Genomic DNA, 72089 nt, shown 5'->3' on the forward strand with positions numbered 1-72089 from the left:
AAGCTAGCCCATAAGACATGGCCCCCAGAAACAATGATGGCAGGTAACTAGAAGTCAATGAGTAAGACAGTAGGGATCGGAGAGGTTGAGTAAGAAGGGTTGGTGTGCCTTTACCAATGTGTTTTAGAGCCAGGCAACCAAGGATCCAGAAGCAAAGAACAATTTAAGACCCAAGCGACTGTCATCATAAAAGGGCTTCAGGCTGCAGGCTTGGACGCATCCAATTAATTAATTCAGTAGAAGTTCATTGGTCAGCTTCTATACATCAGGGGCTATTCGAGGGCTGGAGATACAGTGTTGAACAAAACAAGCCAAGCCCCTCCTTTCACGAAGCCCACATCTGGTGGCGAGGAAGTAGATCATAAATACGTAACAAGTAAATAACAAACTATGGGAACGTAAAGCTTGGGGCTGGGTGGACAGAGAGTGAATGGAGTGTGTGATTAATTTAGAAAGCGCAGTTCAGGAGACCTACCGAGGAGAGGGTGCCGAATGGTGAGAAAGAGTCAACAAAGCTACCACCCAGGGAGAGAGCATACCAAGCTGACAAAAGAGCCATGCAAAGGTCCTGAGGCAGGACGCATCTGGGTCTATCCAAGGGGCTGAGGAGAGGTCTGTTGGATCCTGAGAATTATGGGCTAGAGATCAAGGAACTGTAAATGAGGCCAGGCTACAGCCAGATCCAACTGGACCTTAGAGGCCTCTGTGAGGAGCCTGGGTTTTATTTAAATCCTATGTAAAGACACTGGAGAGCTTTATGCTAGGGAGATGGGGTAGGAGTGGGGAGACTGGTTTGATCTAGCTTGCACTTTGAAGAGCTCACTTCCCTGGCCTTCAAAGAACAGTCTTTATTTAGAACCCAGTAGAGTGGACGTGAAATGCAGAGAAGACTCTAGATTCTGACAGAAGAACGAGACAGAGTGTAGTCCTGGAGTGAGCTAGGGATGTTATCAAGGCAAAGGGAGATGGTGGCCCAGTATCCAGACATGGGACATAGGTGTCGGAGGGGAAAGTTAAAGACCCAGGCACCAATTTAAAGACCCACAGCGTATGACTCTCGATATCATTAAAACACAGCTACCATTTATTACATAGAAGCTATGTGCCAGATAATCAAGGATGCTATCCTGTTCAATCTTTACAACCACTTCATGAGGTTAAAACCATTCTCCCCGTCTTACAGGTGAGGAAACGGAAGCTCGCAGAATTCAAGGGACATGTTCAAGTTTACTCATTTTATAATCCCTGCACCAAGATTCAGACACAACCTACGTAGCTAGGATCCTCGGCGACTACACGTATTGCTTCCCGAGCAAGGCAGAGTTGTTGGGTCGTCAGCCGAATATTGAAAGCTTCCTTTAATGCCCCTCCCCATGGCCAAGTCCACACTCTGCCCTCCAAGCCGGGACACGCGAATCAGAAGACCCAGCTAGAAAGCCTGGAAGGGAGGTCGGAGAGGAGAGGGTGGCCAAGAACTGGGGCAGGTCTCAACTCTCAGGCTCATGTCTAACTTAAAACCGTCACCAGCAAAGCATGAAGAACCCATATTTGGAAACGATTGAATTTCTCAGCTGCAGCCATTGCCTGTCTGCAACCCCCGCGTGTGCACATGCATACAGATACGCGTATATCCGCCTCTCTGCATATGCCCAGGGATAGGTATGGCACGTGGGCCTTCTTTTCAGTTCTGCAGAAGCAGCAGATGTATAATTGCAGCCCCTAAGTGCCTAATCTGCTCTCCGGGACACGGGCAGATTTCTGAGCCAACAAACTTAATTGAACTTTATATCCAGCTGGAAAAGGTTACAATGTTGCTGCACACACAGCACAGGCAGAAGGAAAAGGTCAGCGGCTCAGTCCTTTTTGTAATGGATTGACCGGAGGCATATTGTTTTGTTTTGTTTTCTTTTTCTTTTTCTTTTTTTTTCTTTCTACTTTCTTAAAGAAAATAATATTTCTCCCCACCAGTGGATTGCAAGACTTAATGAGCTTTGTTGAGGTTCCTCCCCTAGCATTTAAAGACGTGCCTATTATGCTGACATGTTCGTGGTCTTTAGAAAGGTTGCTTCGGCGAGAAGGAGAGGAATTGTGTTTAAAGGGAAGGGCCGGGCTTTTTAAAGCTCTTTGGATGCTTAGTCAAAGACCCTCTAGGGGCGCCTGGGTGGCGCAGTCGGTTAAGCGTCCGACTTCAGCCAGGTCACGATCTCGCGGTCCGTGAGTTCGAGCCCCGCGTCAGGCTCTGGGCTGATGGCTCAGAGCCTGGAGCCTGTTTCCGATGCTGTGTCTCCCTCTCTCTCTGCCCCTCCCCCGTTCATGCTCTGTCTCTCTCTGTCCCCCCAAAAATAAATAAACGTTGAAAAAAAAATTAAAAAAAAAAAGACCCTCTAATAAAGGACATCTCCAAGCGGCCGGGGTAAGAATCACCCTGAAAACACCGATTCTGGGGCCCACGCCCCGGAGATTCTGAATCAGATTGGGGTTGGGCCTGAGAATGTGCATTTTGAGAAACTCCCAGATAACGCTTCTGCTGCTGGTCCTGGGACAAGGCTTTGAGCCCTCCTGCTCTACAGTCCTGTCGCAACTGAACCTTCTGACTCATCCTCAGAGGTAGGTGCCTCAGTAACAGCATCAGCAGCACGTGCGGTTCTGAGCATTACGTTACCAGAAGCCCAGTGGAAGCTCAATTCTGTCCACAGATCCACAGCCTGGTGGTATTGTGACCGTTGGGTAGACCTTGAACGTGCTGTGTATTGCGGGGGCAGGTGCGGGGGGGGGTGTTGCCTCCTGTAAAGAACTGAGGAATTCTTTTTAGCTGAGAAGGAGAGGATTTGGGGGAAACACGATTCCTGTCATCCATTCCCTGCAATGCTGTCGTGCAGAACAGGGATTACGCTTTGCCACTGCAGCTCCGAAGGACAGAAGCAGAAGTCCTAAGAGGAGAGACAATTTTGACTCAGTGTGAGGAAGTGTTTTCTGATAATTCTAGGGAGAATCCACTGCGGCAGGAGGGCGTCAGCTCCCTGTCCTGTGGCTGCGTCCACTCAGAGATTGGGGAGCCACTTACTGGGGAGACTGGAGGGCAGACACAAGCCTTGCATAGCAAATTGGACTGGAGAGTTCATTTCTCCCACAGCAGCTACACACAATTACCATTCAATAAATGTCAAAATAATATATCTCTCGATTTCCTGGTCTTTCTTCCCATGGGATTTCTCAAATGAGTCCCTCACGACCTCTTACTTGGATTCCCGCAGTAGCTTCTCACATGGTCTCCTTGCTTCCAGTGTCTCCTGCCATGAAATCCATCCTTTATATGGCCACCAGATAATCTACTTAACATGCAGACATTACGCGTCACCCTGTGGTTAAATTCATCTTCTGCTTAATACATTTAAGTCTTTTCCCATTGTCTATAACACAGTTTTCACTCTCTGGGGCGCCTGGGTGGCTCAGTCGGTTGAGCGTCCGACCTCGGCTCAGGTCATGATCTCGCGGTTTGTGGGTTCGAGCCCTGCGTCGGGCTCTGTGCTGACAGCTTGGAGCCTGGAGCCTGCTTCGGATTCTGTGTCTCCCTCTCTCTCTGTCCCACCCCCACTCATGCTCTGTCTGTCTCTCTCTCTCTCTGTCAAAAATAAATAAACATTAAAAAACATATAAAAAAATTAAAAAAACCAGTTTTCACTCTCTCTTGCATACCGTGCCCAGCCTCGAGGATCTGGACACCGCTGTATCTCACAGACCTCAATTCTTTCTACTCCTTCCCTCCACTGAAAGCCCTACCCTGTACTCAACAGGTTTCCTTGTACACGAAAGCCTGTTGCAAGTTTTGCTTTACATATATTACATATCTGGAATTCAGTTACCATTTTTTCTCTACCGTGCGAACTCATACCTACCTCTCAAGGCCAAGGTCAGGGGTTAGTTCTTAGAGGAAGCCCTTCCCAATACCTCAGGTTAAGGATCAAAACAAAAAAGCGCATAATTCTGTAATTCATCTGTAATTCACAGATGAGTGAATTTTCCCTGATACCTTTATATTAAGATGGAAGGAGACATTGTTGAACATCTTTTCTTGTGTCTGTTAGCCATCTGGAGGTCTTCTTTGGAAAAGTGTCTGTTCATGTCTTCTATTTCTTCCCTGGGTTACTTGTCTTTTTCTTGGGGGGGGGGTTGAATTTTATAAGTTCTTCATAGATTTTGGAATCTAACCTTGTATCCAATATGTCATTTGCAAATATCTTCTCCCATTCTGTCGGTTGCCTTTTAGTTTTGTTGACTGTTTCCTTGGCTGTGCAGAAGCTTTTTATCTTGATGAGATCCCAGTAGTTATTTTTGCCTTTGTTTCCCTTGCCTCCAGAGACCTGTTGAGTAAGAAGTTGCTGCAGCTGAGGTCAAGGAGGTTGCTGCCTGCTTTCTCCTCTAGGGTTTTGATGGCTTCGCGTCTCACGTTTAGGTCTTTCATGCATTTTTGAGTTTATTTCTGTGTGTGGTGTAAGAAAGCGGTCCAGGTTCATTTTTCTGCACGTTCGTTTCCCAGCCCCATTTGCTGAAGACACTGTGTCTTTACCATTGGATACTCTATCCCACTTTGTCGAAGATGAGTTGGCCATACATTTGCGGGTCCATTTCTGGGTTGTCTGCTCTGTTCCATTGCTCTACGTGTGTGTTTTTGTGCGAGTACCAGACCGTCTTGCTGATGACAGCTTTGCGACACAGCTTGAAGTCCAGAATTGTGGGCACTTGTTGGGATGAGCACTGGGTATTGAGTGTTAAGTGATTAATAATCAATCACAGGATTCTACTCCTGAAACCAAGATTAAATTCAAGTTAGGGTAACTAACTTGAATTTAAATACATAAATTAAAAAGAAAGAAGGAGACGTTGTTTTCAACTACAGAACGAGGTACTATATTCCCAAGAGGATGCAGACTAATTTTAGGATGGGAGGATGGGATTGTCTGTGTTTGTGGTGTGTGTGTGTGTGTGTGTGTGTGTGTGTGTTAAAGTGTCACTTGCTGGGGTGCCTGGGTGGCTCAGTCGGTTAAGCGGCCGACTTCAGCTCAGGTCATGATCTCGCAGTCCGTGGGTTCGAGCCCCGAGTCGGGCTCTGTGTCGGAGCCTGGAGCCTGTTTCAGATTCTGTGTCTCCCTGTCTCTGACTCTCCCCCGTTCATGCTCTGTCTCTCTCTGTCTCAAAAATAAATAAACGTTAATAAAAAAAAATTAAAAAAAAAAGTGTCACTTGCTTAAGAGGCTGTAAATATAAATGCCTAAGGAGAGGCAGGCAGGCACTATAGGGGCGAACCTGGTGAGGCAGGGGCTGTGGGAATTTGGAATGGCACCAACCCCAAGGGTCTGCCGCTCCAGAATATTGTTACCGTATGCATAGGAATGTGAGTCCGGTGTTTCCAGACCCTATTTTTCAAGAGAATAGAAATTCCAAGTTTTCACAGACAACCTCATGATTTTAAAATACGTTTGAAGTGCTCACACTTAAATATTGCAAGGCACAATTACAATATCTGCGGGGAAGATGTGGCTCAGAGATCACGATTTTGCAACCTATTTTTAAAAAACCTTCCTTGGCTGTTTTTGAAGCCTGCCCATCATTCACCTGGCTGCCTCGACAGGTCACAAGAGCAAATGAGAACGGGGCACTTCGCTCTGTACCCAGGTGCCATGGGGCAGACAGGAAAAGCACCAGTTAGGGTTTAAGGTCACCAGGTTCTTTTATTCGGCTCATGTCTAACAGTACAGAATTAGGCAGATCCTTTCTTTGCCCCCTGCCTCAGTTTCCTCAACTGTCACATGGGAGTCTTAATTTCTCTTCCACGTACCTCAAAGAGTGTGTGTAAGACTTCAGTGAGATCAACGGAGGTGAAATCGCCTTGGAAAGAAAAAGAACGTTTGCCGACCGAGGTGGGGAAACGTGGCCTCACACGGCAGAGACACCTGTACCTCCTAACCCTCTCCCGCCACCAAAAGGGTAAAAATGAGGTCGTTTGCTGGCGAGGTTCCTTCCGTTTCCCATAAATACTTTGTTTCAAGACAGGCTGGTTCACCAGTCGAAGTTAAAGATTGATACATCATTGGTTTCTGAACCCGGGGACCAAAGGATTGGGTACAGGCCCTCTCCTTGCCTCCCTGATGACGGCACCCTAGTTTGCTGTCACATGTACCCCCGCACAGCGGACCCTTGTCAGCTGGCTCTGTTTTATTTTTTCTTACTTTGGAAGAATGAAAACATGGAGGAGAATGTGTCAGTGCGAGCCAGTTGATTGCTCCGGAGTAGCCGGGGCGGACCGTTAACCCTCTGTGCCACAGTTTAAAAGAAAGCCTGGGATTCAGCCTTTCCAGAAGGGAGGAAGCCTGCCAGCGGCTCGAGTACTAAATACAAACATGTAAAGTCTATACAGCAGACAGCTTAGAGCATGGCCTTTGGCGTGACTCTTAGTCTGAGAGTAATTCCGGTCCTCTCTCTTTTTTTTTTTTTTAATTTTTTTAATGTTTATTTTTGAGAGAGAGGGAGAGAGAGTGAGTGCGAGCCGGGAGGGGCAGAGAGAGAGGGAGACACCGAATCCGAAGCAGGCTCCAGGCTCCGAGCCGTCAGCCCAGAGCCCGATGCGGGGCTCGAACGCAGGCACCTTGAGATCATGACCCGAACCGAAGTCGGTCGCTCAACCGACTGAGCCACCCAAGCGCCCCAGTTCTGGTTTTCTTTATTGGACCTTGCAGTAGGTTGATGACAAAAAAGGTGGACGCAATTCTTCATGCCTCCCCTTTTCCATGTCCTCTGAGACACGACTTTGTTGCCTCTCCCATAAACGGGAAGAGCCTGCTTCCGTGCTCCTTGAATCTGGGTCGTCCTTGTGACTGGACCAACCAACGGAATGTGGAGGGAGTGACACTGCCATTTCCAGATGTGAGCCTCCAGAGACCCGGAAGTGGATTCTCCTCTCCTTCTCCTCCCTCTCTCTCTCTCTCTCTCACACACGCAAAATCCCGCCACTGCCGTAAGGGCAGTCATGGCATACCCTGCTAGCATATGAGAGACCCACGGCCCAGTCACCTTGTTCCCCCAGTGGACAGCCAGGCAATGCCAGACATCTCAGTGGGACCGTCCTTGACCCTTCCGCCCCAAGCTGCCCCACCAGACGCATGACCGAGCTCGGCCAAGACTGGCCACTCCTTGTCCAGGTCGGCAGAGCCACCTACCTTCCCCAAGGACTCACGAGACATAACCAGTGTTTTGTTGAAGTCACTGAGCTCTGGGGGAGGGGGTGGGCGTCACGCAGCAGCATTTAACCAATGCGGACTCGACCCAGGCAAACATCTTTCTGGGCCCTCACTCTTGGTCCTTCGTGGGCAAAATGGGAATGGTACCAGTACCCCATGGAACCGTAGTGAGTCTTCCGTACGGTTGTTCTTACCAAAATAATTCAGCTTAGGGGGAGCCTGCGTGGCTCAGTTGGTTAAGCATCTGACTCTTGATTTCAGCTCGGATCATGACCTCGTGGTTCGGGGGATCGAGCCCCGTGTTGGGCCCTGTGCTGACAGCATGGAGCCTGCTTGGGATTCTCTCTCTCCCTCTCTCTCTCTGCCCCTCCCCCGCTCATGTGCACTCTCTCTGTACCCGTCTCTGTCTCTCAAAAATAAATAACATGAAAAAACTTATTTTTTAAAAAATTTTCAGGTTTTTTTTTTTTTTTAATATTTTTATTTACTTTTGAGACACAGAGAGACAGAGCATGAACGGGGGAGGGGCAGAGAGAGAGAGGGAGACACAGAATCGGAAGCAGGCTCCGGGCTCCGAGCCGTCAGCCCGGAGCCCGACGCGGGGCTCGAACTCACGGACCGCGAGATCGTGACCTGAGCCAGAAGTCGGACGCCCAAACCGACTGAGCCACCCAGGCGCCCCCAACGTGAAAAAGAAAATTTTAAAAATAATCCAACTTAGAAAGATTTTTATTAAAGTTGTGTTTCTTTAAAAGCATCCTATGGTTCGAGCGTGTCCTACCACCTGAGCACCCTTCTCCAGATACGCCACCCTCCCTCACACACAGCTCCGAAGTCATGAAGCTTCGCTGCACATTTAAGGTTCCACCAAATAACTTGCTAATTCTTGTACTTAAATAAACCCTAACCTCATCAGCACGCAGCTGATCTCCACTCCCCCGACAGAAAATGGGACAAAGTGACCCACACCATTGCTGTCGCCACAGACCTAGGATTAAAGCTTCAGACCCCTACCCTGGACCCCGCTTTGATCATCGGCGACTTGAGACGTTGAATCCCTTTAATCCCCTGCAAAGGAGAAGCCTTTGCTGGAAATGGCAATGGGGCTCCCGTTCACCTCTGTCTGGAGATTTCCAGAGCGAATGCACCCACATCTCCCACGTTCTCCACCACGAAAAGCACCTCTCTGTGCAGTCCTGCTTTGCACGCCACGCCCGGCCCCGGGTGACTCGAGCCCACACACCCAAAAAAGAGCAGGAAATTCTTCTCGCTTTCCTCTGCCTTCTCGCTTCCCCTCCAGCGCTTGACCGACCTTCACCAGACCCCTATCTCCTCTCCTCCCATGAAGAAGACGTTGGTACAGCGGGTCATGTGTCTCTCTTTAGGAGCTAATGTGTCATTAGGAGCTAATGACCTACCTGATGACCGACCGGGAGCACGGCCTTGCTTGAATCACGTATGACCGTATGTCAACACAGAAAGGAATGTCGCCACCCCACTACCAGGTGGATGCGGCTGGCCCCTACACGCTGCTTTCTCCTGAATCCAGAGCTGGCCTCGAGCCCTCGTGGCGACGAGGACAACCACACGGTAACAACAAACACACAGCACCTGCTCTGAGTGAGACGCTCCAGGCTGTTCACAGAGTAACCCGGTTAGTCCTCACTACAGTTTTAGGAGGTGAGTGCCCTTATGATCCTTATTTTGCAGATGAGAAGGCTTAAACACAGCAAGACTGAATAAGCTGCTAAGGTCCCACGTGGTAAATAACCTAGAAAATCTGGATAAAGATTTAGGCAATTTCCCTACAGAATCTATGCTCCTTTTTTTTTTTTTTTTTAAGTTTATTTATTTTGACACAGGGAGAGCAGGGAAGGGGAAGAGAGAGAGGGAGAGGGAGAGGATCCCCAGCGGGCTCCACACTGTCAGCACCTAGCCCAACGTGTGGCTCGATCTCACAAACCCTGGGACCATGACCTGAGCCGAAACCAAGAGTTGGACGCTTAACCTACTAAGCCACCCAGGTGCCCCCAGCATCCGAGCTCTTAATCACAATGCTAGTCTCAGAGGACATTCCAGAAAAATCCTTTTTGGCTGCTGGAGTTGGCAGATGCGGTGAAAGTGACTATACCTATTGGCCCTCTTGATTAGAGAACGTTATTATTAAAAGGTACTTTTGGGGGACACCTCACCCATCTATCTCCCTATTTGTACAGATGACGGGATGGAGGTCAAGAGTGAAGTGATTCATCTTGGATGAACATATTTCGAAAGTACGGTTAGTGAGCAATAGTCATTCCAGTGACCCGTGAATCATGATGCTTTTGGCTAATGATGCTCATTATAGGTCAGACAGTGTATTAAATGCTTTTTCTCATTTAATCCATGCATATTTAATGCATCTCATGATATCAACACATTTTCTCATTTAATTCACAGAAGATTCTACAATGAGAAAACTGAGGCCCAGAGAGTTAAGAAAAGGCGGAGTTCACCTGGCTAGGGAGTGGGCAGCAGGGACGGTGACCCGGTTCGGGCTGACTCCAGACCTTCTGGGTTCTGCAACAGCAGACGATAAGGTCATGCCCTCGCTGATATCACGGCATCGCTTCTGATTGAGAGGAGACCAGGGATTTGTTGTTCCTTTATAGATTCTTCCATCGCTGCCTCTACTCTGAGAAGTCCGAGGTTTCACCCCAGCGAACTTCCTAGAATGGAATAGAATGCAATTCTGAGCCTTGAAGAATCAAATGTCACGTGGAGGAAACAAACATTTGGAGAGATGTATCAATTGCATAGCTCAAAAATACCTGCCTGGGATTGAGAGGGGAGAATTTCAGGGCCATCTAGGAATTTGGAAGTAGACTCTGAGATGATACAAAACTGTGCCTTTAAACTTCATAGGCAGAACAGAAGACCATGGGGGGAGGGAAGGAAAAAAAATGGTTAGAGAGGGAGGGAGCCAAAACATAAGAGACTCCTAAAAACTGAGAACAAACTGAGGGTTTATGGGGGGTGGGAGGGAGGGGTGGGTGAGTGATGGGTATTGAAGGCACCTGTTGGGATGGGCACTGGGTGTTGGATGGAAACCAATTTGACAAAAAATTTCGTAATAAAAAAAAGAAAAATAATAAAGAAAGTAAAATTCATAGGCAGAAATCTATGGACCAAAATTTCCTGGAAAATTAAATTGTAAACCCCTTGAGGTCACGAGTCTTGTTTTCAAATTCCGTTTTCTGCTGTCCTGTCAGACCACAGGCACACTGTAGGTGCAAAGTGGGACACTCACTTTGGAAGGAAAAGGCCTGAACGGTACCAAGCCGGCACCCTCATTCTAAAGGTGCAGACACGAGGCTTAGAAAGATGAAGCGACTTCCCAAGTAAGATCTCCTAAGCCCTCGCGCAATGCCCACTGCGTATGAGGTGCAACCCCTTGAAATAAAGGCAAAATAAGAGAAGTTACAAAGAACAATGACTTCCCGTCATAGTAATTGGCTGTAGGCGTGGCATGTGGGAAATCAGAGGTCACTTAACCCAGCTCCCCAACTGGTGGTTCATCCTTCATCATCTCTTCACCAGTTACCCAAACTCTAGGTAAACACTCAGAGAGGGGGATTTCAAGTAACTTGACCTAAAAGTAAACCGTGGGTAGCAAAGCCTCTCGAAACTATTAGTTTTCTCTCAACTGTGGCTTTCAATGCCACTTTTAGAAACAATTAAAATGTATCCCCTACAACAGTAGGCTGAGGTGATTCAAAGATATCTCCCGGAAAAACCCTGGTTTTGAAGTTAAAATCCTTTTACAAGATGGCTCAGTGTCTCCCACCTAATGCTCCTTCCCCAGCCAGAGACCATTATAGACTTGATGGAAGAAGAGATTACAAGGGAGAGAAGTTCATTCCAGATTCCACAGACCACCGAGTCCTTGGCTTCTACCACGAGCCTGCTAATTTCCAGGCTAAGAATTGCTCCGGGCCATTGAGCCGTGACCTCCTAGTGTCTTCAGAATCACAGGGCCAGAGCCAGTTAGTGCTGGAAGGGGCTTTGGGGATAATTTAGTTCTGGCATCTCATTTTGCAGATGGGGAAACACAGGGTTAAGTGACTTGCCCAAGGTCACGCAGCTGGTTAATGGCAGAGCTGGACCGATGCCCCAGTTCACCAGACTCCCAGTCCCGTTGCCCGTCCCCTCCCCGCTGCACCTCCTCGGGGTGTTCAGCCACCACCAAAGCAGCTGTAGCACTTGCTTGTCAGTAACCAGCCCCTGGAAATGGATAGGGAAGCCTTTCTTTCTTGTGCCTCATAGCTCCCATCTGCCACTCCCTTGCATCTAACGAATGGGGTGTTTCCGGTCCAATTGCACCTGCTAAGCCAGGGAAAGCTTTGACTTCCCTCTGAAACAGTTGCGTGTACCTGATTAGGTCTACTATATAATGCAGTGGGCAACTCTGTCCTATTTATGAGCAATTTTAGCAAGAGATAAAACATGACTCTCGTATAAATATGAAAGGAACATATGCCAGATATTTTATTTAACTCCTGAATTAATGAGGGAACCGGTAGGATGTTACAACCCATTCAAAGGAGAATGTAAGGAACACACAGAGGCAACCAGGCAGGCCGAAATAGATGCAAAACTGGTTAATACCCATAGGGCGATCATTAATTCATCTCCACTGGACACAGTTTGCATCCCCAGGGATAATAATCATTTGCATGATTATGGGGTTTTCTTTAAGTTACAGAGTGGTAAGAGCTCAAAGACAAGGCAAGGGAGATCTAACCCAGAAGGATGGGCCAGACAGGGCCCCCAATAATTTTGGGGGCCCATTGCCTAGTCTTTCACAAATTTCCTGAGTGCTGATAACTGTTGCCTTGATGATGACATCTCAGAATGTCTCAGGGCAGGAGTGAAGTGTGGCCCCATCATTCCTGCACACTTGCTCTCTGTGCCTCACTGGCTCTACTCCCCTCCCCTCTGGACACACATTCCATGCATGGAAACATCTCACCACTTCACGGTCTTTCCCTCAGCAAAGCTGGCTAGGCTGTCATGGGTCTGACACAGCTGGATTCAAGTCCTCCTCTTGGCTGTTTCCTGCTCTATCACCTTTGAGGAGTGACTTGACCTCTCTGAGCTCAGCGTCTGCATCTATAAAGTGGCGATTTTTGGTTTCTGATGCATGGGGCTCTTGTTTTCAAGATTGAAATGGGGGTATGGATGTTGGGGCGTGTTTTCCCCATCTGGTCCGTCAGGGGCATATGCTGGAGGTACACTTGGGTGGTTTATTAAAATGAGGGTTTAGGGAGGCTCAGTCAGTTGAGCGTCTGACTTCAGCTCAGGTCACGATCTCACAGTTCAGGAGCTCGAGCCCCGCGTTGGCCTCTGTGCTGTCATTGCAGAGCCCGCTTGGATCCTCGGCCTCCCTCTCTCTCTGTCTCTCCCTCCTTCCCACTATCTCTCTCTCAAAAGTAAACTTTTTTTTTTTAATGAGGGTTTATTAGAAGGAGTATAAGGGCATATGTGAATATTCAATAAAAAGTAAAAATGTCAGTTAGCACAGTTCCGTGGACCTCAGTCATCCCAATAAACATCACTTATGAAGTATCTACCAATAAGGTTGTTCACTATTAAGCACTTACTATGTACCAAGTGGTTTGTTTGTGTTGTTCTTCTATCTTTACTGTTACCTTTTGCCTCCACTCCATGAACGAAGCTATGGGAGTTCAGGGTAACTCCCCCCAAGTCCTACAACGAACGGATGCGTGTTCTACCCTTCAAACACAGCCCTCCAGACAGAAAAATGCAGTCCCGTACCCACCATGCAACACAGGCTTATTGGAAAGTGGCTGAAGATCACTTGGAATGGTAACTAGCTTGCAAATTCCCTCTCTCCCTCTCCCTCCCTCTCTCTCTACGGTAAACCCTCTATGTATGTTTTCCCTTAGAATTTTATTAAATCCGTTTCCGGTATTAAACATAAAGCATCCCTGTGGGACATAGTTTGGGCCAGTCACTTCAGAGGGGAGACCTCACTTGTGTCTGATGTTTCTTCCCCCCAGACATAGGGCACCAAGACATTCTACAGACACAAGGACTTTGGTAGAGGCATCAATAACACTGCCTCTGGCAACTTCGCCTCATTGCCCCATGCCCCCAAGCCTGTGTCACATGTGAGTCCTTACTTTCCCACACCAAATCTCAGTTTGCTTCTCTGTAAAGTGGAGCAGGCATAATACCTACCCTGCTGGGTGATTTGGGGGAAATAAATGGACTATTTCACATAAAAGCTTGGCCACTCAAAATAGTAAATATTCAATAAACCCTAGACACGGTTGTTAAACGGACTTCTCTGTTACCATGAACAGAAAACACCATGCGGGCATAACCAGGAAAGCAAAACAGGGTTGGTTGCAGTCGGTTGCCCCAAATGCTTATCGTGTAGAAATAAAGCATTGGGGCTCCTGGGTGGCTCAGTCAGTTGAGCAGCCAACGCGATTTTGACTCAGATCGTGATCCCAGGGTCAGGGGATCGAGTCCCATGTCAGGCTCTGCGTTGGGCATGCAGCCTGCTTGAGATTCTCTCTCTCCTTTTCCTTCTGCCCTTTCCCCCTCCTCCCCCCACCTCAAATAAAATAAATAAATAAATAACATTTTTAAAAATTAAACCAATAAAAACTAAAAAATAAAGGAAATAAAGAATTGAGTCTTGACATCCAGTTAAGCATCCATTTCTCTGTAAATCATGAAATATCATGCATGTTAGTAGTGCCTAGTTTTTCTGACCTTAAACGACACACATTTTCTCTTCTTTTGCATCAAGCCCACACGGTTTCCTGGGTCTTTTTCTTCCTGCCTGTTTGCTTCATTCTCTTCTCCCGGCACCCATCTTCCACGGTCAGTTCTTCCTCGTGAGCCACACTCATCACGACCTTGATGCACATGGCAGTCCAAGTGGCCAGGACCCTGCCGGTTTTTAGTTCGTTGACCCAGACTGTATCCCAATTCTAAATTTCCAGAAGAAAGAATCAGAGTGGCGCAGCCCACCCTCTGGGTTGGGTCTCCCCAGCGGTATTCCTAACTTGTCCAGTCAGCTTTGGCCATACGCAGTCACGTCCTATAATATTAGCCGGGCAGAGGGGACCACTTCCAAGGGAAAGGAGAAAGTTTCAGGTAACCCACACAGAGTACACACCATCCTGGCCAACTTAGACACACTAATGAGATTCTTCAAATCGCCATACAGAAAGTGATTTTCAGGCTGAAAACAAGGGGTGGGATCGTGGTAAGCTGGGTAGACGCTCACTGTCATTCACCGAGGCACCGATTATTTACATGTCCATTTCAGAGCCTAGGGAAACATTTCCAGACAAATGGTTACATTTCTCCATCCAAGGAACAGAATTAACACGTGCTGGGGCTGATAGCTCTGTGGCCAAGCTGCTCTACCCCGCCACCGCCCTGGGTGTTTTGGGTGACTTTTTAGAGCTAAGGATTTGGCTATGTCCTGACTATATACCCTCTGACATCACTGTAAATCAGTAGGGAATCCTGGCTTAATAGCATCTGACTGGAGGGTGGGCACCAGGGAGATTTGTGATACAAATATCTAGGGGCATTACTATTAATGTGGTCCATTCAGCGGCGCGGAGAGAAGCGTGCTCTGATCCTTCCTCCTAGAGCATACACATCGACGCAAAGCTTTCCACACGAACTCATTAGAATGCCTTTATTTTGCTTATGCAAAGATAACTTGAAGGGATGTTGCTATATGCTGATTTTAAAAGGGTCAACGAAGGTTTAGAAAATCATTTAAGAGATAATTTAAGATTCAGAGTTGTTGTTTTTGTTTTTTTAATGGTTGCAACATGGGATGGTCGGTTAAGTGCGGCGCAAAATTCCAGTCTGGGAAGGGCTTCTATTTGGAGCAGCGGGGAAAGCACTGAGCTAGTTGGCAGAAAATGTGCGTCCAGGTCTTGGCTCTGATACTTACTAGCTATAGGGACCCGAGAGAGTCTCTTTTCTAAACCGGAGGTCTATCATGTGTGCAAGGAGGCAATGCCCTTGTCATGCATAGCCGTGAGCATCAAAGATAATAAGTTAACAGGTATGGAAGAACAGACAAGATCAATATCAATACGAAAAGTTTTAGAGCGAGCTTCATGCTTTGCTGGAGAAAGTGAGGACCTGGGGAGGTCACGTGACTTGGAAAATGGTACATAATGAGTTGGTATCACTGACTATGTAACTTCTATCCCTTGGCTCTCGTGTCAAAGCCACAGCATGCTATCTTCAAGACGCTAATGACCCATCCATGACGTGACCCTGTTCATCATAAGGTAGAATTGTGCTTCAGGGGTTTAGAAGCAGACTTGATCTCAAGTATTACTGCTTACTACCTGAGTTAATGGGAGGCCAGGCATTTAATCTTTATAAACATCAATTTCCTCATCTGAAAAATGGGTGTCATAGTAATAGGAAGCTCAGAGAGTTACTGTGAGCTAAAACATAAAAAGCATGGCACTTAGAATACAGGAGACAGTAAATAGATATTAGTTGCTCTGATGGAGGAGGAAAAGAAGGAAGCAGGGCTTTGGAGGAGAAGAAAAAGGAACTATTTTTTTTTTTTCAACGTTTATTTATTTTTGGGACAGAGAGAGACAGAGCATGAACGGGGGAGGGGCAGAGAGAGAGGGAGACACAGAATCGGAAACAGGCTCCAGGCTCTGAGTCATCAGCCCAGAGCCCGATGCGGGGCTCGAACTCACGGACCGCGAGATCGTGACCTGGCTGAAGTCGGACGCTTAACCGACTGCGCCACCCAGGCGCCCCGAAAAAGGAACTATTGTATCATCACTTTATTTCTTTTTAATTTTTTTAAGGTTTATTTATTTTTGAGAGAGAGAGACAGAGAGACAGAGAGACAGAGAGCAAATGGACCAGAGACAGAGGGAGACACAGAGTCTGAAGCAGGGTCCAGGTTCTGAGCTGTCAGCACAGAGCCCATAGCCGGGCTGGAACCCATGAACTGTGAGATCATGACTTGAACCAAAGTCGGATTAACCAACTGAGCCTCCCAGGCCCAGGTGCCCCAAATCACTTGAAAGTTTAGGTTAAAATTTTTTTTTCTGGGGATCAACGGGAAGGTAAGGTTGCCACATTTCTCCAAGTTGAATGTGTTCATGTAAAGACAGCATTAAAAGATTAGAGCATCTTTATCCTTGAACATAAGTCATAGTATAGAAGTATATATAAGTATATAAGATGTCAGACTGGGGCATCTGGGTGGCTCAGTCGGTTGAGCGTCCGACTTCGGCCTAGGTCACGATCTTGAGATTTGTGAGCTGGAGCCCCGCATCAGGCTCTGTGCGGACAGCTCGGAGCCTGGAGCCTGCTTTGGATTGTGTCTCCCTCTCTCTCTCTGCCCCTCCCCTGCTCACACTCTGTCTGTTTCTCTCTCTCAAAAATAAATAAACATTAAAAATTAAAAAAAAAAAAAAGACGTCAGCTTGGGGCACCTTGGTGGCTCTGTTGGTTAAGCATCTGACTGACTCTTGATTTCAGCTTAGAACATGATCTCACAGTTGTTATCATCAAGCCCTGTGTCGGGCTCCAAGCTGACAATGTGGAGCCTGCTTGGGATTGTTTCTCTCTCTCTCTCTCTCTCTCTTTCTCTCTCTCTGTTCTTTCTCTTTCTGCTCTTCCCCTGCTTGCACTCTCTCCCTCGCTCCCTCTCTCTCAAAATAAATAAGCTTAAAAAAAATGTTAGATAATGGGCTGGCCCTCCTCAGAAACACTCAGCTTCCTACAGAGTTTGGCTAAAACTCCTGCACCTGCCTTTCATGAATGAACATGATTTGACTTTGACCTCTGTAAAATCACCCCTGTTTACAGCCCCTTCCCGAAGACACGTACCAGGTTATGCTGCCATAGCAATAGATTTCTCCCATTCTCTAATCATTCCCTGTACTTTGCTAGATCTGAACTCGGTCCAGCTTATCGCTCAAGCTGGAGTCCCTTCCCAATATTTGCTGCCTATGAAAATCTCATTTGTACAAGATTCCTTACCTTGCATTACTATTCACCATGATCCTTTCTCTTTTTTTTCTAACATTTTTTTTAATGTTTATTTATTTTTGAGAGAGACAGCGTGAGTGGGGGAGGGGTGGAGAGACAGGGAGACACAGAATCCGACGCAGGCTCCGGGCTCTGAGCTGTCAGCACAGAGCCCGACGCGGGGCTCGAACTCACAAACCACGAGATCATGACCTGAGCCCCGAAGTTGGACGCCCTACTGACTGAGCCACGCAGGCACCCCCTCAACGTGTCCCTTCCTTTAGAACGTCTTTGTCTGCGTGCCTGTCTTCCCCCCCTGTGCTGTAAGATCCTTGAAGATAGACCCTTGAAGACATGTCCTTGGAGATAGATATATGCTGCACGCCTTTATGACTTGAAACGCTTAGTGTCAGGTCTTCTGCACAAGAGGTGTTAAATATTGCTTAAATTGAATCAGAATTTGCTTTCGAGCCTTCCAACAAGGGTAAGTTTTAGGGAAGATACACATGTATGATTTGGTTTCTGCCAGTCTTCGGATGACGCCACGTGGGAGACACAGAGCTCCAAACTAGTTGCTCAGGAGGGAGTATTTTTATAGTAATGAAGCCAGCTATTACTTGTTGAGCACATCCCATGTGCCAGTCACTGTTCTAAGTTACAGGCATAACCTCTCTTAGACGATGATCCTCACAAAAATTCGGCAAGGTAGTTTTGACTCTTGCCCCATGTTACAGATTGGTCAACTGAGACCCGGCAAGCTCGAATGGCTTATCCCGGGTGCCACGGATAACGCATGATGGATTCTGGATTTGTCCCCAGAATTTATACTTTGGACCACTATTAATACTCCATGGGAGCCAGCGCAGCCCGTGTCCAGCTTCCAACGTCCTGGGGGGACTCACAACCAAGGACCACGCAGACTCCTGTGCCCGCTTTCCCGCTTCCTAGAATGCAGTCATCCCTGGCTCGCTTTCCAGACTCTGTCCCCATCCTCCCGCAGCCCAAGTGAGAATCAGCCAGGAAATGCACAGACCAGCCCTAGGGGAGCTCCGGCGGGAGGGCTAGAGAGAGAACAATAAGAAGGTTGACACTGTGGTGAAATTTCCCTGCTGTTTTGTCCTCGCAGTGGAACATTAAGACGGGTTTCAGAGACAGTAAAACAGTTCCCATTGCCCATTTTCTCCCTTTCTGTAATGTAGCCAGAGACTTAAATACGATTGAGTTAATCTTTGAAGAAAACAGAAAATACTGTAACAATAAAGGCCGTAACATGGTTACAAATGAGACCTACTGCTCCCTTCTGCATTCTAAATTCTGAGGATAATTCTGCAGAGCTTCATTACCAGAGTATAATTGTGTTATAGAACTCTTAAATCACCCTGCTACACTTAACTGGCAATAACATTAAGATAGCGCAGATATTCATTTTAATTAAAACATAGCCTCAAACTATTTCCCCGCTATAAGAGGCAAAACTTTCTCCTCCCCCCCACCCCCAAAACTTTCATTTGTTAGCACATCTATGGCCAGCAGTAGATAGGAGATTTAAACACAATTAGGGAATCCCACCTTATAAGCCAGGAGCAGTTACAGCATTGCTGAGGAAGACGAATACGGGGAAAGCTGGTTTGGGGTTTTCGTCTTTTTCTCCCATGTGAGGCACTGACAGCAGTCGTTTCAGAGAGGGTGGGGTTCCCAGATAATCAGTTTAAGACTTATGCAAAAGAGGAACTGAAATGTAGTAGTCCATTCACATACTGAGCTATCCTGGGTAGCTCAACAGTCTTTGAGAGTTTCCCATCGCCCATAGCGTAAACATTCATTCATTTAACAAGTACCTGCTGAGCATCTATTTGGTGCTGAACACCAGGGACAGACACACAAATAAAAAGCGGCTCTTCCCTTCCAATATATGGCAATCTCATGAAGGAAATTGACATGTAAATAAGAAATTGCATTACAAAAATGTTTTATAGAAGATGCAGCCCAGTATCTCCACCTTTCCTTGGGATAGGAAATGTGGGATGGGTTTTGGAGTGCATGGAGGACTTTTCCAGGCAGACAGGCGAAGGACAAGAGCAGAGGAACTGTATGTTCAAAGACGGAGTTGCAGTTGGGGCGGCTGGGTGCTCAGTCGGTCAGGTAAGCGTCCGACTTCGATCTCATGGTTTGTGGGTTCCAGCCCCACATCAGGCTCTGTGCTGACGGCTCAGAGCCTGGAGCCTGCTTCGGATTCTGTGTCTCCCTCTCTCTCTGCTTCTCAGCCACTCGTGCTCTGTCTCTCTTTCTCTCAAAAATAAATAAACATTAAAAAAAGAGACAGGGTCGCATGAAATAGAATGGGCTATTCATGGGGCGCCTGGGTGGCGCAGTCGGTTAAGCGTCCGACTTCAGCCAGGTCACGATCTCGCCGTCCGTGAGTTCGAGCCCCGCGTCGGGCTCTGGGCTGATGGCTCAGAGCCTGGAGCCTGTTTCCGATTCTGTGTCTCCCTCTCTCTCTGCCCCTCCCCCGTTCATGCTCTGTCTCTCTCTGTTCCAAAAATAAATAAAAACGTTGAAAAAAAAATTAAAAAAAAAAAAAAAAGAATGGGCTATTCAGAAGATTCTAAATGATTCAGAATGGCTAGACTGTAACGTGTAGTTATGGAAAATGATGCTGGCGAGGCCCAAGATGTGGAGAGTCTTAGAGGCATTGGGAAGGGGTTTGGACTTCAGCCTATAGGCGATGAACAATTATTGAAAGGTTTAATTGGCATGGTGGGGCAATAGGGGCTGATGAGCATTGATAGCAATGTGACTATTGAGGCTATACCAAGATTTTGTAGCTTGGCATTCAAGGCTTCGAATCACCTCCCCATCTATATAGAAACATTAATAAGATAACAACAGTGGCAATTAGATCAGCAGCACCGATGAACACTTCTGACATAACTCTAGGTCTCATGATTTATGTATTTTATTTAATCCTTCAAAAAGGATTAAGGATTGGCATTCACTTTGCCTGTGAGGAAACTCAGGCACAGATAGAGTGAACAGGTTGCCCACCAAGATCGCCCAGATAGAAGTGGGATTCAGACTCAGTTCCATTTGATTCAGAATCACAACCCCTCGGCAGAATTGTCTATCTCAACTATAAACATTCTGTTCCGCATTCTGCTTCCGCATCTCCTCGTGCAAACGAGAACTCTCTATAGGGGCTCCTGGGTGGCTCAGTCGGTTAAGCGTCCGACTTCAGCTCAGGTCACGATCTCACGGTCTGTGGGTTCGAGCCCCACGTCGGGCTCTGCGCCGACAGCGCGGAGCCTGGAGCCTGCTTCGGATTCTGTGTCTCCCTCACTCTCTGCTCCTCCCCGACTCAGACTCTGTCTCTCTCTCAAAAAATAAATAGACATGGAAAAAAAATAAAAAAAAAAAAAAGAGAGAACTCTGTGTATTGTTCTCTAAATAGGAATCAGACCGTTTGTCATCAATCTTGCCCATGACTCTTGAGCCTCCCAGATGTGTGTTCACAGTCCTCTATGCACGTCTGAATCCACCTAATGCTTCCAGGATTAGGCTCAAAACTTACCTGTTCCAGCGCATTAAGCATGAGCGTTTGCTGAAACTGGTCATTTCTATTGCATGTCAATATCCGTCCGAGGTGTTGGGGTCAAAGAGGATGCAGAGAGCAGATAAGAACATTCCTAGTGGAGTTGAATTTCTAGGCGAAACAGCTAAAGAGTGTCAGAGCCGGCACAAAACCCAGAAAGCCCAACTCTAAGCCACAGTGTCCAATGTGGAAACCACGGGCCACATGTGGCCCTGCAGCACTTGACATGTGGCTGGTCCAAACCATACGTGCTGTAAGTGTAAAGTTACCCCAAGTTTCCAAAACGGCGCTAAAAAAATGTAAAATGTCTTCTTGTTTATGGGAGAGTATTGGTTATGTGTTGAGAATATTTTGTATATAATTGGTTAAATAAAATAGATTGTTAAAATTAATTCCGTATTTATTTATATGTGGGCACTGGGAGATTTAAAATCGCACGCGATGTGGATTAGGTTTCTGTCAGACAGTACCGATCTGTACTCTGCGCTTCTGCTGTGTTGTATTACCTCCTTAAGAAATAAAAATGACAATTGAGGAGAAAGATGAGCATGATGTAACGGAACATGTCAATAAGTGAATGTGAGTGGATCTGTCATTAGATGGGGGGGGGGGGGGCAGAAAAGTCTGTCCGAAAATGGGATACTTGGGCAGAATCCTGGAAAGCAGCCACGCAAAAGCCTAGAGCGGGTGTGAAAGATTCAGATCATGCCACTAATTTGGCAGTTAATATCTATTTTCCAAGTATTTTTGTTTATAACTCTTCTTTTTTAACTCAGAAGTACACTGAGTATAGTAGACAGTATGTGACTTAAAAAAAATCACTGATTTTTAAAAAATGTTTATTTGTTTTTGAGAGAGAGAGACAGACAGACAGACAGAGCGTGAGCAGAGGAGGGGGAGAGAGACAGGGAGACACAGAATCCGAAGCAGGCTCCAGGCTCTGAGCTGTCAGCACAGAGCCCGAAGTGGGGGCTCGAACTCACAGACCACGAGATCGTGACCTGACCCGAAGTTGGATGCTTAACTGACTGAGCCACCCAGGTGCCCCTACTGATTTTTTTAATCTAAATTTCAAGAACCCTAATCTTGGGCATTTCCTTAGCCTCTGTGGACTTCATTTGCATCTATTAAATGGAAGGAAAATTTTCCCTAATTTATTTTAAGGCTTATGTGGGATATAGAGTGTGAAAAGCATGTACCACGATGCAAACATTTACATTTTACTCTAACTCCCTTCCTCTCCAGTTTCATTCTGAGCTCCCTTGGAACACGAAATGTCAATAGCCTGTATTTTAGCAGCCCTCAGGGAGCCTTTCACAGCGCCTTGCTTGGTGGATGCACAACAAAAGAGTTGAGTCAACTTCTTCATTAAGTAGCCGAGAGAAATGGAACAAGTGTATTTTACAAGACCTGAGACTACTGGGGTATTTTTGAGCCAATCTTTCTAAATCGGGCATGGTCCTCGGGAAGTTCTGCTACCAGACTCCTCCTACTGACTTGATTACAGTTCGGAAGTGCTTTTCCAGTCATTCCCCTTAGTTGCATTTGTAAAGTTTTTCATCGTTGACCTAGCGATTCCCAAACCTTCTGAGCTTCCCGATTGCACCGCAAAGTTAGAAGAGCGAGAATCATTACAAAATGAAGCAAGACACAAAGGCACCTGTCCCAAGGTGACCCACTAATGAATGGCAGAGCTGAGTCTTTATGTCTGGGCCCGGGACGTTTTTACCACAGAACATGGATCCCTCATAAGTAAGAGTTTCTCTCAAGATGTTACATTTTGAAAGCTTTTTCATAATTTCCCTATAACTTCAACTACTCCCATATTAGCTTCCCTACATCTGAGTATTTTCTTGTGGGCATCTGTTTGTACTACAGCACTAAACGACGTGTTGAATGATTGGGCACATTTGTCCCTGTGGGCAGCTCAAGTATATTATTATTATTATTATTATTATTATTATTATTGCTATTATTCCTTCTGGATGATTTTGCTAAATCCAAATTCTAAAGTGCTGTTAGAGTTTGAAACTCTTCAATTTACAAGCAAGGTCCTTACCACTTTCCCAGAGCTTGACTATAGATTCTCTGAGATGAGAACAGACAAGGTTACAATGCCTCCAGGCTTCCGACGAGAGATTTCAAATATTTCTAATTTCTTCAATTTAGCTTCATTTAAATTTTACTGAGAAGTAATTGCACTGAATTAATATAGTTACAATTATGCTGAAATCAATCCATTAACATCTTGAATATTCTTATTAATCTGGCGGCAATGTTATGGATAAAAACAGAAATACATCCTCTATTTGGAGTGTAGATTAATATAATAAGAATGCTAGAGTTAATTTCTCCAGGATATGAATTCCTTGAGACAAGAGAGTCTGACTTGTATTTCTGTTTTCTGGTTTTAAAGCGCTGCTTTTAGTACATGATGATAATATTTGCATGTAAAAGCACCTAGGACCACTTGTCCTAATTCCTATTTCATCAAAGGGGACCTGATTAAAAGTCCAAATCCCAGAGCTTTTTCTGCATTTTACTTGTTTGTCGTTCAACGCACCTTGGCTTTCTCTCCCAGAAACATACCTGGGACAAAGAATGTGTTATCCCTCTCTTTTTTTTCAACTTTGCATCTAGCGCGCTTCTTAGAATTTGGTTAATATGCTCAATAAACTACCAATGACTGTGTTGGCATTCACAACACGACAGTGGTGATGAGTATACTAAACCATCAGTAACAAGTGTTCGTACTTTTAATATATTAGACGGTTTGCAATGGTGTGTGTCACATAGGACTTCAAATTCGCTTGAAGTGTCTTTTGAGGTTTACCCGAAGCACACTCTGTCGATTCTTTGCACATCAAATATGTCATTTGTCTGCATCCATATCTGATCACTACTGCCCAGCACATTCATGCATTCAAAGGTTATTTATGAAGTATCAACTGTCTGTTCACTGGTACATATTAGCGATTGAAACAAACATAAATCCCAAAGTCATGGAGCTTACAAATTAGCGAGGGGGGATCACAATAAGGATGTAAACAAATGTTCCGTTTAAAATCGTAACTTGTAAGTCCTACGATGACAATGAGCAAGGTTTATGAAGGGGAATAACAGAAGAGTTCACCGTTGCCAGGTGGATTCCCCGTATTTATTCTGGGGTCCAATACTTTCTTTGTGGTCTCAGAGCAGGAGACCTCAGAGCAGATGTCAGGGCAAAAGGTAGCGTTGGGCAAGTCAGTGCGGGCCAGACTGTGTAGTCTGTAGGTGTGGAAGGTGCTGAGCTTTGCTTTAAGTGTGAAGGCAAGCCACCGGATCGTTTAAAGCAGAGGACTAACGTCCGATTTTTTATGTAATTAAAGCATGTCCCTGGCTATTCTATGAGGAAAGAGATTTGGTGAAATAAAGAGAAGAGGTGGCCGTTGTAGTGGTCCAGGAGAGACAGGATGGAGCCTTGGGATAATGTGGAGGAAAGACAGGCAGAAGTCTATGGATCTGAAATGCTTTTCGTAAACAGAAATGACAGAAAATTTGATAAGCATTTGGATGCTACAGAGAAAGCAAAGACGCAAGCGTAACATCTACGTTTTCGGTTTCGGCCACGGGGGTGATAGTGGTACCATTTAATGAGATGGATGGACGAAGAAAAAAGAAGATTCTTCAAGGTTGTGGATGTGTGGAAAAGATATGTCAGTTAGGCAGATATACAAGCCCGGAGTTCAAGGAGTGGTTTGTGTTGGAAATTTACATCTAGGAGTTATCAGCATATATGTGACATTTACAACGACGAAAATGGCTAGACTTTTCTAAGGAAAGTATATGGAGAAAGAAGGAAAATGGGTCCTGGGACACTCCAGTATTTACATATCAGGTATCGAAAGAGGTTTGAGAAGAAAGGGGTGAATAACTTCGATTACAGCTGCCAGGAGATGGAATAAAATGTGGACAGAAAGTGGTCATTGCATTTGGCAAAACTGAGGTGGTTATCATCGACCTTGACAAGAGCAGTTTCAGCGGATTGCTGGGGGAAAGCCAGTTTGGAGTGGATTGAGGAGTGCTGGGGAGTTGAGGAAGCAGGTGTGGCATGAGTGGATGGTTTTTTGGTGACCTTGGATATGAGATCAAGACAAGAAGTGAGGCGTAGGCGAGAGATGCGGAATCCAGGAGAAGGTGAACAGACAGAGGGGATGGTGGGGGGGACGCATTTGCATGAGGAGTAAATGAACTCCATGAAGAGAGGCTGGTAACACCGGATCCTGGTGGACGAAGGGGAGGAAGGAGGCAAGGAAGTGAGAAGAGATAGGATCAGAGAACTGAGGGGGGATTAGCTTCTAATGTGAAGGAACGAGAAACCCTCTTCACACGCAGCAGGAGGGACACAGCATACAAGATGGGTTGATAGATTTGGGGGATGTTTTCTACTTTACTTATGAAGTGTTGGTGAAGCTTAGCTAGCCTGGAGGTTGAGTCTCTCCTAAGGAATGGGAACAAATGCCTGGGAGAGAATGGTATGAAAGTTCGTGTGAAGTGATCAGTTCTCAAGAAACCGAGATCTGAATGCTGGATGAGCCAGCCAGCTGTATCTTGACGTTTCCAAGTAGGAGGATAGACAATGGCTATCAAGACAGAAGAGTGACTGATACAGGAGCTGGATGGCAGAGGGGTAGGAGCGTCGGTAGACAGTCTCCGCGAGGAAGCAGGAAACGGTTCGTGGCTTTCCAAGAATGTAAACTTTTGCAAAAGGCGGGCAGCAGCAGGGGATGGAAGGAATCCAGTTACTCCAACTACTAGGCTGGAGGTATGGGACACGTGAGAGGAAACACTGCCTTCTCGATAAGGCCGTGGAGGATACGACACCCTCTGGGGACAGACATACTTCAGGCGAGGCAAGAGGGTAAAAGGAATGTTCTAGAAAAAAAAAAATGGTGGCCATAAAAGAGATTGTGAGAGAAGGGGTACTTATATGGCCCAGGGGAGGAATTTGGGAGGGCGGTTTTGGGGGTGAGGGGTTGGCTCAGTATAAGTCACAGAACTCAAGAAGGGTGCCTGACATCTAATAAATATCGTGTGTATGTCAGCTCTTACAGTTCCTATTTAACGGGCATGAGATTTGGAGGTAATGGATTACCAAGTAGGCTTGGAATTCTGGCAGTCGCAGCCAGACCATGAATAATGTGACTACATAAAGCATCCGCTCTCAATCTATTAACTGCGTTTCCCTAGGTGAAAACAGATCAGAAGTTGAGATCATAATATGAAGGAATAACGATCTTCGCAAATAAAGCATGGCCAAAATTTGCCGTGCCACCAGTTCCTGAGAACGAGGCATTTAACACCGAAATACCAATGTCCTTACACGTGTGTGTTGACGTTGGCATTGTCTACCAATGTCTCGCTGTTTGAGGCTTCTTAGGAGCGTGGTTCTTACTTTCGACATTTCCCCGTCTTTCGAGTACTTACTTTTCCTCTAGGAGCCTTGGTTTCTTCGTGTATAACATAAACCTACTACCTATCTGTTTCACAAGATTATTGTGAGAGATAGGAAAAATGCCTGAGAAAACATCAAAAATGAAGGATAATTGATGAATTTTGTTATCAATCTCCCCCATATTCAGAGTATTGCCTGAAGAGGGAGGCCTATCTTTTTCGTGTTATTTGTAGATAAATTATCCATATCGGCGTCTCCAGCAGCAGTTGGCAGTAAGCTAAATGTCAGCTCTTTTCCATTTCCACGCTCGTGTGAGGTGGGACAGACACGACGGACGCCCCAGTCCCAAAGCCCTTGTCTGAGAATTGGTCCCTTCCCTAAGCCGCCGAGGAGAGCTTCTGATGCCAATTCTGTCCCATGTGACTCCAGCATTCAGAAACGGGGATGTCTCAGATGAGTTGGCAAACCTTTCTGGAACAAAGACGCAATATGCTGAGATAACCCACAGAAGCTACAAAGATAAAACTCGCTGGGCCTCGCGAAGGAGTGCGCCCACAGACCGAAAGCCACCAGAAATCAGGGCAGCTGCTGTCCCTGAGGTCACAGCCCAGGCTCGCTTCATTTTCCTCTGTCCCTGCAAACTGCCTTTTACCTCCGGGGCTTAGAAATAACCCAGGCAGGTGCTGCTACTCCAGCCCCAACTTAACAGGATCGTCCCTTGGTTACTATGGGCTCCCAGAGGAAAACAATTCCAAAGACGGAAATCTTGTGGATGACAGATACTATCCTAATAAGCTTCAAAAATCAACTAATTGGCAAATGTGAACACAAAGGCGTGATGACATGAAATCGGCATTTTGGGGGCGTCTGGATGGTTCAGTCGGTTGAGTGTCCGACTTCGGCTCAGGTCGTGATCTCACGGTCTGTGAGTTCGAGCCCCGTGTCGGGCTCTGTGCTGACAGCTCGGAGCCTGGAGCCTGCTTCGGATTCTGTGTCTCCCTCTCTCTGTGCCCCTCCCCCGCTCATGCTCTGTCTCTTTCTCTCTCTCTTTCAAAAATAAATAAACATTCAAAAAAAATTTTGAAATCGGCATTTTGGTTTTTAACGCTTTCTTCGGTTTCAGTGCTTACGGCGTAACCTTACAGAGCACGATAGCATAGTGGTTAAGAGTACTTTAAGGTTTTGTTATCCAACGGTCTAGGTTCAAATCCTAACACCAACCTCTTGGTCTCAATTTGGACATGGGGTCAGTTGATAATGCCTCAATTTGCACACTTACAGTCGTGGGTGAGTAATAGTACCTACGTCATAGAGGTATGATGAAAATTCTGCGTTAATACAGCTGAGAGCACCTAATTCAGTGGCTGGAACATTTCTTAATGCCACTTGTGAATCTTCAACAGCTCAGCCCATTCTCCCCAAGAGGGCTCCACCACTCATTTAAAATTCTCCCATCACAAGATGATGGTCTAGGAATACTTTAAGCAGCAGAAAGGTAGACAACAATATAGTGGTAGAAAACTCTCCAGAGAAACCTCAACCAGAGTTAGGCCATGAGCCCAGATAATTGGACAAGGAGTGGAGAGCTGTCCCGAGCGAGACCCGGCCTGTATTGTCCTTCTCAAGAACTGTGGCTGGAAGAAAGACCCGAGTGAGTCTTAGCGGGGTTGGAAGCAGTCGCTTCTGCCTGGGCCGATCATTGCAACACTCTGAGCCCCAACCGTAAAACAAAGAGATTGAACCATAGTGTTCTCAAGAATCACCTCCAGCCCCAGCACTCCGTAATCCCATGCTGAGCGCTCTCTGGTGCAGTGATATAGTATGGAAATTGCCAGGGCAGGTAAGTGAAACGTCGACATGAACCAAGCAGATAGCTGGCAATTACACAATGGGAAATGTCGAGAAAATAACCTTATGGGGTGGAAAGTATTGGATTGTCTGATTATGACTTACTCTCCAATATGAAGACATAACCATGCTTGGCCGCTCAAGGGTGAAAATGTGGTAATGTGTTAAAATGCTAATGAAATTGGAATCCTATAATAGATGTTTGGAACAGTTTAGGTTACCAAGACATGGGGAGTTAGAGAGCACAGCTCGTAAATCCTGATGATAAGGCCAAGCTCCCCAGAACATTCCAGGCCTTTTACAGTCTGATTCCAACTTGCCTTTTCAAGCTCATCTCTCCTCACACACCCTCACGCACCCTGCGTTCGGTCCGTAATGAGCCATTTGACATTCTCCATACCCAGCAGGCTCTTTTGTTTCATATGCACACAAATTCTGTTGCTCCCACCTCCATATTTCACGTGTGTCTATCCCACTGGGATCATCTGTGGCGGATCATGGTCGCTCACCTCACAGGATGACTCAGACGACTTCTTGAAGGGACAATCCAGCCCTCGTCTTGGTTTGCTCTAATCCGTTATCCTTACAGTGGCCAGTGTGTTCTTCTTAATCACATAACCAATCATATCTCTCTCGCTTAGAATTCTTCAATTGGTGTTCCATTGCCTTTAAGACAAAATCCAAATTCTTTGACACGGCTTGCAAGACCTTTAACGCTCTGGCATTCAGTTACTGACCCCAGCTCCAGGGCACCGTTTCCTTCCCCCTGTGGCACACACTAGCCTTGCTGACACAATCTCACTTTCCCAGACGCGATAGATTCTCTCTCACCCCCGGACCTCCACGTGCTGATGCCTCTCCTACAATCTCCCTCTCTCAACACCCCTCACCTGATTTGTTTCTACATAAGAAGGACTTCCCTCATCACCAAGGCTAGCTTAAGTCCTCCAGTTGGGTGCCCTCACGGCTCCTGGGTGTCTTCTGTTATAACACGTCCACAATGTTGCAACTATCTGTTGAACGGATTAATGCTATTCCCTTTCACTTAAATGCCCTCTGGTCCCCTTTGCCAGGCAATTTTTTACTTGCTGTCCAAGCCCAGCTCAAGGGTTACTGCCTTGGGAAGAGCCTTCCTGATTTCACCGGCCATTCCTTCCTCCTTCTTCCCTTCTCCCACAGAAATTCGTGCAGAGCCCTGTTTGTCACAGCAAACCTTATTACTGAAAATTAGAACATTGCTCTAGAGAACATTTCACAATGTACCACAGAAAGATATATACTATTTTGTGGTGATGCAGAGAATGATGGAAAAATTCAGATTCTAAAATACTTTGGTACAAAAATAAATGCCCAGACCTAGTTCTAAGTAGGGCAGAACGGGACTCGGTATTTCCCAGGCACATATGTACACGCCTGAGTGCACACACATACACACACACACACACATGCCTTTCTGAGATTCTAAGTGATCATGCTTAGGGAAGACCATTTAGACCTCTAAAATCCATGGGGGTATTTGAACGATCCTTTTTCCTTGCCAACTAGCAATAATTCCACACCTTCCATGTCTAAAGCTCTCAGTAAGATGTGGCCAAGAGCATAATGCTACTTCCCTTTCTTTCATAACGTAATGATCTTCCTGTTGCCATATTAATCAATAACTAATTTCATAGTTGGACAACTGTTTTTAATGACCTAGTACATTGGAGGCACTGTTACCCAAGTCGTCAGATCATTCCCTGAAGGACCTGTCACCAAAAGGGCAGATTCATTTACTTGTCATAAAGGAGCCAAAAGCCTCATTACACTAATTAAGGAAAGACGCATTTGGGTCTTTGTTGGTTGAGAGTTAAAAGGTCTCCTGTCTGGACCTGGAAAGGGAATCAAATGGAGCCATCCAAAGATATTTTGAGTGATACCAAAAGGGCCCCAGACATGTTATTTGTGAGGTCATGGGCTCTTGGGTAACTCCTTAAGTTGGGTTATATTTTTAAAAAGCGTGTTGACTCAGTCTTGGTGGAATAGAGCAAACCAGGGGATTTTTTAAAAATATTTATTTATTTTTGAGAGAGAGACAGAGAGAGACAGAGCGTGAGAGCCAGAGGGGCAGAGAGAGAAGGAGTCACAGAATCCGAAGCAGGCTCCCGGCTCTGAGCCATCAGCGCAGAGCCCGACGTGGGGCTCGAACTCACGGACCGCGAGATCATGACCTGAGCCGAAGTCAGACGCTTAACCGACTGACCCACCCAGGCCCTAGCAGAATTTTCTAGGCCTCTTCTTACTGTGAGTTTTTTTTGCCTCCAAGAACGTTGTGGTGGCCTTCTCATGGAGTATCCTGAGTCTTGATGAACTGAACTTAACACCCGCTTTGTCTCCAATTAGTTTGCAAAAAATGGATGGAATGAGTCGGATGGTGACTAACTTCTGTGGAATTCTTACTGATGCCAGTATCCTTGATGTATAAGCTTTAAGCAGCTAACGTTTAGCATGAAGCAAAAAACTGATTAATTATCTATTATATGCCAGGCGTCATCCTTTCACATATGCTAACATTCTCAAAATAACCCTGAGAAATGTTTTTTTACCCTTTATTTTATTAACGAGGACACGAAACCTTAAGAAGTTAAAGCGAGCTGGTATTTCAACACGAATCTTCTAAAATCACTTGCCTTGTTGCTACTCACAGCAACCTGCCATTTTCCTCAATATTCCGCCTCCCTATGTTGTAATAGCTACTCTCCACAGATAGATAGATAGATAGATATGGAGATACATAGAGGTATCGATTGATAAGCGTCTCATCCCCTCATTGTAACGAATCACCTTAGTCTCACTTTGGTTTCCAGACCCAGGAGGTGAGTAGGCTTCCAGATCTTCCAACACCCACTTCTTATCTTATCGTTCTTCTGGAAAACAAACAAACAAACAGACAAACACATTCAGAATTGCTCCTGCCCTCTTTAACGTGTGTTCGCTGCACAAATCAAAGTCATCGCGAGGAGTTTTGAAATACCTTTTCCGCTCTCCAAACTTCACGCGTTAGCTACTGCTGTCCCCTCCACCTATAACGCCTGCCCTTTTCACTGGCTGTCACTCACCAGGGTCCTTTTATTCTTCCGAGTTCATGCTGAGTTTTTGCATCCTCAAAGTCAAAACTGCTTCTACCTCTTTGAAGTCCTTTTTCAACCTCATTTCCCCACCTCCAAAACTCTGACGTGCCCCCTCTCTTCTGAATCACCCTCGTGCGTCATCTGGATTTATACTCTAGGGCTCTTGAGTTATGGGTGTGCCTGGCTACGTGGCTCACTAAATTGTACGCTCTTTAAGTACAAGTCCAACCTCTAACTTTCCTGCGTGTGCACCCTCAAATCTCTGGATTCTTTCCCTCTTGGTTCCATTACTAATGGCTTGACAAATGATTCTTGTCCGTTTGAAGCCCCAGGGAACTGTGGCTTGCCCACACCCCTTAGCCAACCCCCCAAAGCCACCAGGGTGGCCCCACACCACAGGGCTGGGTTTGCTTTGCAATGTCCCTTCGATAGCCCCACGTTGAGCTCGGTGTGGAAGGGGAAGCGTCGCCAATCTGAAAATGAGATATCTGGATTATTCGATGTTACCCAAGGGCTATGACGTTGAAACTATTACTTGTGGAAGAAACACTACCCCGTAACAGAACTAAGGCTTCTAGGTTCTGAGAGGAATACCAATGCTCTCTCAGAAAAAAAAAAAAAAAAAAAAAGAAAGAAAAAAAAGATTTTTTTTCTCTTGAGATGTCATTGTTTTCCAAAATCAGACCCGGCTTAGTAGCTGTTAGAGCACTCTCAACACACCCCACCCCCATTTCAGTCTGTTCATCAGCTGGCTGATGCCTGACAGCTCTTTGCTTCTACCTTTCTGTCTGCCTTCCTTTCTTCCTTCCTGTCCTGTCTTCCTTCTTTCCTTCCTTTCTTTATTCCTTCAAGATATACTATTCTGTATTCGAAACCGGGGTGAGATCTGGGTGCTATTAAGGTAGTGCTAACCTGGTATTATGTCCAGGGAACTCGGGAATCTTCAAAGACTGCCCTAAATCCCTCATCACAAAGCGCCGGGCAAAACATGAAGCAAAGCAACACTATTGTTAGCTCTGGCTTTAGCCCAAAACCCCTATGTAGAAACTCTAGTAAGCTGGGCCCCCTTATTTCTTTTCCTTAATCTCGTTAGTCCTAAATAGTTTTAGAGCAAAGCAGACCATCGGGTCTGCTCTGTTGATCTCATTACTTGCCGTGGCGGAACTCAATCCCCATATCTTACCACTAAGAGCTGGTGGGCCACGATTAGGGGTATGGCCTGGCGTATTCTTGGAAAGGAGAAATGAAACAGTGAACTACAACCATAATTACTCGTTTCTAAAAATCACAGCAAAAAAAAAAAAAAAAAAAAAAAAAAGGTCCACTTAAAACAAAACAAATAAAAATTTGAAACAGCTCAATGGGTGAATTTACACGTGACCGAGGAAGTACAAGCCTCCTCCTCCTGGAGGGTAGAGGAAAATGCTTTCATCCTGATTCATGAGGAAGAGCCCTTAAGTTCTTCCTAGAAATCAATATGCTTGTTCCATGCCAGGCGCCATGCTAAGCTCTGGAGACATGAAGGTAAGCAAAACTCAAGGTCTCTGTCCTGGAAGAAATCTCAATCTAATGGGTAAGGCAGACGGGTAAATAATTCCAAATCTATGTGCTGAGAAGTCCTAGAGACGGATATTGAGCTGGTGGGCATTGAGATGACCACACAGGTTGATAAAATACTGAAACGCTCTGAACCCTTTTGTAAATACCTGCTCCTCTGAGCCTCTGAGAGATCACTAGCCTCATCCTCGCTGCCCCTAAGGACCTTGGGCCCTCCATGCACCTCAGACTTTATGGACCAACAGGGGACCTCCGGGACCCCATTCCAGATCAATAGTTAGTGACCATTTGGATTGGCCAGTGCTGGAGATGATCCCAGAATGGAGAGATATGCAAAGAGCTGCTGTAGGGCAGAGAAGAGTAAATACCCTCTGGTTGGAAGGTGTGAGTCTTATAAAATATTATGGCTTCACAGAGGAGGGGACACTCGAGACACGTCTTGAAAACTGAGAAGAAGTTTACCAGATGGGCTTTCTGGGCAAAGCATGCACCATGAGTCAAGGCAAAAAAGAGAATCCCGTGTAATGGAAATGAAATGAACTTAATTGGTCATGTATATAAAATAATAATAAAAGGGGCGCCAGGGTGGCTCAGTCGGTTAAACGTCCGACTTCAGCTCAGGTCACGATCTCGCGGTCCGTGAGTTCGAGCCCCACGTCGGGCTCTGGGCTGATGGCTCGGAGCCTGGAGCCTGCTTCCGATTCTGTGTCTCCCTCTTTCTCTGCCCCTCCCCTGTTCATGCTCTGTCTCTCTGTCTCAAAAATAAATAAAGATTAAAAAAATTAAAAAATAATAATAATAATAAAAACTGCAAAAGGGAAGGATGGTACCAAGGGAGGATTCTGGGAATTAAGTCAAGGGTCTTGTGTGCCTTCCACTTGGGTGGAAGGTGGGTGGTAGGCAGTGTTAATGGCCTGGCCATTGCTTTTGTTGTTAGACAGATAATGGGTCGAAGCATAAGGAGTTCCCTCCCCTCCAGGGGCCCACACGAAGATGGTTGTTAGTTCTCTCAGATATGACTGCAAAAAATCAGAACCCTTTCTCCAAATCCTTCTCATTATCTGCTATGAATTTTCTATAGTGAAACTCCTTTCTCCCTACTCTACTCATTAGAGAAATAAAGTCTGTGTTTGTATTAAATTTTACAGCACTTATGATTTCTTCTATTAAATCAAAGCTCTGGTTCGAGGCAAATTTACGCAGGGCTCATAATACAAGATTTGGGGCACGGGTCTCTGTTCATCTTGACAATCTTCTGGACCCTGGACACTGCACATGACAGAGAGCTGAGGAAGTTCATTGTTCACCCAGATATCCCTCCTAGTGACTCAACGGAGGAGGTGCCCTGGGTCCACCAAATTTATTAATCACTATTCCCTCTCAATCTTCATCTTTCTGGAACAAAGTGTTATTCTCCCTCCAAAAGATGTAATTAATGCCCTCCTTCCCTTTGGCTGTTCTAAATTTTTTTTTTAATGTTTATTTATTTTTGAGACAGAGAGAGACAGAGCATGAATGGGGGAGGGGCAGAGAAAGAGGGAGACACAGAATCGGAAGCAGGCTCCAGGCTCCGAGCCATCAGCCCAGAGCCTGACGCGGGGCTCGAACTCACGAACCATGAGATCGTGACCTGAGCTGAAGTCGGACGCTCAATCGACTGAGCCACCCAGGCGCCCCCCCTTTGGCTATTCTAATCACCATTCTCTAAAATAAATCCATCTTACTATCGCTTCGAGAAGCAGCAGCCAGAGCCCCCAGAGACATACATGTCTCCTGAGCAAAGGGAAACAGTATGGTCTCTGTTTCATGACCAACACTTACCAGACTCATATCAAGCTGTATCGAGTACCTACTATGTATTAAGTACATACTGTGTGTTCAAACACAGGGAGGACACAGGCCCTGCTCTGATGTTCTCAGCTCTCTGCACATGAATACAACAAGGTAGACCGGAATTCTCCCTCTTTTCCAGGTACAAGTGGTCGTTTACCAAGGATATCGACTTAGACCAATGTCTCAAGGATGTAGTGCATTTCCCGAAGTATGTCTGATGGACTACTAGTTCTGTAGAACGTCGGTAGGTTGATACAGAAGCCAAAGCTTTCATTGATCAATTACATTTGAAAATCACCGGGTAAATAAAACTCTTGACTTCAGGACTTCTCGTCTGCCTTTATCAAGCACATGTACTTTGTGGCTATCCAAAAGGGGAAGGCGTCTTCCAAATCCAACCAGCCAGAAGACTTTTGCTGTATATCATCTCAAGAAGGATGAGGTGCTCCCAAGAAGGTGACTTGGGACGGTGCCGACCAGCCCTGTCGTGGATAAGAGGTGAGACCGTCATCTTAAGAGCATCCCTTGTATTGTTTCCTCTATTTTCATTTCCTTACATTTACTCGCCCTGGAGCCCATCTGCCTTCATGCACCAACGCCTCCTGTAACATGGGCCCTTCTGCAGTGGGTCCCCAAACCTTGGCATTTCACTACCTAAGAAGGCTTGGCGGCACCATGGCCACTATAATCGGCCACTAGATTGTTCGATGAGATCAACCCTGGCAACCATCGTTCCTCTAACAAACAAGGTTCCGTATGTATGTTTGGTACATTTGTGTGTGGGTGTATGTATGTGGGGTGGTGGATACTTTCTTTTACTTCTCAAGCTAGAAAAGTTCCTATTTATTCCTCCCATGTGTTTCCTCTTTCTAGAGTATGATACATTACACTCGCTAAATTATTGTGCTCTTAGAGAACCTAGGAAACATGTTTTTATAATAATAGAATCTATAATTCTTTGCCAAATTCTCAGCTTTGATAAAGTTTCACCTTACTGGAGTGAAGGTACTATAAGTTATATAAATCAACACTTGGCAAATGATATTCTCTGCTGACATTTCTGTTCCGGAGTTGGTATTTTATTGGGGTTGTAGACATTTGCTGAATTTATTAAAAGTGGTTGACTTGTCTGAAGGGGTCAGCTACTACTGATGAATCCTGTCTGCTACGGGTCTGCATCATGCTAGAAGCTGGGAGTACAATAGTAACCACGGCATTGCTTAGGTGTCTTTGCATGCGGAGGTGATATTTTTGCTTACACATGGCTGGAGAGTGGGCAGAAGCTTGAGGACTTACACAAATTTGGCTGAATAGAAAGACATTCCCATTGTTCTCTCTCCCTCCCTCCCCACCCCCTGCCCCCAAGGATAGCATATGGCACTGAAATTACCTATTTTTTTTGGAACCAGAGGTGCTGATGAAAACAAGGGTCTGCATGATAAATGTCTTCCTGATAACTCAGAGGACAGAGAAGAATAAAGTGTGGACCACAGGTTCTGAATCTCATAAATTGCGTTCTTAAACACGATCCTGGAGAAACGGCATTTGTGATGCAGGGAACTTCTATCAGCTTCCGTAAGGCTCAACAATGCTGTCGTCCCTCGACTTGTTAAGGGACTGAAGCGGTGAAGATGGGCGAAGGGAGAGAAGAAGATCTGTTTTAAGACGGAATGAGCTTCTTTGCAATGTAGGTCAGATGTCGTCTGCCGTGAACTCGCATCGGAATCACCTGGAGGCTTTGTTAAAACTGGGAAGAGCTCCCGATTCACTAGGTCCAGGATGGGACCTGAAATTTGCATTTTAAATTAGATCCCAGACACTGCTGAGGCTGCTGGTCCTCGGACCACCCTTCTCCACTGATGCAAAAGTGCTCCAACTTAAGATGTTCCAACTGAAGGGCAACTAGTCAGTGAAAATATTTAGGACACTGGTTTCGGAGCGGAAGGGTGGAGGGGTTGGCCAGATTGAATGAAACTGATATTTTTGAGAACTTACTAACAGAGCTTGGAGCCCACCAGCAGCTTGGGATCTTAACGATAGCATCAGTGTCTCGTTTAACCCCCACCACGCACCTGGCAGATTAGCAGGTGTCAAAATGAAAATACGCTCATTAACCAGGGAACCAAAAAAGAGTCAACATCATATGCTCTCTATCCATTTGCACGATCGTGTTGTGTGAAACACAGGTTTGTATTAAATGATTCTTGAGATTCCACTCTAGTCAGAGGAGTCTGAGTCTCCTCTCTTATAAGATTAAATAATAAGAGTCACTACTTAGAAATTTGCTAAGTAAGAATGAGAGTTAATATGGGGCGCCTGGGTGGCTCTGTCGGGTAAGCGACCGACTTCGGCTCAGGTCATGATCTCACGGTTTGTGGGTTTGAGCCCCGCGTCAGGCTCCGTGCTGACAGCTCGGAGCCTGGAGCCTGCTTCGGATTCTGTGTCTCCCTCTGTCTCTGCTCCACTCGCTCTCTGTCTCTCTCTCCCTCTCTCAAAAATAAATAAACATTAAACATTTCAAAAAAAAAAGAACCAGAGTCAATACATCTGAAGTCTCTATAGAGTCCTACTTAAGTGAATATCATGATTATTGTCGCCTAAGATTCCATGACTGTTTGCGTGTCTTCTTTCCCTTTGGACTCTAAGCTGCATGAAGGACGCGATCAATCTTCACTTCTCACTACTGTATCGCTAACACTTAACGCCGTGCTTTGCATGTGGTAGGTGCTCGATTAATTTTGCCGAATAAATGGACCCATCACATACACAAAATAGAGCAAATGTCCACATACGATTAAAGTAGAATAAAGGTCCCCCTCCCACATGGTGTCCTTTATGTTTGAAGGTGCCTGTTAAAAACCCAGCATAGAACTTGGAAGGGGGTTAACTTCATGAATACCTTTACATCAGTGACTCCAAAATCAGGTAGGTTTCGAGGTCCAGAGGCGACCTCTGTCCAGGGAGCCTGTTCTTTCTGAATAATGGAAGCAGACGGAGAAACCCCAGGGGGGGAGAAGAACTTCCTTGTGGGTTAGAGGGAAGGCGTGAGTCCTGGGTCAGGAAAGGGCAACTCGAGCGCTCAGGGCAGCTTACGTACAAGAAGAGGAGAAAAGAGGGTTCTGGAGCCAAACTCGGTCCCTGAAAGACCATCTCTGCTGGAGGGGAGCCAAGGTAAAATTACTTATGGTATTTTACTTTCTGAGTGCTTCCTTCCTAGGATCACAGAACTATGGACTTGAGGGACCTTAAAGTTCCTCCGATTAATCCTTAAATATCTCTTACCAAACCCCCATCAATTACTGTGATCTTCTTGCCTAGACCTTCCCCAAATGAATCCAAAGACCAGGAATCCATTCCGAGGGACAACCTATTCCGGTAGAACATTATTATTATGTTATTGATTATTAATGCGAGTAGAAGAGGCTACCATTCCTTGGGGGAATTCTACCTCAGCCACAGGTATGTAGCGTGTGATAAATACACTATCTCATTTAATCCCCTCAACCACGAGGTCAGTACGATTGTCTCCATCTACAGACTGGCAAACAGCTTCAGAGCCTGCTTGCTTGACCTAGGTGCTTTGGAGTCAGACTGCTTGGATTCAAGTCCCAGGTCCGCCTCAGACAAGCTGCTTGAATGCGGGTGAGTCACATAAAGGCTAAGCCTGTGTTTTCTGCAACACGGGGATAAAGGTCATCTTGTCATGAAGCTTCCATGAGATCATGTAGGTGAAGAGATTACCAGAGCGTGTGGCACGTAGTGAGCCCCCGACCCTGGAGGTCTGGGAATGTCAATGGCATAACACTGGTCACCCAGTCACTGTAGGAGACAACCGGGCTTCAAACCCAGGGCCCGTGCCCTGAATGTCTCCAGGGTCCTGCCCCCACACCCAGTGCTCACCCCTCTGTGCTATTCTTCTAGCACACTCCTCAACGGAGGACTGAGTCTGACACTCTTCTTCTTGTGTAACCTGGGGAGGGTGGATAAAGAAAGCAACATTCGGGGAAGGAGGTGATATAATGCCACAGTCCCACAGCCCCCAGTTGGAATGATGCTTTCAGACCCATGCCAGTCTTTGCAGGGACCCAAAGGACTTCCACCAGAGAAATCCCCTTTGCCCCGTGAAGTCCATCACTGGTCAATTTTCTACCATCACGGTCCACACCACCATCCCGCATGAGATCCCCCTCCTGCCTTTAGATTTTGTCCTTAAAGGCCACAGAAAGCCGTGTGTGCTTAGACCACAAAGCTCGCTTAGACAGGAAGCTCACCCCAGCCTTTTCCAGAAAAACACCAAAAACGGCACCTCAGGCTGTCGGCCCATTCCCCAACTTTGGAGAAGAAAACATTCTGCCTTAGTTGAAGAATCCGCAGGTGGCTGGAATGACCTGGCAGAAAGGAATAGCTAGGGCAGGTAGCAAAATGGCTTTGTGAAGGACAGGCCAGTCTTCTGGGGACAGGACAGGGGAGAAAAAAATATAGGCTGCCTAGAAGACACTCATGGATTGTAGACTTAATTACCAGACTCTTCTTGGAGAAGGAAACACATATTGTCTGATACGGGCTCCCAAGCTGATAAATATTTAATGGACAAATAATGAATCTCGGCATAAATATTTAATGCAGCAACATCAAGGTATACAAGGGTGGGGAGTGTGCTGAGGGAAGAGGCTCTAGACAGTAAGACAACGGAGTTGGAACCGGAACAGAAATAAGTCCGGGGGGTCTCAGTGTCTCAGAGGGGAAGCGGGGTCTCCTTGAAAGCCAGGCTTGGCTGCCTAAATAAGAGAACAGATGATCTGCTTTGCAGAATGTAAACCGCTGCGGAAATAATGGCAAGTAGTATTTTTATTAGCGCTTTCAATATTGATTTGGAAGGTAGCATTCAACTATTTACCTGGAATGTGGTAACCACCGAGGGAGTTAGTACAAGCCACAGAAAACTCTAGGTGGGAGGAGAGAAGCATTCCCTTGGGAGGAGATCACTGTTTTTATAGGTATGTGGATTTGCAGACGCGAAGCCTACTCAGAAGAAGAGGCGGATGGTACAGCTTTGGGGAAAGCTCTAAGAACAGGTTCTGTTTATCTTGAACCCATCCCGTGGCCAAGATCACGTGAGTCCTGGGCCCGCAGAGTGAATCAAGATAGACGTGGTGGCCTTGTGGCTTTGGAGCTCACCATCGGCCAGGGGAGGGTGTAACTCAGAAATTGCCACGTAGGGTAATCAGCACCAGGACAAGGAAACAGCCATGGGGCGACAGGGTAAATCAGGGCTGAATCACAGCAGACTTCCTGGAGGGAGCAGCTTCCTAATGGCTGATGGCTGATATTATAATCGCTGGCTTACTTGTCTGACTCTTCCCATTCGGTGGAAAACCCCAGGAGGAGAGAGACCCAGAGGCGTAAAAGGGGAACCTAGAATGTGACCGTTAAAAGGGTCTTTATTTTTATTTATTTTTTTTTAACGTTTATTTTTGAGACAGAGAGAGATAGAGCATGAACGGGGGAGGGTCAGAGAGACCGAGGGAGACACAGAATCCGAAACAGGCTCCAGGCCCTGAGCTGTCAGCACAGAGCCCGAGGCGGGGCTCGAACTCACGTAGCCGCGAGATCATGACCTGAGCCAAAGTCGGACGCCCAACCGACTGAGCAACCCAGGCGCCCAAAAGGGTCTTGAATGCCAACATAAAGAACTTCAGTTTGCATTAATAAGGAAATAGATAAATTTGCAAGAGATAAATGATAGTTGAAGCCAGTAGACCCTCCCGGACGGGAAACAGGTGCACACGTGTGTGCCCGTACATTCGCAGCCCTTGGAAAAGTGTGTCCTTGTAGTTGTGTGAAGTGTAGAGCAGATAGAAACCGGAGCAGAGGATGCCTCTTCCTGAAGTTCCTTGAAGAACTTTAAAACAGGAACCAAAAATAGACTTAAGCCCCCCTTGCTCCCTGTTTCTTTCCACCATCTGTCAGCCCCACTCCCCTGGGGAGAAGCTAAGGCTGACAGCAGCAGAGCGAGAGAACAGGGGTGTGGGTGGGGAAGTTTTCTTTTTCTTTTTTTTTTTTTCTGCCAGGCTGAGTTATTAATTAGCTTCCCGGAAGGTAGAGGAACAACCAGCTTTTGCCTTCTCACTTGACAAATATTGCACCAGGGAGGTCTAGTGGGCCATCCAAGGTCACCCGACACCTTCTTAATAGAGGCAGAGCCAGAGTCCTGGGGCCATCTGAGAGGCTCTGCCCCACTTCTGCAAGCAGACCACCCTAAATTACCTAAGCCCCCTCTCTTGAGGGCATGGGATGGTGTCCTTGGGAGACGTGAGCTGGGGTGATCTTCGCGGTGGGTTTTCCCAGCTCCTCGGTAAGCCACGTGTTTCCCAACCTCCTTCGCAGGAACGAGCCCAGTCCTCACGTGAACTTGGCAACAGATGCTGTTTACTTCAAGCAGCACGGTCTTCTCACCCCCTGATGCACAGCAGGGCAACCGAGCCTTTCAGCTTTCGGGCCACAGGACCCCAGGGAGGCGGTGGACAGATGGATGCCTGCCTCGTTCTCCCGAGGCCCGAGGGACGGACCCAGTGAGAGGGGTGGGGATCCACAGGGGGCAGCTGCAACTTGCTCCTCTCTGGACCAGAACCCTGATCCTCTCTTATTCCCCCAGAGGAACAACAGCATCGCCATCAGGAGCTGCATCCGGGCTCCTACCCCTTCCTTCACCCGACGACAACGGAGCAGAGTCGCAAGTTGGCCCCTCCGTGTTGTTTGGCTTCTCCCCAACCAACCCACTCTTTCTACACGAGTACCTAACGAGAGCCTGCTGATGACTGAGGCGTGAGCTCTGCACGGAATGCTGAGACAGCCAGGGTCCCCCTCCCTGGTGGGACACAGTTGAGGAGGGGGGAGGGGAGATAACGTGTCGTCCTTGGCGTCCTAAAGATGTGTAATGGGGCCAGGACTCAGACCTGGCGTCTGTAACCACCCCACACGCCTCAGAGAGAGCACAGAGGTGATAATTTAGGCTACCACCCAGAGGAAGCCCCTACCACCCACCCAAAGGATCCACCCGGCCCCCCGTCCTCCTCTGCCTGCACGGGTACGCCACGGAAAAGTTCGGGATTTTCCCTCCTGCTTGCCCACCGCGACTCAACCGCAGGTGCTAGATCCATTTCAGGGTGGGAAAAGGACCCAGGAAGTCTGCCCTGATGCAGAAGCCCGAGAAATGTCTGGGGACTCCCAGCACTTGGGAACTTGAAGTGACTTTAATCCGGTGGAGGGTCCACACTTGTTTCTTCTTTCAACAGCTTCCAAAGGAGATCGCAAATAAACACCCAGCGTGTCGATTTGACCAAAGCTGAGCTGCCCGGACTTTATTTGGGGGTCCTGTGGACCAGCAGCCCTCTTCAAAGATCTTCAGGACCTGAGGGTCACAGTTTAAAAACTGCTGGTCTGGGGCTCCTGGGTGGCTCAGTTGGTTAAGTGTCCAACCCCGGCTCGCGTCATGATCTCACGGTTCGTGAGTCAAGCCCCGCGTCGGGCCCCCAGCTGTCGGCACAGAGCCTGCTTCAGATCCTCTGTCCCCCACCCTCTCTGCCCCTCCCCCCTTCTCAAAAATAAATAAACATTAAAAAAAAGTGCTGGTTTGACCTCATCCCTTATTTTGCAGAAGCAGCTCTTCCTTGTGCCTGGACTCGCCTCCTGCACATCGGTTATAGATCCACCGGAGAAATGGGGGTGAATATACGTATACCCCTTCTACAACATTCTTGCGGAGGGCCTGACAAGGTCCTGAGTATCAAGACACTTGCAAACTGCAATGCATATCTGGGAAGGAGCACGGTGGTGTGCAAACCCCAGGCCCCCCGTTTTGTAGCTATGGGAATGAATCTCTCTGGCTCAGTTTCTTCATCTGTAAAATGGGAACAATAATGACACCTGTCTCACAGTCTTGCTGTGGGGCGGAAGCGAAATAATGGCTGTGATACATTTCACCTAACTGCTTGAAATGTACGAAGGGCTCCCCAAACGCTTATTTTCAGCGTCATCTTCTCCATCATCAGCACCGCTATCGTTATCTTCGCGTAAATTGTTCTTTTCTTTTTGATAAAACTGCCCTAGCTCCCCTTGTCTCTCCCCTAGGACATGAGCCTGGAGTGGCGTGGCCTCAGAAAGTGGTAGATGCTGTCTGGGACTACAGTGGGACATCCAATCTGTGAAGGAGGTTGACACAAAATAAACCTAGTTGAGGGACGAAGACAGAGACTCTCGGATGTGCTTTGGGCACCTGTAACCGGCCGCAAGAGGCAGTGTCCAGCTTCTGGACTTTTCAGGTAGTGAGCGCCCTGATACTTTTCTTTGCTTTAATGCCTCCTCTACCCTCAGAATGCCCCCGCCCCCGACCTCCAATACTCACACATGCCTTGGTAAGAGGTCCAAAAAAGAGAACTATCTTGCCTGCGGCCCCCCGGCAGATAAGAGGAGAGCTCCAATCCCCTGCCTCCCCCGCCCGTGTTCTTCCTCTACGCCTCACAGGCTGTGTTCTCCAAGCAGCCCTTACCTTCCTCGGTCCCAGAGAAGCCAGGGATCACTTGCACGGCCATTTGTTCTTCCTCCAAACCCAAAGCACGCAAACTACTCCCTGGAAATGTGCCTTGGCGAGGGGAACAGTCCAATTACTGATCTAATGAGCCAGTTTTCGTCTCATCTCCCCCATAAAGGCACGTGTGGCCCCAGCGCTCCCGGAGCCCCGCTCCAACGACGGCAGAGGGATGGGGACGGAGCCCTGGTCGGCAGTTCAAACCCCCTTACTGCGCAGGCTGGGAAACGGAAGTGACTGATACCGTGTAATTAGGCCTTAATTATTTATCATTTTTGGTTAATTACTGCCACTTGCAAGTTCACAGGTTGTAAAACTCTTGGGCTGTGTTTGTCAGATGTGAGGCGATCGTTAGCGAGGAGGTGCCATTTTCCAGTGTTAATGGAATATCCGTAAAAATCCATGACCTCCAGCAACGCAGGACTTGAGGCCCCTTGGGGGACAGTTACATGGATTTATAGCTGGTTTTTATATTTTTGGAATCAGGATTCCCACATTTGGGAAAAGAAGACTTGAATGCAAGATCGCGATGCCTCTAAAGGCTGTCCCGACATTCTTCGGGAGCACAGGGGATGAACAAAGTGGGGTGGGGGTGGGTGGGGGCACGGGGAGCGGAAGAAGAAGAAGAAGAAGAAAGATTAGTGTCCTGAAGGACAATTCCTATCTCTCCTCAGGGTCACAGCGTCTAAATGTCTGCCATTAGAAAGCCATTCTTCGGAGTATAATGTTATCCAAACTACGCAGATGTCCCTCAGAAAGTAAATATCCCTGGGAGAAGTTCTTTATAATTAAATGGAAAATGTGGCTTTGCAGTAGCCCTGCTGGAAAAAAAGAACTGGAAGTGATTCGTTCAACATGAGTCCACGGACGGACTAAATGAGCATCAGGCCATAGTAACAGAAGTCTAAGGACTGGAACAAAGGAGGTGAAGCCACCGGCATACCTCGACTGGAGATACAGACGCAGCTCTGGAGACCCCGCTTTGAAAGGAGCATTGAAAGGCCAGAGTGAGCTCTTGACAAGTAAATTGGATAATGAGAGGGAAGAACCTATTTCACGGGAAGATCTCTTGAAAGAATTGAGAATGTTTAGCCCGGAAAGGCGTAGGCTGGCTAGAGAGCTCGACAGTTGTCTTCAGATACCTTAAAAGCTTCCATGTCGATTGGAAACAAATTTATTTTATGGGTCCCCAGAAGGCAGGTCTAATGGATAAAAACTACGAAGAGGCAAGCTTCAGCTCTAAAGTGTTTTAAAAAGGGGGGAGTTGCTCACCAATGGAAATGGTTGACTCGGAAGGTAGTGGGTTCACCTTCTCAGAGGTAGGTGAGGCAAGACCTCGATGATCGCCTTGAAAATGCCGTGGAGAGGAATCCTTTCACCAGATGGATGGCTGAATGAAAGAATTTTAAACGTCTGAAGTTCTATGAATTTGAAGTCATTAATACTTTAATATCAATGATCTGGTTCTATGTTTTTCCCCCGGCACTAGGAGCCGGGGGCAGTAAGAGAGCCCTGGGAACGTGGAGAAGGGGGGAAACATAGTAAGATGAAAATATGTACAGATTATAGTGGTGTAGATCGCTAAATCCAGTGCAATTTTGGACAGGTTGTTTTTAGTGGGCGGAAAGGAAGTTAGTATATTCTGTCGACGGGCAAGAGTCCGGAGTGAGATGGTAATCATTGGTGAGGGGAGAGAGAAGCTTCAGCTTCCAGGTTTTTTTACTCACTCACTCCGGACCTTGGGTTCTCATCCTCAGCCTTAGTTTCCCCATCTGTCCATGGAGGGCTATGCTTGGTAGTCTTTCAAGACCTTTCTCTATCTACCGGGAAAGGGTTCTGGTTCTAACGCGGAAGTAGAGTTCTGTGCCCCCAGGGCCCCCCCCCAGAGCTACCTGGGACCCTGGGTCTTGGCTCGGAAAGCATAGAAAACGAGGCCTGTCTCTAAGCTGCCTCTCCAAGACGCCATAAGGAATAATGAGGCCATTTGTCGCTCCTCCGAGCTCAGTGTTGAATGTTCAATCACCATCGAGAGGTACTTGTATGCAGACATTTCAGGTTATAATATAATATTATAGGCAGAGAAAAGCATAAAAAGATTTGTAATTAAGATAAAGAATCAATCAACCTACTCTTTCTTTCTTAGAAGCTCAGCCCAAACAAGTGGCAAGTGTCTGCGTTCAAGGTCATAGAGCGTATATTCACGGATTTATATGTTTAACATGAAATAAAGCGCTTGGTCGGAAGAAAAAGCCATCGCTATCAGTCATGGATTTGGCCAAGGTAGAGGGAGCCAACATTGTGAGGCACAGAGGATAGAGATGGGTGTGGTCTTTCTCTCTTTAAAGGCCTTCCAGCCTAGTAGGAAAGTTCGGAATTTTGCAAAAAGAGCTCCTATATACCGGCAAAGGCGGGCTGCTTAGTTCTAGAACTGCCCTGTCTAATAGAGTATCTGGCACACAGTCGGCATTCACTCATCATTGCGTGAATAAATCCTTGAACAAAAGTTTTCTGGGCCCATGAAGACCAGTGCAGAGGAGGTCAGAGGAAGAAAAACTCCCTGCACCCTATCCACCATTGCTGCCCTTAGACCGGAAGCACCGTCAGAATCACGGCACTGACCTTGGCGGAAGCACACGCTGACTCCCCACGATCCGCTCAGCAACGTTCAAGCCTCCAGGTCAGCCCCCCAGCCCCCCCTGTGACCTGGCCACGACGCTTGAACTCAGAGAACTCAGTGAACTGAGTGAACTCAGCACTGCTCTGTTCCACTGCAGGCCCTGCCTTCCACGGTGGATGATTCTCTGTTGCTTCCGTGACTCAGCTCACGCTCTCCTCATGCACAAAAATCCCCCTCTTAGAAGCTTCAGGTCTAAATTTCATCCACAGCTCAGGGTTGCAGTTTAGTGCCACCTCTTCCTGGAACTTGGCCCTGAACCGCTATGGAAGTCGTCTGTGGACTCCGGGCCTATGCCCGCCTCACAGCTCGTGCTTCTCTTTCCGTGCAGGTGGCTGGGCACGAGCTTAGTCTCTCTCAAAGCAAAAATGCCCCAAGATGCTTTCCTGGAACTCGGCCAAGAACTAGGGTCAGAACGGGTATCACAGTGTGAATGTGGACGATCTCCCACATTTCCGGCAGATTCTCTGAGATCTCTCGGGGGCTCTGCCTGAGCCACTCCATTCTCCGTGGAGCGGGGCTAACTGACACAAAGGGACAGACGCCTAGAAGTGGGGCCGGATGGAGTCCCACTGTGGGAGTGAGATGACGACAGCGTGATAGGCGACCTCTGGGGCCGAGACTTCTCACGGCAAGATCCAAAAGGATCCCAGGGATCTACTTTCGGAAGCCCTTGGAACTGCTCTGTTTTCTCCCTGGGTTATTTGGTTTGCTTTTGCTAATTCTTATCGCTACCATTGCATTGGTTTGCTAGGGCAAAGCGTAGCAAAGTACCACAAACTGGGTGGCTGAAACGACAGAAGTGTGTCGTGTCACAGTTCAAGAGGCTAGAAGCCTAAGATCAAGGTGTCCATACGGCTGGCTCTGTCTGAGGGCTGTAAAGGGAGAATCTGTTCTAGGCTTCTCTCCCTGGCTTGTAAATGGCCACCTTCTCCCCGTGTCTCTTAGTATTGTGTTCTCTCTATGAGTGTCTGTCACTGTGTCCAAATGTCCCCTTTTGATAAGGACACCAGTCATAATTGGATTAGGGACCCACTGGACCCCGGTATGACCTCATCTTAACTAGTAACATCTGCAGTGATCCTATTTCCAAGTAAGGCCACATTCTGATGTACTGACATACTGTGTTAAGGATTCAACGTGTGCATTTTTTTAAAAAAAAAGTTTTAACGTTTATTTATTTTTGAGACAGAGAGAGACAGAGCATGAACAGGGGAGGGGCGGAGAGAGAGGGAGACACAGAATCCGAAGCAGGCTCCAGGCTCTGAGCTGTCAGCACAGAGCCTGATGCGGGGCTCGAACCCACAAACTGTGAGATCATGACCTGAGCTGAAGTCGGACGCTCAACGGACTGAGCCACCCAGCCACCCCGCATATTTTTTTTTTTTTTTGAGCAAGGGTTACAATTCAACCCATAACAGTCTTTCTAGCTTTCGGAGACTAGTTGTTTTGGTATTATTCCAATACTCCCACTTTTGTTTTCTTAAAATATTCAGGATTGGATTGTTTCTAACCAAAGAACCTTGATAGATAAAGTGAGTGAGTGAATGAACAGGTGAGGAAAGAAAGAGAGAAAGAAAGAAAGAAAGAAAGAAAGAAAGAAAGAAAGAGGAAGGAAGGAAGGAAGGAAGGAAGAGAGGAAGGAAAGAAGGAAGGAAGGAAGGAAGGAAGGAAGGAAGGAAGGAAGGAAGGAAGATGATAGATAGATAATAGAATAGATGGGTAGGTGGGTGGGTGAATGAGTTAGTGAGGGAATATGGTCACCGCCTGGCTTCTTTCCCCATGCATCCTCAATTTTCTTCATATCCCTCTTTAAGTAGGAGTTACCAGCACCATGGGTCAGGACTGGGCAAGCGAAACGTACACTAGGGCCCCCATCCTCATCACCCTCCTGTTTTGTAAATTGCCAACCTGGGGATATTTCATTAGAACCAGTAACAAGGAAGATGAGACACTGTTTCCTTTGCTAAGCCTGTACTGCTTCGAGGAACGAGACAGAAAGGACATCAATTACTTAAGAGAAAAGTCGCATTTTCTTGAGCCAGGGAGCATGAAGGGGGGTGCGGTCAGGGGGGATGGATGTGAACGTGAGCTTTTCATGATATCTACTGGGAAAAAGAAGGCTGCCCATCATCTGATTTTAACAAACGCCACCGAGCAGTGACAGTTTCCCCAGAGGCCCATGTCTGTTCTCACTTCCTAGCATATTAATTGGCAACTGGAGTCGTTGTTGGAGGAAATTAGACTTCCCACCTCCATCACTTTGCCCATGAAATACGGAGCCCCAGATAACTTAGGGGGGCAAAAGAGACAACCTCGACCCCTCCCCATCCCTTTTGGAGGGACCCTCAGGCATCCCACCCAAGAGCGATCTGCGCCCTGCCCCCCATGGTACCTAGGGGGACCCCATCGTGGGGACCCGCTGAAAACCTGTTCCACACCCCTGCTCACAGGCACTCGCTCCACAAGCCATTGTCACTCTGCTGCAGGAACCATTGTCACCTCCATAGAGGCAGAACTAGGACCAATTTGCTTGACAGTATGTCTTCTCACAAATACCTTTGTGACCAAGATAGGTACTTGTTTTCTTTCTCTCTTTCATCGCTTCTTCCTTCTGCTACAACCTGTTCTCCTGTTCCCTTTACTCAGATCCTGATGACATCTGTCAACTGCACACTCTGTATAAGGAATTTGGTTAGGGACTTTAGCATGGTTTGCCCATCAACGCGTGCTCGTGAATCTCCTTTCTATTAAACAGATGGGGACCTGGGCAGAAACAGACCTTCCTGACTACTCGATCGAAGATATCCCTACAGGTGCTTTCTTTCATGGCACACTCCTCATTCCCGACCTACCACTGTCCGATGTTACCTGGGTTATTTGTTTGCATATCAGTTGTCAGTATGATTAGAAGAAGGAAAATTCCGCACCGCCTGACTCCCTCCCCGCTGAATGTTCAGCACCCAGAGCCTGGTACAGAGCAGGGGTACGTATATAGAAAGAGACGGCAGTGGGCTTCTGATGATTAGAAACACTCTGCCTAATGAGGTGGAATTTGTTTGATCTGCGCTTTGAGGGGCTGGCAGGGTTAAAATAAGCATTCGGAGCAGAAGACACAGCATGAGCAAAGGTGTGGAGGTGAGAACTTTCAGAGAGCATACACGAGGGCTCCAGAATATGTACATGGATGTTCTTCTAAAATACTGAGTTACAGCTTGGTGACAACAACCTTTAATGGCTTAGGATAGGTCGAAGTGTGAAACTGGCTCATTTGAACTATATCTGGTAGTTTGGAAGGGAGCGTGCTTTAGAACACAATTCAAAACAGCTGGATTCCAATCCTAACTTGGCCAGACATAGCCTGTAGCAAGATAGGGAAATATAGGGCTGGAACGACCACAATACTGTTCACACAGACTAAGCCAACCGCCTCTGACGGCGGCTTGTGAGGCCATTCTCGCCCCTGTTCCAAGAAATTCCCCATTAACCAACAGCAGCCAGAGCAAAGTTTTTTGGGTTTGGGGTTTTTTTTTTGGGGGGGGGGTTCTTTTCATTTGTGTTTTTTTGTTTTGTTTTGTATGCTTTGCTTTGCTTTTTTTTTTTTTTTTTTAAGCTGAATCTGATTGTTTTCAAATCCCTCCGAGGGCACTCCATGGCCCTTGAGCAAAATCCAACGTCCCTTCCTGGCCCGCAAGACCCTGCACAGTTTGGCCTCTGCCACACTGACCTTGCTATTCTTAGAACACGTCAAGCACACACGCACCTCAGGACCTTTGAACTTACTGTTTGCACAGACTGGAAAGCTTCCCACCAGGTATATTCGTGCCTTATTCTTTGTCTTCAATCAGTTCTCCGTTTAAAAGTTACCCCTTCAGAGAGGCAATCTCTTTTCATTCTATATAGGATAGCACCATCTAGCATAAAGTTCCATCATGCCTTGTAGTTTCCATTTCTTGTAAGTCTGATACTATACGGTCATGTGTTTACCTGTTTACAGTCTAACTCCCTCGTTGAAAGAGCTGCTCCATGGGGACAGTTCTGTTTGGTTTGCTTCTGTCAGCACCAAGTCGATACTCAACAAAGGTGTCGAATTAATGAATAAAACCAAATTCCTTTACAACGTACCATTAGAATAAATGTATGCCCTCATTTTTTGCAACATTTCACGGCTAATGGATGACCAAGCCAGGGCAAGAAAATAGGTTCCCTGCTTCCCAATTCAGTCTTCATCTGTTAAATGGGTGTAATATCTCTACCTGGCCTTCCCGGAGAAGCTGGATTAACACGGATAATGAGAAAGTTCCTTATAAAGTACATGAACGCAAGAGGTTGGGTGAGAATTTACAGGCGATGATGGGAGAGTTGTAGTAATTAGCTAGAGGGGGAGCGCATTCAGCTTCTCAGGGCAAGTGAGTGACCCTTGCATTGACCCTTGCCTGTCACCATCCAATGCGTCCCACGCGGCCAGGATTGTGCTGTAACTATCAAAGAGCCTCCAACTAGGGCACTGATTGTGGGAACCAGAATAAATCCAATTTGAATGAGACATATAGCACATTTTGGGAAACATCTCAAGAATAGTTTTCAAGTGGGATGGTGACCAGCTGTTCTCCTTCTCTGCTCAGGAAGGGGGAACCACCGTGGGATTTAGGGACAAGCTGTAGGAGAGATGATGATGATCCTGGGGACTTATGGATTACAGGAGGCAGAGAAGGAAGAGAGGGATGTGGCCAGGGCAGAAGCCCCTTCCCACCCCCCAGAGCCCCTCAGTTACCTTTTACAAAACAAATTTGGCCATGGTCTCCCAGTGCTTACAACCCTTCAGGGACTCCTCACTACCCTTGGTATAAATTCCAAACTAATTAGCTTGACATTAAAGCCCCTCCATGAGCGGACTTTTCAGCCTCATGTTGTGCAACGTCTTGATTCGCCCCCTACAGCCCGATATCGCAGATCTCCTTGGATCTTACACGCACACCCCTCACTGTTTTCTTTTTCGGCTTCTTAGAGAAACATTCACCTCCCCTGAACCCGAATAATTGCTTCCTATCCTTAAAGACTCAGCCCTGCCTTTACTTCTCAGCAAGACTTCCCTGTAAACACACACTCCCACACACAAAAAGTACACGTGTTCCACAATGTCTCGTGCACAATCCATACTTGTCATAAATTTTGCACGAGGTTTTCATGATCTGTCTTTCAAATAGCTCTCCTTCTCTGGGAGATAGGGCAGAAACTGGGTATCTTCAGCTTTTGAACTTCCCGTAAGGGTCCCAGAACAGAAACCGGTCTGGGGATGCCAGCTGTGGATCGGCACCCCCAATACCGATTTGTGATTTCAGGAACGCTTAAAAAGCTTTTGATTGCTATCAGGTAGAATGAGCTTTTTCACGGTCAGTGAGATTTGGGGTGCCTTTGAGAGCCCCATTCCCTGACCAGAAGCTAGCTGTTCGTTCCACCAGGCCTCAGGGTCACGGGCAGCCTCAGGGCCATTAGATCAAGCCATGCTTCAGAAACTTTGCCTGTTACATCAAGGACTGGTCTCTTTTCCCAAACCTTCTCGTGTGGCCGTGCGTGTTCTGGGAGACCTGATGCCCGCGGTGAAGCTCCAGCCAGGTGGGCAGCACACAAAGCCTGAATGCCCCGAGGCCTGGCATCTGATGCGAGCGCAAAGTAGAGGCCCTCGTTCCGTGCGTCCGGACATTGCGAGAGGGGGATTCTCTAGAGTACAAACAGGCAACAGAAAGTGGAAGGTCTGTGCGTGAGAGGGCAAGGTCATAGCACTGCCACTAGAATTCAGGGGAAATTAGATCAGGGTGTAGAAAAATTATCTAAAACCTATGCCTTGCCTTTTAAGAAGAACCTGATTCCAGGAATAAAAACCGTAGAGGCAGATTAGTGCATCAACTGCTCCAGGAACCAGGGCTGTGGCCTAGACTTCCATTCAAGAACATGACATTGGCTTTTACGGCGCTGACTCCTCGCTCGGGGCTAGAACGGAACCCACTTGCCATTCTCCACGCCATCCCTGAGAAGTTGCCGGGTGCATCCTAGCCCTTCATTCATTCAGGCTCCACAGTAGCAATGGCCCCAATGTATTGTGATGACGCCGTTGTTCTCTTCCTTCTCACTGGATGTGAACTCCCTCAAGCAGGGACCTCCCATATTTGTTTTGACGGGACAGCACCAAAGCCATCCATTCGCCAGGCAAATAAATATCATAAGCGTCTATCATTTACAGGTGGCGGTGCTCCATGAGAATCCAGGAACCCTTTCTTTCCTAATAAAACATGTTTGATGTCATTATTTACTTGCTGGGACAGGAAGGAAAAGGGAGGGTTGATGGTACAGCTTTAGCCTCTCGAAGGTGAACGTGACCGGGCCATCCTTCAGGGCTAGCTTAGCCGCTGCTCAGGATAGAGGCCAGAGGGTAAGTTAAAAGGCCTCACGTACCACCTTACCATTCAATCATCAGGCAGCAGTCAACTAAGTATAGAACACACAAAGAAGGCGAAAAATGAGGTGGTAAGTCCCTGTGGGATAGTTTCGTTTGGGTCTACGAAAAAGCTCAAGATAGTTCTGTATGGAATCATTCAATGAAAGTTAGACAGGTCTTTAGCTGATCCCAAACCTTGAAGATGGTGGCCCTAAAGAAAGCATATATTCTTTGAGAATCAGCCTGTGGAGCAGTCCTGGGGTTGGGGGGGTGGGTGGTGGGGAGGACTGTTCTGTACGATAACAAAACAGATCTCTAGAATATCAGGGGTTGACTTTCAATGAAAACATTTCCAGAGCCCCTCAAATAGTCAAGGTTCCATAGCAGGCACCAGGGAGGAGAGAGATAAATGAGATAGGGGTGACCCTATATAATGAGCTTGCAATCCCATAAGGAGCGACTTTTAAGAAACACCATTGTACAACCCCAAGTCCCGGTTGCATAGAATAAGAAGAAAACTAATAACGGGAAATTACTTTCCATTAGAGGAAATAAGAGGGTTTTAGAGTGAGGACATGACATTTTCCCAGGTCTTTCATGTGGGACATTGATAGACTGAAACGGCGAGGTCAAGGCAGGGCGTTCTAGGTTGAGGAAATCAGATTTGCAAAGGCATGTGGTTGAGACCACGAAGGGCACGTGTGGGTGCAGGAGGGGAGTGTGATTTGGCTGTAACGTGGGAATGACAGGGGAAGGCAGGGAGGCCCAGGAGGCTAGAAGGACAGTGCGTAGCCGGGCGTGAAGGTTCTCGCAGCTCATGCTTGGGGGTTCAGGTTTTATTCTCTGGATGGTGGGGGAGCCACCAGATGGGCTGGGATGCGAGGCTGACGCGGCTGGGGGGCAAAGGTGAAAACAGCCCTGTCTTCCTCTCTGGAAGTCTGGCATGCGTGATTCTGAGAAAGGACGTGTCTGGACCCTTTGGTTCCAGTTGTCTTTCAAGGAGAGGGCCAAGGCTGGGCGGGGACAGGGACTGCATTTCTCTCCCTGTTCTTCATCCCCGCAGCCATGGGACCCCATGGATTCTCGCTTCATTACAGAGGGGCCGAAGCACCAAATGAACCATTGTCTCCTAATGGGTCTGGCTGCATCTGGAGGCGGCCCATCAAGCAAATTAACGAGCAGCTTTAGCAAGAGCTTCTGGCCCTGCTGCCTCACCCCGTTGGACAACAGATCTGCAGCAGGGGCGGCCACCAACCTGGGAAGCCAGAGTGAGGACAGAGATGGCAAGAGAAGAAAAGTCCCTGAGGGAAGCATCCTTCAGAGTTTATGATGTGGTGAGTTTCCTGTAACATGAAAAGGAAGGGAAGGAGCAGAGAACCTGTGATGTACTTCTACTGCTCAGTCCCCATCTGGGAGAAGCCACACACATTATGGGTGGAACCATGAAGTCCTTATTGGACGAGGGTGGCCCAAAGATCCAGCTGGGAACACTCTTCTCCAGAATGGGTCCCAGGCCAGGAGCCGTTTACCATTCTCAGTTCTCTGACTCACTTCCTCCCCCAAAGACCCAAGGGGGAACACACACAGTACGTGACAAAGAGCCCCTGTCTCCAGGAATGACCGAGAGTTTGGCCACCATTGCCTATACACAGATGGTTTCTCTGGGGCCTCAAGATGGGATAAAAATTCAGCAAAGCAGAGTAGTCCCTCTTTTAAGGGATTGAGCTAACGTCCCACTCTATTTCAACATGAGTTGAGGTTGGCTTTCCTTTGGAGCGCCTGTAATATTCCAGGGACCAAGTTAGATGTCATCACACAGCTTTTCTCACATGGATAGATTAAGCAGATATAATGAAGGCTTAGTCGAGCACAGAGAAATTAGAAAAAGATCTCAAGATCTCAATGAATCCCAAGCCGGGCTCGAATAGAATAAACAAATTGACCAACGTGTTCAAAGAAAATTCAATTCTAGGCTGTATTGATAGAAAAAAAAGTCATAAAATAGGCTGAAAACAACTTGACGTGCTAATAACAGACCTCACGAGAGTATCGGGGTCTGCTTCCATCTTTTATTTTAATACAGAACATGGGCCTATGTCTAATGACAGAATATAAAAATCTAGACCTTTTTATTGTGTGGATGCCAAAAGCTGGTGATTTAACTGGGACAAGGGAAGGCCAAAAGGCAATGATATTTTCCAACATGTGAAGAGACATTTTTCCAGCTACAGGGTACAGTGGAAGCAGTGAAAGACAATTGCTTCTAACTTTTTAATGTCTCCCTTACGACTCTCTAACCTAGTACTGTGGGTCAACCCTGGGTCCCCATGGAATCCCTTGTGCCTGGGATCCAGATCAGAATTCTTTATTCATAGAAGTGAAGTGAGACAGGGGTGGGGGTGGGGGTGGGTTCTTCGAAATTCCTCTGATGGGGATCCTTTACTTTGTTTAAGAATAATCTGAGGATCTTACAGGGCACCTGGGTGGCTCCGTTGGTTAAACGTCCAACTCTTGATTTCGGCTCAGGTCATGGTCTCCCATTTCGTGAATTCGAGCCCCGCGTCAGGCTCTTCCCTGATGGTGCGGAGCCTGCTTGGGATTCGGTCTCTCTCCTTCTCTCTCTGCCCCTTCCCGCTCTCTCGCTCTCAAACTAAAGAAATAAATAAAAACTTTAAAAGAAAAAGAAAAGAATAATCTGAGGATCTTAGAAACTGCATATGCCCAGGGCCCAGCTTCAGAAGTCAGAAGGGCAAAGTGGTAGCCGCCTCATCCGGGACCCCCGATGGCCAGGGGACAGCTCCTCCAGGCACAGGGTGCCGCCCAGACCCGGCCACGCAGCTCTGCTCCCTGGGTGCGTTCAACGTGCCTCCTTTTTGATTCCTTCCCGCTTCTCTAAGCAAGCCGGCTCTCCAAGTGAAATTGGCTCCTGGAAATCAAGCCAGGGAATAACCTATTTCTCGCCGAGAAGTAATAATTACGGCCCTGGAAGGATGCAATCTGCATACATTATTGCAAGTTATGCCAACAGAATGTCAACATTTGTGTCAGGAGGAATCTTGAGCGGCAATTACTCCAGGTCCTGGCCTGGCATTCGGAGGCAGAGTTGACGGTGCTAATTCCAGGGGAGGCGAACCGGTGGGTGGCGGGTTACCCGGACGGGAGACAGATGGAGAACCGCAGTCTGGAAGGTCAGCGTGCGGTGGGGATAGAAATGAACTTGAGCTGGAAGCGTCACAGGAAGCGTGGTGACAGAGTTGTTCTCTACTTAGTTGGCAGAGAAGCTAGTCTTGGCACATCAGATTTCTTTTTTTTTTTTTGGCTCCAGGCTTTCCTCCTGTGTCGAGGGTCCACTTCCTCTTGGACACTGAAGGCTTTAATTTCTCCTCTGTCGGGGGTGAGGATGAAGTGATTCATTCCATCAATTCACCCATTCGCACCTTCATTTATTGACTGAGCACCTACCCCGTCACCGTGTCCGGGGCTGGAGACTCGGAAAGGAAATAGGTTCCACTTTGGCTCATAGTTAAGTGGGGAGACAGACCCATACACAGATCTTTACGCATATGCCAAGTATGAGAGCAGATCACCTTACGGAATGTTCTGGGAGGGTTGTGAAAATCAGGGAATTGGGGCCCCGGGGAGGAAGAGGGGATACATTTCATGAAGGATTTAGAATTCCAGCAGCAATTTAAAGGATGAATCAGTAGAAATGTACCAATGGCAGATTTCTTAGGAGGAAGGGAGGAGGGGATTCGTTCACACGGCAAATAAAAATGGAAACTCTACCACGTCTAATAACCAACAAGAACTAAATGTGAGGATAGACTGTGGGGTATAAAAATATAGAAACATGTTCATAGAAATGACTTAATGAAAAGCAAGTTATAAGTTGTACTCCTGCCCACATGGGAAAGGTAACTAGCATCTGCTGAGTAACTTCTAGGCGTTGGATATTTTACAAGCAATATCTTTTTTTTTTTTTAATGTTTATTTATTTTGAGAGAGAGCGCATGCATGCACACAAGCAGACGAGGGGCAGAGAGAGAGAGAGAGAGGGAGAGAGAGAATCCCAAGCAGGCTCCACACTGTCAGCACAGAGCCCGACATCGGGCTCCAACTCACGAACCACGAGACCATGACCTGAGCCGGAACCAAGAGTTGGACGCTTAACCGACAGAGCCATGCAGGCACCCCCTTTTTTTCATGTTTATTTAGTGTGTGCGTGTGTGTGTGTGTGTGTGTGTGAGAGAGAGAGAGAGAGAGAGAGAGAGAAAGAGAGAGAGAGAGAGAAAGGGGAGGGACAGAGAGAGAGAGGGAGAGACAGAATCTGTAGGCAGTATCTTCATAGCCACACAACCTTCTCTTAAGTCCCTTTACAGTTGGAGAAATGATCTGGACGAAGCACGGGAAAAAGACGCACCTCAAGAGCGAGTCCTCGGGATCCCCAGACCCGCCCTCTCCCCACTATCTGGCAGAGCCACCTAAACACCAAGGCTTTGTGTTTTTTTCTTTGTTTGTTTTGTTTTTTTGTGTTTTGTTTTCTTCATTTGCCAAAGAAGTAATCACATCAGTTCAAAGTTTTTCACTTTCCCCCTTTAGTGCCAAGAACTGTAAGAGAAGCTACCGGAGGGGCCTGGGGAGGGTCCGCAAGCAAATGCCTCTTTCCGGCCTCGTGTTTTATCCACCGTGAAAAATTCTCGAGAACCTTGCCGCCTGCCCTGGACTGTATCTTTGTCTGAACACACACGTGCCGAATGGCCTACACGTTAAATTACTTAAAAGTTTTTCCTTCCAAAGCGCCAAGTAAAACAAATGCTTCCGGAAATGGCGGCCCAGGACGATAAAGGTGCAGGAAGAGAAACCAGCCGGAAGCCTCAAATTTTGGCTGGCCTGTCGCGGCAGAGGGGACAGCACGTCGCAAGAGTGGCTCCAGAAGGAAACCCAGCAAGCCCCAGAACTCTCCGAAACTGAAGATGGGAGATCAGAATGGCTTCGAGGGTGAGGGCCTTAGAAGCACAAAACCTCCCAGGAGCCCAGGCAGAAGGAGCTCGTCCTGGGGATCTGCGTGCAAGCCCTGGGGCCCCACGGGGAGCGTCTTTTCCCACCGGAAGTGCATGGCTCTGGAAGGGCATGCAAACTTGAGGGGAAGGAATGAAGGAAGGAGGCTTCATTAATGACCCGGCAGCACTGGAGGAGGAGAGGAGCCTTCTGCCCGTGACATCCTCATGTAGGGCAGGGTCCAGCAGCCTCCGAATTGGGAGGTGGGTGTCTACTATCTTGGCGGACACATCTCGATTATTTTTGTGCCCTGGACTTGGGTACTTTTCTCCCCGGGACATAGGTCTCATTCCTTCAAAGGGAACAGCAAGTCATGGGGAAAGGCTTTATCACGATCGGTCGCTGACTCGAGTGGGGTCAGGATGTTGACTTCGAAAATTACTGTTTTCCTAGAGTCTGAATAAATCCAGTAGCAAACCCAAGCCTTCAGGTTTAGAGAATTTAATTTAGAGCACTTGATTTATCCTTTGTGGACATGTGGACTCTATAAAGCATTGTTTGGATGGGATTTACCACAGGTTTCTCCCCCCGCCCACACCCCCCCCCCCTAGCCCCGGTAATATGTTTTAAAAAAATATACTGCGGTTGCTGACAGACTGACAGATTCCCTGGATCTTTGCGGCATCCATCCCCCCATCAGACAGCGCACATGGCAAGAGATGACAAGAAAATGGTGCCACGAAGACACAAAAGTAGGGAGGGACAGCTATCACCAGCGGCCTCTCAGATGGAGCAGAGCTTTGGCTCCGGAGGTGGTTGGCTTTGGTGACTCACGTGTGTTCTTGGAATTAGAGCCGGCACCAGCGGGCAGAGGAATTAGGTGTCCAAGATAAATTCCAGCTCTTCGTTGGTGTCTTTCTTTTTTAATTAGGTAGAGGATCAGCGTGGGAAGAGAGTCAGGGGACGAGGGTGTAGACCGCAGGTAAAAAGTCTTACTTGTCCTTAGGTAAGGAGAGGATTGAGAATATTCCAGAGAAAGGAGTTTGAATGAGCAAGGAGGACCACCATGAGAGAGGAGCGAGCATCCAAGATATCCAAGGTATCTTGGACTTTTCCAGGCCAAATGGTCTCTGCTGCATCTACTTGACTGTGCCATTGTCGTGTGAAAGGAGCTATCGGCCGTGCGTAAATGAGCAGGCATGCGTGTTGCAGTAAAACTTTAGTTCAAAACAAAACAAAAAGAAACAAATTTAAAAAAAACCCACAGGTGGCATCCAGATCTGGCTCATGGGTTATAGTTTGCAGACCCTTTATCTAAAGAGTGTGATGATTCCATATTTCCCTCCTACCATAATAGGCTATTCTATCATGCTTAGACCGTCACACTATCTACTTTAGAGCTTTCCGGAAGCGATTCTCCAGAGGAACGGCAGCAGGCATTTAAGGCAGCCAGTAAGCAAAACCATTCGCTGAGCATTTATTATGTGCAAGATACGGCATAGGCCCTTTGCGCATAGTGTTTCTGACATTTGCCACTGAATGAGCGAGAAGCGTATAGCCACCGGGGCACCTGGGTGGCTCAGTCAGTTGAGCATCCAACTCTTGATCTCAGTTCGGGTTTTGATCTCAGGGCCGCGAGTTCGAGTCCCGTGTTGGGCTCTGTGCTGGGCATGAAGCCTACTTTAAAAAGAGACGGGAAGGGGAGAAGGGGGGAAGAGGGGAAGGAGAGGAGAAGGAAAGAGAGGAGATGAGGGGAGGGGAGGGAAGAAATGTAGAATTGCCATTATCCACTGAAGTCTGCCTGCCCTAAGCTCCCAATAAACGAGAAGCCTCCACCCTGCCTCTACGTGAACAGTAGCCACATGGCCCGCTCCATCTAAGAAGGTGGGAGCACACGTGATGGACGTCATTCCCGGTCATTCATCGCAATGACCAACTCTGCACGGCCGGCGGATAGGAAGGCACATCTCCGGACGGAAACGGTCTGGCACGCCGAGCCAGCGAGAAAGGGCTCTGCGCTGGAGTGTGCAGAGTTTGCAGTGGACTTCGAGTGAGAAGCAAGTCAATTTTTTGTTGTATTAAGCCGTTGAAGTTCCCGGTGTTTGTTGTAACTACATACAACTTGGCCCGACCTCCCCGATGGGGAAACAGACTTAGCAGGGAATGAGCACCTCACCAAGGACAGAGAGTGGACGAAGTGGTCCGTGTAGGATTAGAGCCAGATCCTTCTGACTCCCAAGTCTGGTTTCACCTCCACCGTGAAGTTTAAAATGTAAAGAAATTTGTATTCTTTCAGAGACTAGGAGCCACGGTAATCGTTTGCAAAATGTAATTTACTTTTCCTTTGAAGTAGAATCCTCATCCTGGATTCTTGCCTCGTCCCGGCCCACTCAGATCTTCTCTTGCTATGCTCCAGCACATCTGGCCTCATTTCGCTTCTCGAACTTTCCAGACCCTTCTTCTTAGGTACTGATACACGGTTCCCAAGTCTGGGGTGGTTTTACCGCCGGTCTGCCTGGTTCCTCTTATCTTTTAGGGTCAGCCTGAATGTTCCTTCCCTAGAGACGTCTTCTCTAACCCCACTCAGTAGGCCCTCCCTCAATTCCATTTTTATTCCTGCCTTCCTTCCCTCTTACTCCTTACTCCAGCTGGATTGGTATATGTGTTCGGCTCCTGGCTTACTGTCTATCTTTCCCAGGAGACACAACGACAGGCCCTCGATAACTCTTGATTTACTGACTGAGTGCAGGTCAGCATCCAGTTTCATATTTATTTCAGATATAGGTACGTGGAAAGATAATGGATTCCGAGCTTCAGCTTTGCCATTTTCTGGCTCTTTGACTCCGAGCAAGTAGGTTTATTTCAATCGTTAATGATCCACTGGTGACAGAGTGAAGATGGCTTGTCTGATGAGTTAGAAGTTTGGTTGACTGGCCACTCCCCCTGGAATCAGGTAACGGGGTGCTACTTAGAAAAATCAAGCATGGGGGCGCCTGGGCGGCTCAGTCGGTTAAATGTCCGACTTCGGTTCAGGTCGTGATCTCGTGGTTCGTGGGTGTGAGCCCCGCGTCGGGCTCTGTGCTGACAGCTCAGAGCCTGGAGCCTGCTTCGGATCCCATGTCTCCCTCCTTGTCTGCCCCTTCCCTGCTTTTGCTCTCTCTCTCTCTCTCTCTCTCTCTCAAAAACAATAAATAAACATTAAAAAAAAAGGAAGAAAAATCGAACATGTTGGATATAGCCAGTGTTACTCTGAGGGGAATAAATAAAGTATTACTTATGTGATAAACAACGCCAGATTTATATTCACTCGATATCTATTAAAGGCATCGTTAACCACGTATTGGCTTTTGAAAATACCCTACTGATTGAATAAAAGGCTAGACCAGGGGCGCCTGGGTGGCGCAGTCGGTTAAGCGTCCGACTTCAGCCAGGTCACGATCTCGCGGTCCGTGAGTTCAAGCCCCTCGTCGGGCTCTGGGCTGATGGCTCAGAGCCTGGAGCCTGTTTCCGATTCTGTGTCTCCCTCTCTCTCTGCCCCTCCCCCGTTCATGCTCTGTCTCTCTCTGTCCCAAAAATAAATAAACGTTGAAAAAATAAATAAATAAATAAAATAAAAGGCTAGACCAAAGGAAGCAGCAAGCCACGGTGGCAAGAAATCCAGATGGCCAAGCGTCGTCTGCCGCCGTCTAGAGATATGACCAGGGAAAGGTGTGAGACCTCTCTGAATCTGGGTGTGTGTGTGTGTGTGTGTGTGTGTGTTTGAACATGCATCTGTCTGAGTGTTTCATCTACTAACCGGAGATAACATCCATCCACAGAGGGCTGTACAAAGGAAGTAACAGTGAAAGCACCAGGTAATTGGTGAAGATCTGGAGGGAGGCCGTATGACGTGATGGCTCGCTCATGGGTTTTACAGTTCCACGAACCTGAGGCAGTCAAGTCAGCTGCACCCCTCACTAGCTGTGTGACACTGGTCATTTAACTTTGCTGAGCCTCATTTTTCTTATCCGTAAAATGGGGATAAGAGACGCTGCCTCACCCCGCTCTCATAAGAGTTAAGGAGGATGGATGTAAGACACGTGGTAACGATAGGACACTTGTAAGACACGTATTGTACAAGGGCACCTAGGAGCACCCGGGTGGCTGAGACGGTTAAGCGCCCAACTTCGGCTCAGGTCATGATCTCGCCCTTCATGGGTCTGAGCCCCGCGCAGGGGGCTCGGTGCGGGCAGACGGCTCGGAGCTTGGAACCTGCTTCGGATTCTGTGTCCCCCTCTCTCTCTCTCTCTGCCCCTCCCCTGCTTGCGCTCTGTCTCTCTCTGTCTCTCGAAAATGAATAAACTTACAAGGGCAGCTAAATAGCACGGTAGCGTCTTGTCAGGCTGTGGATTTGTTGGGACCTGGAAGGAGCCGGCCTTCTGGGTTCTTTGGAGGCCTGGCTAATGCTCATCTTGACCGGCATCTGACCAGAAGTACTTCTGCCCCGCATCTGATGGGGTCCAGTGCGATGGGGATGTGTGCTTCCTCCCGGCCTCCCCTCCAGGCCTCCGGGAAATTGGCAGCACAGCAGTGTGGGAGTGGGACAGCTTTTCCTGCACCGGCCAGGGAACACGGTCTGCATTCCTTCTGCCCACGAGGTGTTCTGTAAATAGGAAGCTTTAATTACTATAATTAGCTCAGCCTCTGGCTCCCTAACCTGACTTTCCGAGGCAACCGACTCTGAATCTGGCCATCTGAGCCCTTGGAGGGGGGGGGGGGGGAAGTGGGAAACGGTGGAGTGAATTGGGTTGATCGGAGTGTGTCCAAGTGGGCAGAGAAGCAAAATATCGGTCTCTAGCTGGGGTCAGCACAACAGGGTAGAAAGCCAAAGCCCACACTCAGTCGCTAATAATTCTTCAGGGCCGGGGACACCTGATGACAGATGCGACATCTGGACGCGGCAGTGAAAATTTTCTGCTGCAGGAGATGCCCGGAACCAAGCAGCGAAAGGCTTTGGATTCAGACTCGCTCCGATTCGGGTACAAGCTCTGCTGCTTACTAGCTGTGCGTCCTTGGGCACACGCCGTCACCTCTCTGATTGTCTTTCCCCCGCGTGGGAGTGAAGATTTGGGGAGAAAACGGATTGCCAGGGGCGAACACAGCAGCTGGGCATTACTTCCTTTACTCTCACTGCAGCCTTCTGAGGGAGGACTGTCCTCCCACTCTACAGACTGGAAACAGGCTCCGAGAAGGTGCTACGTGCCCTGGCCGTGGCTTGGGCAAGGTTCCCATCTGCGCAGTAAAGGCCTGGTACACCTCAGGGTGGTGACGGGGGGACTCAGCTGAGAGCCATGACCACAGCAGAACCATCAAGAACAATGCTCAAGAAAACTGCCATCTTTGGAGAGACCTCTCGGTGCCAGCATCTGTTATAGGTGCTAGATCTCGATGCACCATTTAATTTTCCCGGCCACGTTCGGGGACCCCGAAGATTAGAGAGCCTAGGTCAGCGCCTCTCAAACTTCAACGTGCAAATGGATCCCTGGGGAACCTTCTTAAAATACAAGAGGTCTGGCCAGGACCTGAGGTTCCAGATCTCTAATAAACCTCCAGGTGATGCAGATGACCTTGGTCTGAGGACCGCACGGTGAGTAACGGTGGCGTAAGTGGCTCACCCAAACTTGCCCAACTACCAAGGAGCAGAGACAAGATATGCACCCACGTGTCTCTGACACCAGAGTCTATGTCGTGTTCTCCACCCTAATCGTTGTGGTAGCTTTTGCAGAGGAAGGCGCCCTGGAGAAGGCCCTTGGAAGATTGCCCAAGAAGATAGCCCACCCACCCCAGGCTGCTTTAATGGATAGATAAAGGCTCATTTGTAATGAAAAGCATCCTTTATTTTCTAATCATGTTCTCAGTTTCTTAAAAGCTATTGGTTTATGTAAGTAGGTGAACTCTCTCCCTTGCTGCTTTCTTTACACATTTGCTTAGCAAATCCGTTTACTCCTGGAAAGCGTAAAGAAATTGCAAACTCTGAGTTCACCCAAGTGAAAATGAGGTTTTCCCTTACTCACTGCAGGCTTCCTGCCACACTGACGCTGGGTCCCCTGTCCTAGTTGAGGACTGTGGGTGAGGCCAAGAGGTCCAACCCAAAAGGCGGCATTCGATACCACATAAATCCAGGGGACGCCTCTTCTTGGTCAGAAATGAACGTGAACTTCACACATAGAGCAAGCTTCAGTGAGCCTTGAGCTCGTATGATTTCCAACCCAGCAGACCTGCTGCTTCCGACCTGAGCTAGTCTTAAAGCAAGCGACAGTTAAACCAAGAAGAGGCTTTAAAAATATGCCATCTGTAGGAGGTACATGGTAAGCCCTGGAGCAAACACTAAGACAATAAGGAAAAAAAAAAATACAGAGTGGAAAAATACTTTAAAAATTAAAATGTTAACATTAGATTATCTTCGCTTGGCAGAGGACCATATATGAGGCATATCGGAAGTGGATTTGGCCTCGCCAGCTCCTGGGTGAGGCTGATCTCCCCGTGACCAGGCTGAGAACACTATCTTGTTTTAATTTTTCAACGGAAGTGCTATCCTACTGGAGGGCAGCAAACGCCGTGCCTAACGGTAAGGCTTTACAAGAATGATCCTCAAAGTTCGGCGCACTCCTGACATTCACCCGAAGGATGTTAGGCAATACAGAGAAAGACAGATACCATATGTTTTCACTCTTACGTGGATCCGGAGAAACTGAACAGAAGACCATGGGGGAGGGGAAGAAAAAAAAAAAGTTAGAGTGGGAGGGAGCCAAATCATAAGAGACTCTTAAAGACTGAGAATAAACTGAGAGCTGATGGGGGGTGGGAGGGTGGGTGATGGGCATGGAGGAGGGCGCCTGTTGGGATGAGTCCTGGGTGTTGGATGGAAACCAACGTGACGATAAATTTCGTATTAAGAAAATAATCTGAGAAAGATACGCACGAATCCAACGTCGGAAAGAAGGAGACCAAATAAAAACAGAGAGGCACGGTGGCCTAGCGGTCAAAAGAATGGATTGGTGAAGCCGCACTTGGGTTTCCATCTTGGATCTCCCTCTTCCTGTCCGAGAATCCCTGGACATGTTTCTTAACCCTGTTAACCTGTTCCACCTATAAAATTACGATTTTGATGATGATGGTAACGTGACCCACCCACAGGATTAAGCGTGTAAATTCCATGAGCTAGTATCTACCGAATGCTTAAAACATAGAAGTCCTAAGAAAGACGAATATTGGGGCGCCTGGGTGGCGCAGTCGGTTAGGCGTCCGACTTCAGCCAGGTCACGATCTCGCAGTCCGTGAGTTCGAGCCCCGCGTCGGGCTCTGGGCTGATGGCTCAGAGCCTGGAGCCTGTTTCCGATTCTGTGTCTCCCTCTCTCTCTGCCCCTCCCCCGTTCATGCTCTGTCTCTCTCTGTCCTAAAAAAAATAAATAAATGTTGAAAAAAAAAAAAAAAAAGAAAGACAAATATTTCCATCACCCTCCAAAAATGCAAGCTCTGCAGAAGGGTTTGCCATCGACGCCGTCAAGATGATTATCTTCAGGGTTCCCATGCAAAATCCAAGAGATTCAAATAGCCTGGTCACTAGCACTAATCACACGGGAGCCAGGAAAGGTCTCTTGACACAACATCACCACAAAAGGATTGATCGTGTTTCTTTCTGTTTGCAATAATGAGTGCAAATACTTCACGGAGAGGACAAAAGAAGAACATCGGACTGTCCGTGCTGGAAAGATGCTGGAAACATTGGATTCTGAGTAATCAGAGAATGAGTTAAACTCAGAGGTGAGGGCAGAGCAAGAGTGATGTTCCAAAGCAGGGCACTCCGCGTTTACGCAGCAGAGACAGAAAAGGGAGGCCCTGAGGATCTCAGACCGCATCTCCCTTCTGAGGCTGTTTACAGGTGAACAAAATTCACAAGGTCTGTGACTACGTCAGTGACTGGAGACGGTCCTCACGGCCCCCCGGTGCGGGAATCACAGTAAGAAACGCATATCTTACCTCTCACTGCTTTGTCTATCCCCCTTACCTCACCCTGTCCATCCTGCCCACACCCAGTGTCCCCTTCTTACCCTGTTTTGTTTCCTCTGAAGGGAATACCTTTGCCCCTTTGCCACCTGACAAAACCCTCCTTATCTTTCAAGAGCTATCTTCGTGACATCTCGTTTGCAAACCCTTCCCCGGCTTCTCCACGCAGAGTCCAAAATACCCTGCCTGGCTCTTTGTCCATATTATATCTGTCTTTGGCTGAAAGAGGAATTAGAGACTGAAAAACCTGAACAGACATTTCTATTCACCAACTAATTGCTCGATTTACTTCCTGACTCTCTTTCTTCAGATTACACCAGAGAGATCCAGAATGCACCTCCTTTCCCTCCCAGAGAAGGTGTACATATTTGGGATGAGGCCAAACTCTCAATACTCCAGACAGGAGGCCTCGTCCCCGGACTCCTTTTGCGACCAACTCCCAGGTGAGGATGTGCAGAATGTTCTTAGCTACACGGGAACTCAAGGGAAAGGGTCTTCAGAGAGGAAATGAGGTAAACACAGAAATAGAGACACAGTGCCGTCCTAAATACTGTTTCCCTAGGAATTTGGACTCGGAGCAGATGTTTGCAAAAAGTAATGTTCATCCAGGATCAGGAAAACGTTGGACTGTTCCCGAGCCACCCAAGGAAGAGATAAAATGCCGAGGGATGTGCTCAGCTCCTTCTGACGCTGCAGACGCTCGGGCCATGTTGAGCAAATCCAAAATAAAAACTGCTTTGCCTTCAATAGGGACAGGGCTGACAACAGGGCTGGATAATGATGCTTTTCAGCAGCAGAAACTGATTGTCACCTTGCCCGGTGAGTTAAATGATTCATCTACAAAGATACAGAACCCAAGATCCAGCAATTTGCAAAGCCCATCTGTTTCCTTCGTTTGCTCCATTCAGACAATACCTAACAACCCAACAATGGCCACGCAAAGGGGCGGACACACCACACAGACTCACTCAGCTTATCGTTTAGTGGTAGGGTCCGAAACAAACTATCGATCTCAGTGATAACCATGGGATTAGAGTCCTGCTCAGTGTGACGACAGAGAGGTAGAGGGGGCGATAAGAGTGTGTGTGACTGAGGGACCAGGCTCGTTCAGAGGTGGGGAGAGAGCATTACAGGCACAGCCTCCCTGGGAAATAATATTGAACCTGAGGTTGAGGCACGAATAGATTCACGCAGGTCAAGAACGGATCAAGAGCATGGCGGGCCATCACCGTAGGACATAGAAGGGCTCTACGGCAGGAGGGAGTCTGACGGCTTCAAGAAAGAAGGGAAAGGCAATCACGGTGGGCACTGGGTAGAGAACGGCACAAGCTGAGGTTAGTGGTGAGGAGATCATATCCATCAGGGCCACGGAGACCACGTTAATGCCTACGGGTTGCATCCTTACAGCGTTAACGGCACCTAAGCTGGAGGATGAATTTGCGTTTCAGAGTATCTTCCCAGCAAGGTTCCACTCTGATGGTCGAGGTGGGGTCCCCGAAACTACTCCTTCTCACACACATCTCTCAAACTTTATTGCCTTCCGTGGTACTTCCTTTTTCCTTTATTCCCCCCACACCCCCATCCCTTGAATGATTCTATCATACGTCGTGTTCGTTTTCAGTGGAATGGTTGTATCTTTTTATGAGATGTGGAATTTCCTTAAGAACGGGAGCCACCAGCTCTTTGAGAAATCATCCCAGCCGTCGTTTAGCTCGAATACATCCACGCAAGTTAAAAATGACCTCGAAACAGTTGTGAACGGAAATTATGCTTTCTCTGCTTGGATACTTCTCAGTGATGGGGCACTTCCTACCTCTGATATCTCTGACTCAACCACTCCACTCGCGGTTCTGTTTCTGCCATATTGTGTTATTCGAGAATACTACCACATAATGCCATTCTCATCCCTTCTCCCGTTGGAAGATGAAGATGTCCCCTTCTGATCCCCTCTGATCCTTTGTCAGCACTACCGGTTTTGATAAAGGCTTTGAGGATGGGCTCGCATTATGCCAAGTTTACCGACAACTACGTTTCCCGGAATTCCCTTCACTGGCTACTTCAGAATGAATAGCCAGAAGACACGTATCGCACGATTTGGGAGGCAGAGTTGAAGAAGTACCCAGAGTCTTTTTACATTTGGAAGATCATTACAAGGTCCAAGGTGACCTTGCCATTTTTTTAGGAGGGGGAGGGGCGGGGGGGCAGGGAAAGAGAGAATCTTAAGCAGGCTCCATGCTCAGTGTAAAGCCCAATGTGGGACTCAGTCCCATGACCCTGAGATCATAGCCTGAGCTGAAATCAAGAGTCAGATGTTCAACCAGAAGCCACCCAGACTCCCCGATCTTACAGTGTGCCAACTTGATTGGGCCAGAGAATACCCTGATCTTTGGTCACACGGGATTACAGGTGTGTTTGTGAAGGTGTTCCTGGATGAGATCAACATTTGGATCAGTACACTGGGGAAAGCAGAAGGCCCTCCCTAACATGGGTGGGCCTCATCTAATCAGTTGAAGGCGTACATAGAACAAAAAGATTGGCCCTCTTCTGAGTAAGAGGAAACTCCTCCTGCCCAACGGCCTTCAAGCTGGGACAATGGGTTTGTCCTCTTTCAGGCTCAAGCAGAAGCATCAGCTTTTCCCGGCTCTCAAGTCTGTTGGCATTCAGACAGCAACTGTTATCATCGTATCTCCCGGGTCTCCAGCTGGCGGAAGATAGACCTTGGGAAGGCCGGCCTCCATACTCGCATGGGTCAGAGAACACTGACCAGTACACAGCTCTTGCACGCTGTGCCTGTGTGCTGGCTCACCTGGTCAGCGTGGGGTCGCAGCCAGGCCCACGAGCTCCTCCAGCTGTCGTGAATCTTCTTCAGCATCCCCCACTCCCGGAGCAGAGGTCTAACTGGCACCAAGAATGCAGCTTCTCCTGCTGGCCAGCCCCACCACCAAAGCTGAAGACTGAAGGCGGCGAGAGAGTCACACGGTTACCAGTCTCTCCTCGAGGGCTCCCGCCGTCCTCATGGGTTTATGCTTGCTCTTGCTTCTGCTGCTTTAGGATTGTCTTCACTTCCCCACTGACCGCCCTGCTGAGTCGCATCAGCAGACACAGAAGCAGAAGCCTCACATCGGCTGTTTCACCAGCTCCCAAGATTGAAGGTCCAGTCTCTACGCTACATATTCTGCTTCTCTGATCAAACCTTCACGATACACCCTTTGACATGCGTAGAGCCTTTATCTTCTGTCTTCCATTAGAGACACGTCGTGGGCATACTGATCACATTTTTGTCAACGATTTCATGATGACAGTTGGATCTTTTATTTCTTATTTAATTTGGTCTTCCAATCATTTTTGAATGAGAAAAAAAAAATGCTTTGGTGATTTACCCAACCACAAACCCACAAGTTCATTGGCAACTCTCCCCGGTAGATCCTACCAATGTGACCTTGCGGGGTAGTTATGTTGACTTCATCAGGAATGTTACAGGGATTACTTATTGCTATCTATTCCTTATTTTTCTAGTGACTCAAAAACGTGTTTTGCAAAGGAACACGCAAGAAATAAGATCGTGACTCCATGGGCAACCATTTTAATGCTTTATGATTATTCACAACAATCATATTCTATTTCTTCCACTTTAATTTTTAATTGTGAGCATCATTGTGATGCTTGAATTCCGTACAGTTTAAGTCTTGTTGTTGCTGTGGTATTTATTTATTATGAAAAAATTTTCTTTAATTTGAGAGTGCCATGGGAGGGGTAGAACCGAGTGGAGACTTTGTGGTTTCAGGTATTTTGAAAAAAGGAAGAATTTATAACCTTTTCAACATGCCTTGCACTTTCTGTTTTTCCCGCGCCTCTATTTCTTATACTCACGTTTCAAGGGATTTCTTTTAAAAAAAGGAAGAGAGAAAGAAAAAGAAAGAAAAAAAAAAGCAATTGCACTCTAGTGTTAACCATTGGGGAGTTTTAAAAAAAAAAAACCTTCCAGATGGGAAATATATATGAAAAATCTCATCTCGGTGAAAAACAAATCCCCCAAATAGAGGCGTGTAATGAAACACCTAATTCACTCCAACTATACTGGTCATATCGCTGCAATATTCTAATGCCAGATGACTCTTTTAGAACCATGGACAGCAGCTGGCCTTCCATCAGGAATGTCTGAAACTGAATGCAAAGCTATCCTTTTCCAAAAGAAGTTTGGCTGGTATTTGGAGTCCTCTGCATGGCCGTCTCCTCATACCTGTGCTCACCAATTAGCGGTTTTTTATACGATGTTTTAAACGTATTTTATCGTGTGATTCTCCAGAAATCTGGATTGCTACGTGGCACCATTGAACGCTGGAAAAGCCCCTTCAAGGGTCACCCAACTGCAACCTCAAAAACCATTCCCTGTCTTCACATTTTGTGACCTCTCTGAGAGTAGGACACTAATGAGTATATCCCTTAGCGCAGGATTGTTTTCCCTTGGACTTTTCTCTCCATAATGGACCAGTTAGTCCTCAGCCTTTCCCATTACCTCTTCCTCTCCTTCAATTCCTTTTTACTTATTTTTGCCTCTTAAATGTATTTGCCTTTTCCAAAGCAAGCCATTGTCATTACTCGTCTTTATTTTAAAAAAAAATTTTTTTGACGTTTTGATTTATTTTTGAGACAGAGGGAAGTCACAGCAGAGAGCTGGGTGGGGCAGAGAGAGAGGGAGACAGGAGCAAAGCAGGCTCTGCACTGACAGCAAAGAGCCAGACGCGGAGCTTGAACCCGTCAGCCGGAGCTCGAACCCGTCAGCCGTGAGATCGTAACCTGAGCTGAAGTCAGACGCCTCGCTGACTGAGCCACCCAGGTGTCCCCCATTATTTTTCTTATTCTAGGCATTCTTTTCTTCGGAAATCGTTTTCATTTTCATGGCTTCGATCAGCATCACTATACTGGTGACCCTGAAATCTTTTCTACCTCTGACCTTCCTCTTAAATGCCATTGTCCCATTTCCAGCCACCTGCTGGTTCCCTTCCGGTTGGGTGTGGCTGAGAATGAAACTGAAATTTATCATAGTTCCTTAGAAATCTGCACATCTTGTGTCTGTTTCCCACTTTTTAAAATATTTGTTTGTTTGTTTGTTTAAGGAGAGCACATGATAGAGTGGGGAGGGACAGAGAGAGAGGGAGAGAGAGAGAGAATTCCAAGCAGGCTCCGCACTGTCAGCGTGGAGCCCACCTCGGGGCTTGATCCCGTGAACCCGTGAGATCGTGACCAGAGCTAAAATCAAGAGCTGGACCACCTACTGAGCTACCCAGGAGCCCCCGTTTCTCACCTTTTTATTGGTGCATTCCCCCTTTGAATGCATTCACTTTAGTGCCTAAAAATTCTTCTTTACCTCCTTCTCTCACATCCAAACAAAATGTCAAGTCCTTTTCATGTGACTCCTTAATAAGACTGCCCTTGCTAACAAAAACAATTCATTACTTACCTAGCTTTCATTCCCCAGAAGGGAAAGCAGACATGTTTCCCCCCCTACCACATTTTATTGCTCACTGGGGGTTGTGTCTTACTCGCTGGGGATTGTGTCTCACTCTGGGGTGGTGGACCAAGCCTATTCAACAGAAGAAGCCTAACACAACGAGCTGGGAAGAGAAGGATATTTGCACACGCATGAACAGTGAGAGCCAGGGCTATCCTGACCTGAGGAGAGTGACAGCGGAGTTCATTCCTCAAGAGAGAGTTTCAGCTGGATATCCCACAGTCCAAAGGTCTCTGGATAGGCCTTTTCTGTCTCTCCGGGGTGCCTTATTTTGGTTTGGGGAGTACATCCTGTTTAGGGGATGCATTAACTCAGGGCTGGGCTGAGGCAATTCAGACTTGCTTAGAGGGGGCAGGAAATTGCGTGCTGAGATCCTGGTAGACTGCAGATAAAGAGCACCGTGGCTTCTGGCTCCTTCTAGGGCCTAGAACTGTCCCAGGGAAGGAAGCCAGACTTCAAGGCAAGTCCTCCAACAAGAGCTAGTAAACATTTTGCTTCCCTGGAGCTCGCTTAACAGTATAGCCTCATGGTTAAAAGATAGGTTCAAAGGGTAGCCTTCGAATCTTTGATTCCAAATCTGCCACTAATTAGCCACGTGGCCTTGGTCGAGTCATTTAACCTCTGCGCTTCCGTTTCATCAGCTGTGACCTGGAAGTGATAACGGCAACCTACTTCTGCGGGTTCTGGTGAGGATGAGGTTAATTCAAGGAAACCAATTTGGAACAGCGTCTGGCCCTCAGTACGCTCCATTAAATGTTTGTTTTTATTAGTTATTTTCTTCCTTATTGTTCTTTGGTGGTATTTGGTGGAAGGTCAGCAAGACCAAAAATAATCCTCCAGCAGAAATTCTTACTACACTTGATTTATCGTTACCGCATTTTGTGAGCGTGGCTTTGCTACAGGTTTATTAAACCGGGATCAATTTGCAAAGGTCAGGCTCCCCCTGCCTTGCATTTTCCTTAAGAGACATGTTGATATTCTCCCGTTTGTGATCAAAACCAATTAAATGATGATCCTTGAAAACAGAAGCTTAAATGGGACCCTGATGTATAAGTTGGTAACAGTCCATCCACTCTGTGGACATGTGGGCTTTAGCCTCAATCTATTTCTTGGAAAGTGATTCATAATTAAATCATTTTACTCGCCTAGAAAAGATTTCAACTTGTGTTGACTT

The sequence above is a fragment of the Leopardus geoffroyi genome, chromosome D4 (genome assembly GCF_018350155.1).
Source record: "Leopardus geoffroyi isolate Oge1 chromosome D4, O.geoffroyi_Oge1_pat1.0, whole genome shotgun sequence".
In the NCBI taxonomy this organism is placed as follows: Eukaryota; Metazoa; Chordata; class Mammalia; order Carnivora; family Felidae; genus Leopardus; species Leopardus geoffroyi.